General features: G+C 44.6%; 2 protein-coding genes across 7 annotated transcripts in view; both read right to left on the bottom strand.

Annotated features, from left to right (window-relative positions):
* Nucleotides 1-12941: 12941 nt before the first annotated feature.
* Crk (CRK proto-oncogene, adaptor protein) lies at nt 12942-40397 on the bottom strand. 2 transcript variants are annotated; one of them, XM_027924558.2, is made up of 3 exons: nt 40024-40397; nt 27853-28391; nt 12942-15560 (listed from the first exon to the last, which is right to left on the bottom strand). In XM_027924558.2, exons 1-3 carry the CDS (start codon nt 40262-40264, stop codon nt 15423-15425), a joined length of 918 nt encoding a protein of 305 aa, XP_027780359.2. In that variant the 5' UTR covers nt 40265-40397; the 3' UTR covers nt 12942-15422. The 2 variants fall into 2 exon arrangements, with proteins under 2 accessions (XP_027780359.2, XP_027780360.1); XM_027924559.2 differs by having other exon boundaries at nt 15367-15560; nt 28023-28391.
* Nucleotides 40398-45750: 5353 nt separating this feature from the next.
* The window catches only part of Myo1c (myosin IC), a 25172-nt gene continuing 249 nt past the window's right edge, over nt 45751-70673 (bottom strand). The window contains exons 1-32 of one of the 5 annotated variants that reach the window (XM_027924409.2): nt 70646-70673; nt 63192-63347; nt 62952-63067; nt 62195-62393; nt 62034-62114; nt 60635-60814; nt 60450-60548; nt 60126-60239; nt 59972-60043; nt 59436-59555; nt 59232-59314; nt 58914-59019; nt 58727-58807; nt 58372-58463; nt 55665-55759; nt 55541-55587; nt 55347-55427; nt 52696-52801; nt 52489-52606; nt 51388-51501; nt 51234-51310; nt 50808-50876; nt 50625-50709; nt 50362-50521; nt 50019-50102; nt 49252-49345; nt 48916-48971; nt 48294-48429; nt 48144-48214; nt 47963-48060; nt 47750-47849; nt 45751-47075 (exon numbers count right to left, since the gene is read on the bottom strand). The exon at nt 70646-70673 is cut by the window's right edge and continues 249 nt beyond it. In XM_027924409.2, the coding sequence (XP_027780210.1) occupies nt 47049-47075; nt 47750-47849; nt 47963-48060; nt 48144-48214; nt 48294-48429; nt 48916-48971; nt 49252-49345; nt 50019-50102; nt 50362-50521; nt 50625-50709; nt 50808-50876; nt 51234-51310; nt 51388-51501; nt 52489-52606; nt 52696-52801; nt 55347-55427; nt 55541-55587; nt 55665-55759; nt 58372-58463; nt 58727-58807; nt 58914-59019; nt 59232-59314; nt 59436-59555; nt 59972-60043; nt 60126-60239; nt 60450-60548; nt 60635-60814; nt 62034-62114; nt 62195-62393; nt 62952-63067; nt 63192-63347; nt 70646-70673 (3145 nt within the window). In that variant the 3' untranslated portion in view covers nt 45751-47048. Of the gene's footprint in view, nt 47076-47749; nt 47850-47962; nt 48061-48143; nt 48215-48293; nt 48430-48915; nt 48972-49251; nt 49346-50018; nt 50103-50361; nt 50522-50624; nt 50710-50807; nt 50877-51233; nt 51311-51387; nt 51502-52488; nt 52607-52695; nt 52802-55346; nt 55428-55540; nt 55588-55664; nt 55760-58371; nt 58464-58726; nt 58808-58913; nt 59020-59231; nt 59315-59435; nt 59556-59971; nt 60044-60125; nt 60240-60449; nt 60549-60634; nt 60815-62033; nt 62115-62194; nt 62394-62951; nt 63068-63191; nt 63348-64615; nt 64952-69745; nt 69861-70645 lie in introns of those variants that run through there. The other 4 variants (XM_027924412.2, XM_027924411.2, XM_071603710.1 and 1 more) reach the window with 4 other exon arrangements.

Raw genomic sequence — 70673 nt, 5'->3', positions numbered from 1 at the left:
GGCAGTTTGCTAAGCACTGTGAGATGGAAATAAGATGTTAAAAAAATATATATGATTAGTCATTGACTTCAGGAATTTGCATTTAGTGCTTTTACAAAAAAAGTCATTATCACTATTTTGTTGTAACTTGTAAAAATATGCTAATTATTTTTATTTTGTATGCATTAAATTTTGCTTCTTTTTAAACAATATATACTGCTGTTTTATATAAAATATTTATGAATATTGTCACAGGAAATTTCTCATGATTTATGAATTAGTATAAAAATGAGAAATAAAATGACATACTCAGTATTATTGCAAACTAAAAGTACTTAGAAAAAAGGTTATACTTAGAAAAAAGGTCATTAAATACATCAAGAAAAGGCTAAGGACTCAGTAGTAGAGTGCTTCCCACATCCTTTTCAACAAAGGGCATTACCCATATAAAAATTTGCAACAATTTGATGAGTGAAGTAAGAATTATGTCTCATTAATAATATGCATTTCTTTGGTTTCTAAGAAGGATGAGGATTTTATTATTCATTTGTGTTTTTCTGTAACCTGTATTTTATTACCATGTTCATTTTCTACTGGATTGTCATTTCTTATTGTTTTATAGGAACTCTTTTTTTTTTTTTTTTGTACCAGGGATTGAATTCAGAGGCACTCAACCACCGAGCCACATCCCCAGAACTATTTCGTATTTTATTTAGAGACAGGGTCTCAGTGAGTTGCTTAGCACCTCGCTTTTGCTGAGACTGACTTTGAACTACTGATCCTACTGTCTCAGCCTACCCAGCTGATGGGATTGTAGGTGTATGCCACCACACCTGGCTGGAATCTTTAGATTTAATGGATGTTAACTCTTTAGCTGTTTTTTTAATATGATGACTTTTTAACCTTTTTTTTCTTGGTACTGGGGATTAAGCCCAGGGTTCTTAGCTACTGCACTTACCCCCAGCCCTTCTTTTTGTTTTGTTTTGAGACAGGGTCTTCTAAATCCTCCTGTTTTAGCCTCCTGAGTCAGTGAGTCACTAGGATTACAGGTGTCTGCCACAGTGCCAGTGACATAACTTTTTGATGACTTTCAAATTAAAGAAGCTTCAAATATTTTGTAGTTGGTTCCTTCAATCTTTTCCTTTTCAGACTCTCAGTTTTGTGTCAGGCTTCAAATGTCTTCCAGATACTCAGCACCAGGCAGAGGTACACACCTGTAATCCCAGCAATTTGGAAGGCAAAGGCAGGATCAGCCTGGGCAATTTATTTTATTTATTTATTTATTTATTTATTTATTTATTTTAGAGAGAGAGAATTTTAATATTTATTTTTTAGTTATTGGCGGACACAACATCTTTGTTTTGTATGTGGTGCTGAGGATCGAACCCGGGCCGCACGCATGCCAGGCGAGCGCGCTACCGCTTGAGCCACATCCCCAGCCCCAAGCCTGGGCAATTTAGTGAAGTCCTCAGCAACTTAGAGATCCTGTCTCAAAATAAAAAAGGAGTAGAGATGTAGTTCAGTGGTACAGTACTCCTAGATTAAATTACTAGCACCATACATACCAAAAATTCATTTCCAGACAAAATAGAAAGTACTGGGGATGTGGCTCAATGGAAAATTCCCCTGAGTCCAATCCCCAGTACCATCAAGAAAAAAGTATTCCAGATCCTCAACAGTATAAAAATGTCTGCCTATGCTTCATTCCTGCTCTATTCTAATTTTAATTTTAAATATAGATATTTTAATATATTTAAAATAGTGTATGTTAGAAAGGTTGAGAGGTTTTGTTTGTTTTTTAAATATTTCTTGGTCATAGATGGACACAATTCTTTTATTTATTTATTTTTATGTGGTACTGAGGATCAAACCCAGTACCTGACATGAGTGAGGCAGGTACTCTGCCAACTGAGTCACAGCCCCAACCCCAGGTTGAGAGTTTTAAACAATCAATAGGCAGCTGGGTAGTGTGTGCCCATAATCCCAGTGTCTCAGGAGGATTGTAAGTTCAAGGACAGCCTCAGTAAATTGATGAGACCTGTCTCAAAATTAAAAAATGAAAAGGGCTGGGGATGTGGCTCAGTGGTAAAGCATCCTTGGGTTCAATCCCTGGTTAAAAAAAAAAAAACGAAAAAATCAATAGGCATGATGCCACTTTAAAAAATCCATCATAACCTAGCCAGGAGCAATGGCACATGCCTATAATCCCAGCAACTCAGGAAGCTGAGGCAGGAGGATTTCAAGTTCAAAGCCAGCTTCAGCAATTTAGCAAGGCCTTAAGAAATTTAGGAAGAACTTATCTCAAAATATTAAAAAGGGCTGGGATATAGTTTTACCCCTGGGTTCAATCTGCAGTACCAAAAAAATCATCATAACTGATTTAAAATAGTATCTTCACTCTACTAAATTTTCTTATGCCTCAAAATAAAAAAGGACTAGGGATGTAGTTCAATAGCAAAGCACCCCTGGATTATATCCCCAGTATTAAAAAGAAAAAAAATCCACTCATACTATACTTTTATTCTTCCAAATGAACTTTAAAATCAGCTTGAAAAGTTCTCGCCCAGATTCACTTGCATTTTGAATGGGATGCCCTGAATTTCCAGATTAATTAGATAAAAATTGGAAATCTTCCCACTCAGAAATACATTATTCAAAATTCTTTTCAAATATTGCTATATAACCTTTTCTTTTCCTTTTTTTTTTTTTAAATCCTCTTTTTTGGGGATGGAACCCAGGGATGGAACTCATGAATGGTTAACTACTGAACCACATCCCCAACCCTTTTTATTTTTTTGAGATAGGGTTTTGCTAAATTGTTGAGGCTTGCCTTGAACTTGATATCCTCCTGCCTCAGCCTCCTGAGCCACTGGAATTATAGGCATGTGCCATAGAACCTGGCCCACCATTTTTTTTTTATGTGAACATCTCTAATACTTCACCGTTAAGAATGATAGCTTTTAGTCAGGTGCAGTGGGACACACCTATAATCCCAGCAGATCAGGAGGCAAGAAAATTGCAAGTTGGAGACCAGCCTCAGCAATTTAATGAGGCCCCAAGTAAGTTAGTGAGCCCTGTCTCAAAATAAAAAATAAAAAGGGCTGGGGATGTGGTTCAGTGGTCAAGTGTTCTTAGGTCCTTGGGTTTGATTACCAGTACAAAAAAAAAAAAAGACGGCTTCTGAGCTGGGCTAGGTGGTGTACACTTGTAATGAGGCCCCTCCCAGGATCCTGATGCAGGCAGATCCCAAGTTAAGACTAGCCTGTGCAATTGAGCAAGACTCTATCTCCAAAAAAAAAAAAAAAAATTTAAAGGCAGCTCAGTGGTAGAGCATCTCTAGCTTAAATCACCAATACTGAGACAATAAATAAATAATAAAAAGAATTAATAAAAAAATTAAAATGGGCTAGGAATGTAGTTATGTAGTTCAGAGGTATAGCACTTGCCTAACATATGTGAGGCCCTGGGTTCAATCCCCAACACCTCGTAAAAAAAAAAAAAAAAAGTTTACCTTTTTTTTTGGTGTGTGTGGCTCTGCTGGGAATAGAACCCAGGGCTTTGTGCATGCTAGCCACTACAACCCAGACCTACTTAATTTCTTAAATTAAAAAAATATATATATGTATTTTAGCCAGGCACAGAGTTGCACACCTGTAATCCCAGAAGTTTGGGAGGTTGAGACAGCAAGTTCATGAGTTCAAAGCCAGCCTCTGCAAAAAAAGAGGTGCTAAGCAATTCATTGAGACCCTGTCTCTAAATAAAATATAAAATGGGATGTGGCTCAGTGGTCAAGTGCCCCTGAATTCAATCCCTGGTACAAAAAAAAAAAAGACTAACAAGCAATAATCAAATTTTTTCTAGTACTTAAGGATAGAACCCAGGGCCAAGCAAATGTTAGACGGGCACTCTACCACTGAACTACACTCCAGAACTTTCAAAATTTTGAGACAAGTTGCCAAGGGCTGGCCTCAAACTTGTGATGTTCCTGCCTCAGCCTCATGAGTAGAAAATAAATATTTTGTGTGTGTGTTTCGCTGTTCTGGCCTTTCTGTTAAACTTTCAGTTGTCTTCTGAATTCCATTCAGATGTATTAACCTCACTGTCTTTGGCTTTTTGCCTCACTCATATTTCTCTCATTAATTTATTTTGATCCATTTATGAGAACTGTATTTCTAGTTTTGTGCTTATTTTTTTTACTATATATGTGTATATATGTATGTGTGTGTGTGTGTGTGTATATATATATATATATATATATATATATATATATATATATATTTCTTTTTCTTTATTTTTATTTTTTTGTAACTGGGATTGAACCCAGGGGCACTTAATCATTGAGCCACATCCCCAGACCTTATATTTTAGTTTATGACAGGGTCTCAGTAACTTGCTTAGGGCCTTACAAAGTGCTGAGTTTGACTTTGAACTTGCCATCCTCCTGCCTCAGCCTCCAGAGTTGCTGGAATTACAGGCATGTGCCACCTTCCTTTATTTTCTTGCTGCGCATACTCAGTGCTGCCTCATCTTCCTTAGTAACCAGATCTCTACTGCTCTTAGATTGAATACCAGGTTCCTGCTACCCCATAGGGAACTTTTGTAAGACTCATAAACAAGACTCATAAACCCTTCCAAGCAGATGCAGCCCTGGGGACTTGCAGCTTGGTAAACAAAATATGTTCTTGTTTGAATAAAAAACATGAGCTTCCAAGCAGTCAAAGCCAGGGAAGGTCCTGCTTCCTAGAGAGCAGAGAACAGGCCAGATTTCACTCCACTCCTGTCTCTCTGTGTGTTCTTGAGTGGGACTCACCTTGCACATCCACAAGCAGCAGCACTGCCAATAAGACAAAGCATTTGGTCCTTCACAGTGTCTTTTACAACACTAAAGAGAGGCTTACTATCATTCTTGCTTTCCTTCATCATGTGGGATGCAGTCCTTGCCCTTAGGAAGCTTACTGTCAAGAGCCTTTCTATGGCCAAGGATGTAGTTGAGTGGTAAAGTGTTTGCCCATCGTGTGTGAAGCCCTGGATTCAGTCCCCAGCACCTCATACATGTATGTAAAAAGTTTTCATTCACAGTAACATTGTCTTCTGTCTCAGACAGTCCCCATGACCCAGTTCCAAACATTTACTTTGAAAAAGATTAAAAATGATATTTCCAGAAGCTGGGGTTGTGGCTCAGTGGTAGAGCGTTCCTAGCATGTGTGAGGCACTGGGTTCGATTCTCAGCACTGCATATGAATAAATGAATAAATTGAAGGTCCATCAACAACTAAAATACATGCATATAAAATAAAAACTATGAACATTTTCCAGTGAAAACACTTCTCAGTAATCTGTGCTTTTAAGTCAGTTTCTTTGCTTATTATGGGATATCTGTGCAGATTGTTAAAATGGCCTCAATATTTCACTCTTCTTATATCCACACCCATTTTCAATATGATTTTACAGTCCCTCCCATCAATGACCTAGAGGTTAGTCAGGTGTGGTGGCACATGCCTGCAATCCCAGCAGCTTCGGAGGCTGAGGCAGGAGGATCTCAGTTCAAAACCAGACTCAGCAACTTAGCGAGGCCCTAAGCAACTCAGTGAGACCCTATCTCTAAATAAAATATACAAAAGGCCTGGGGATGTGGCTCCAGTGGTTAAGTGCCCCTGGGTTCAATCCCTGATACCAAATAAATAAATAAGAAAAAATACATGGCTGATGTAAATCAGTGGTAAAGCACTTGACTAGTATTTGCAATATCCTTTTGTACCTCTACAACCCTCCCAATCCCTGGCATACGCATATCTGATATGTATCACATGGGCTGGATGTCAGAAATACAACAATGAACAGAGCCTTGGTATTGTGATGGGTGCATGTACAGGCAATTTCATTTCAGTGTGATGTTACCATAGTAAGCATTTCTCAGCAAGAAAGGACATAGGAGTTGGGCACCAGGGCATATACCTGTAATCCCAATGACTCAGGAGGCTGCGGCAGGAAAATTGCATGTTTAAGGCCAGCCTTAAACAACTTGGCAAGATGCTGTCTCAAAACAAAAATAAAAAGGGCTGGGAATGTAGCTCAGTGGTTGAGAGCTTGTCTAGCTTGTGTGAAGCCCTGGGTTCAATCCCCAGCACCAATAGAGAGTGCTCATGCTTAGGACAATTACTAATACAATCAAATAAGACTGGCATTTGAAGCCAGATAGAAGTACAGAGTGTACAAGAGCCTGCAGGGGAAAGCAGGTGGATCTGGTAAAGGAAGAAATTCAGTATGGCTGGAGCCTAGAGTACAGGAAGGAGAGTAAGGAAGGATGAAGCTGAAGAGGGAACAGGAACGAGAGCACAAATAACTCTGTCTCCCTTTACAGGGGGTTTAAATATGTGCTGAAGGAGAATCATAATCTCCTGTCACATGAATTATAGGATGCTTATGAGGGTTGCAGTATGGAGGGGCCGGAAGATCAATTAGGTGGCTTGTCAAGGTCATCTAGTTGAGATTGGCAGTTGGAAGTAAGGTGGCAGCAGTGGTTACAGAAGGAAATGAACTGACTTTCGATGGCCAAGAGTTAAAACTTGGTGACTAGATATGCGATGAAGAATGAGGGGAAAAAATAAGGATGGTCTATAGTTTGGGGCTTTGACCAAATGGTGATAGATATTGAGACGGGGAAAGTGGAGGAGGAACAGATGGGGAAAGGGATGATAAATTCAGCTTGGAATATGATGCTTTTAGGACTTCTAAATGGAGACATCTATCCAGAAAGACCTGACAATGTTTTCTATATTTGCTTATTATCCAATTTTTAAAAGGGAAGGATAGGAAGTGCTGATAGTTGAGGAGTCGGGGAACTAGAAGCCTCCCTGGAATTGAAGAGCAAGGACAATGGAAAAACAAGGACAGAAATGGAAGACTGTTGGTAGAAGTCAGAAAATAGGGCATTTAGTATTCAAGGAGTGTAACAGTACTGGATAATGGACTTTAGAATGGTCCAAGAGGGCTGGGGCATGGGCTCAGTGGTAGAGCACTTGCCTAGCATGTGTGAGGCACGGAGTTCAATTCTCACCACTGCATATAAATAAATGAATAAAATAAAGGTCCATCAACAACTAAAAATATACTTAAAATAATTAAAAAAAAAAAAAAAGAATGGTCCAAGAGAATGAGAGAGCCAAGGCAGGGGCCATGTACATGGCCCACATTCCCAGCAATTCAGGAGGCTGAGGGAGAAGGATCACAAATTTGAGGCCAGCATGGGCAATTTAGCAAGAACCTGTCCAAAATTAAAAATCAAATGGATTGGGATATAGCTTAGTGGTAGAGTATACCAGTGTGCAATCCCAAGTAACACACACACACACAAAACAAATGAGATGTTGGGGAAATAGTTGGTTCCCACCATATGATAAGCAGACTCTGGGGTGATATAAAAATCTTTAATAAGTGAGGAAGGTTGCCTGATGACAGTAAAGGGCAAGTAGTGACCATAACAGGATTGCGAGAGTTTCCAAGATGGAGTAAAGTACAAAATTATGGGTTTGTATGGCCAAGAAATAGAAAGCCCAGAACAGCTTAAGGATACCAACAAAAAGAGGAGAGGTGATAAGGACTTACACTCTTGGTAAAGATGACGGGAATATGGGCTATAAACGTGCTGGCTGGCCCCAGCTGTCCTGATATGGATTGCTTATGCTTTGAAGGGAATTCTGTTCCTTTGCAGGAAAGAGCAACACTCCTGTGCAGGAGTTGATAGGTTTACCTAATAAAAATACAGGGTGCCAAGTTAAATTTTAAATTAAATGGATTGGGGGTGTGGCTTTCAGATATTACATGAGACACCTATACAAAAAATTATTCTTGGTTACTTGAGATGCCTACAAAGCTTCGGCACCATTGTGGTAATTACAGCCTGCCAGTTGGTTAAATTCTTACCTGTCCATTTCAATTCCTTCTATAAATCTGAGTAGAATTGTTGTAACTATTGGCCCTAATACTCAATAGTTGTACAGTTTATTTCTTGCTAACTAGTCACAAGCTGGAGAAGCCCTTCTCTGTGCAGTCTTTTAAGGCTCTAGTGAATAAAGACTGCCCTGGGTGTTATCAATTGTGGGGGTTTCTACAGGCCAGTCCTGAGAGCGGTGAAGGCAATTCTGTACATAGTCCATTGGCAGGAACACAGTCCCATAGCAGTATATGATAGCAGGGAAGTCTGGGAAATGTAGTTGAACATTGTGCAAAATGAATTTGTGTTTAGGCTGCTGGGGATATAATTCAGTTGGTAGAGTGCTGGCTTTGCATGCACAAGGCCCGGGGTTCAATCCCCAACACCACCAAAAAAAAAAAAAAAAAAAGACTTCCCTTCATCATATGGCAGAGCCTATGCTAAGGAACAAGCAACTAGGTAGTTCAGACATTAACCTAATCCCACAGGCATGCCTAACTAGGGAACTGAGAAACTGGGGCAACTTTAGATTCAAAAGAAAAAGTGAAAGTAGAAAAGGCACTTTGATTCTAGTGGAAGAAAATAAATGAGCAAAGAATGTGAATAAATAATTTCCTCGTTTCACTTTTTTTTTTTTGGGGGGGGGGTGGAATTGAACCCAGGGATACTTTACCACTGAGTTGCTGGAATTACATGGGATTACAGGCATGTACACCATGCCCATGCCCAGATACACTTTCTTCTTCTTCTTCTTCTTTTTTTTGTTATCTGCCTCCTAAAAGGACTTGTCCCCAAACTCATGAAGTGCATTTTATTTTGAATCTACATTGACATTAGGATGGGGACAGAACCTTAATCGTTAAGCACAGAGAGAATTCACAAGGACCCTGCCCTTGTTAACTGCTTTCTTTCTTTTCTTTTTTGGTACTGGGGATTGAACCCAGGGATACTTAACCACTAAGCCATATCCTTTTTTGAGACAGGGCCTCAATAAAGTGCTGAGGCTGGCTTCAAACTTGTGATCCTCCAATGTCAGATTCCTGAGTTGCTGGGATTATAGGCATGCACCACCACATCTGGCAGAATTCATATTTTTGCAACAGAAAGACCTTTCTTATTGGGGTTTACTCTAACTAATATTAAAATGATCCTAGTATTTGAATATACATAAGACCAGAGATGCTAGGGAAAGTGGCTGAGAGGTATCCTGCTGGGTTCCTATTTCCCAGCACCACACCATGTTAAAGAAAACAATATTCATTCAACACTATTTCTTGTCTGCTGAGGTAGGCTCTGTGCTGGGCTCTGGAGATGTAATGAGTAAAATCAGATGTTGCTGTTGCCTCACTGGAGTTATAGTTGAATAGAAGAGCTAGAATTAAATAATCATGGAAATATATGATTAAATTCTGTAATGAACACCACAAAGGTAATGTGATGTTTTGTAAGTGGGATTCAGACATTTCTAATGAAGTGTCATTCAAGTTGTAACCAAGAGAATAAGAGGAAAATAGAAAAAGGGGGGTATTTTTTGGAATGGGAAAGAGTTTTCCAGTCTGAGAAACTGAAGGAAAAACCTGCCAGAAACTCAGAGAAAACAACTGACTGAAATAAAAAAAAAAAATGTCAACACAGAGAAGTAGGCCATTTTAGAGAACACAGATGGTTTCTTATGATCAACAGGTTGAAATAAGGGAGTGCCATGAACAAATAGGCTTGTAGAAAGATTATACTGGTTACTCTGTAATGAACCACTTGAGGAAAGAGGATAAGTCTGCTTGTAGAAAGATTATCCTGGTTACTCTGTAATGAACTACTTGGGGAAAGAGGATAAGAAAGAAGATTGTTACAGTAGTCCAGAGAAAAGATGGCAGCTATTTGGATGGTGGTAAGAGAGGCATAAAAATGAGTGACAGAGAATATTTTGGAGGTGGAGCTGACAGGACTTGGAGACGAGCTGGACTTGGGGGAGAAGGAAGTCTATAAGTAGCCAGCCAAGTGGAACAATGAAGCACAATAATCAAAGCTAATATTTGCTGAGTGCCATGTACAGTTGTGCACTATACAAGGAGGATCAGCTGAAGTGACAAGGTTTGAAATCCAAACCAGCTGGGCATGGTTGCATGTACTTGTAATCCTATGAATTTAGGAGGATGAGGCAGGATCAAAAGTTCAAAGCCAGCCTCATCTACTTAGTGAGGTCCTAAGCAAATAAGCGAGACCCTGTCTCAAAATGAAAAATAAAAAGGGTTGCAGATGTGACTCAGTGTTTAAGTGCCCCTGGGTTCAAACCTTGATACCAGTACCAAAGAGAGAGAAACCCAAATCACAATCTTGCCTGCCTTTGGGATGCCCTGAAACAGGCCAAACATTTACTTTTGTAAAGCCACCAGAGGCTGGAGGGGGGAGATTATAGAGGTGGGTTTTGTCCCATCTTTTAGAATGTAAGATTCACAAGGGCAGTCTATTCCATAGGACCTACCACACTTAGGATGTTATAATTTGATAAAATTCCTGTTTGATGAAGTACCCAGTCAGCCCTGATAGCCAACAAAAGATGGAGTCAAAGCCTTCTGGTAATAAAGGATGTTTGGGTTTTTTTTTTCCCCAGTACCAGAGATTGAAACCCAGGGGCTTGCACACGATAGGCAAGTACCCTACTACTATGCTACATCTCCAGCCTTATATTTTGAGAGAGGATGTCACTATGTTGCCCAGGTTGCCTCTAAATTGCAATATTCCTGCCTCAATGGCAGAATGCCTGCTAAGCATGCCATAAAGCCCTGGGTTTGATCTCCGACACCACAGGGAAAAGATTTTTTAAAAGGTAATGTTAGGGGCTGGGGCTGGGGCTGTAGCTCAGTGGTAAAGCACTTGCCTCACACATATGAGGTACTGGGTTCAATCCTCAGCACCACATAAAAATAAATACATAAAGTAAAGGTATTATGTCCAACTACAACTACAAAAAATAAAAAATTTAAAAATACTCAAGTGCTTACTAGTCCAGGATTCAAATCAAATGAATCAGGCCAACCATAGAAACACTAAAAGCATTCCGTTGACCAAAGGCCGGATGGATGTGCATTATTCTTGCTAGTTTTCCTCCTGTATTCCTGGAGGATTCTTTAGCACTACTTTTCCTTTTTGCAGTATAGGAAAATGAACCCAGAGCCTCGCACATGTTAAGCAGTTGCTCTGCCACGGAATTACACACCCAGCCCAGCAGGGATCTTTTGTCTTTTTCCTTAATCTTTTTAGTTGTAGATGGACACAATACCTTTTACTTATTTATTTTTATGTGGTGTTAAGGATCAAACCCAGTACCTCACACATGTGAGGCAAGCACTCTGCCACTGAGCCACAATCCTAGCCCCAACAGCAGGGATCTTTTTGAATCTCAGTTCTTGTTGGCTCCCCGCGCCCCCTCCCATCTTTTCACTTTGTTTTTCTTTAGAACATGAGTGGCAGCAGAGCTCCAAATTCTTAGCCTCCTCCACCCCAAACTTTGGATTATTTTTTTGCATTTTTTCTAGTAGTAGAGGCATTTTCTCTCTTCACATCTTCAAGAGGAATAAAATGTAACCTAAAGGCCAGGGTCATAAAATGTGAGCTGATATGAGCACTCCACTCTAAAGGAACTCAACATTCAACATATTAAAACAAGATTTTGGCAGGTTGTTTTTTTTTTTTTTTTTTTGGTCATACTGGGGATTGAACTCAAGGGGTGCTTTAACATCCTTTTTTATTTTTTTGTTTTGAGACAGGGGGTTCCTAAATTAATGAGGTTGGCCTCAAAATTTGAGATACTCCTCCTGCTCAGCCTCCTGAGTCACACCTGGCTGGTAGTACCTTTATTATTGACAAAAAATTGAAGCATACCTAGATGGTATATACCTACAGAATCAGTGTGCAGTAGTGCATACCTATAATTCCAGCAATTCAGGAGGCAAAGTATGAGGCTAGCCTCAACAACTTAATGAGACCCTGTCTCAAAATAAAATATAAAATGGACTAGGGATGTAGCTCAGTGGAAGAGTGCTTGCACTAGGCCCTGGGTTCAATCCCTACCCTCACACATAAATTAAACATACTTAAATCTAAACTCATGCATGCTGAAGGTGGATCCTCTTAGAGGAATTGCCTTTACCTCTGGGTTGACATAGTGCTATTTCTATGCAGTAACTCGATGTTCCGTTTTAAGTCTAACATAGAATACTGCATAAGTAATAGGCAAAATGTGTCCTTATTTTAAAATATCACCAACAGGTCACAAAAAGGTTGACCTAAAAGTCAACTTTTTAGGTTTACAGATGTACACATTTTGTGTTTCTGTATACATGTTTTGAGAAGAATGGCAAAAATATACATTAATGTTTAATCTACTTTTTTGTTGTTATTTCCTATATTACCTATCCTGAGCATGTATTACATAAAAAGGAAAAAACTAGATATCTACACTAATATTTTAAAGACATGATGTTTAACACCAAATTTCTCTTTTGCTCTAAAAAGCCCCCAAACATCCTTATTTTCTTAAGTCCACACATATCCATACCTGGACAAATATGATGTTCTTTGTACAACAGTCCAGTTTCTAGATCTTCATATATATGATCCCTTTTATGCTCCCTTTGAATCAGTATTTCATAATTTCTGGAAACCCTTTAAACCCATCATCAATGATTAATCCAATTTTGGGGGCGAGGGGTACTAGGGATTGACCCCGGGGGAAACTTACTACTGAGCAACATCCCCAGTCCTCTTTACATTTTGAGACAGGGTCTCACAGTGCTTAGGGTCTCCCTTAGTTGCTGACGCTGACTTTGAAATCTCAATCCTCCTGCCTCAGCCTCCTGAGATGCTGGGATCATATTGGACCACAGCATCTAGTTCAATCCTATCTTTAATAAGCACCCACAGTGTGTATGATTATTTGATGTGACTGCTCACGGGCTGTTAAGGACATATACCTCTTATTCCCTAAGCATAAAGATTTAACTCGTTTGTGACAAATATTCAAAGATACTTTCTCCAAAAGATCACCAAGCCAAACATTTGGCCATATTTTTATTTACTACATATACTATAAACATATACAATACATGCTACAAAAAAACATTTTTTAAAATTTAACTGTCAAGAAAGTGTATAGTGTTATAATACAATGGCAAATGTTCATATTTTATTTCAAATTGGTTTGCTTATCACCCATTTCAAACCATTAATAGTGATATGTTACTTGTGGAAAATTAAAAATTATCTATTTTCATTATTAACAATAAAGAAGTCCAACAAATTAATAAGAATTAACCATGTCAAACATTAGTATCCAAAAAATGGGCTTTTGCAGAAACAATTATATAAAATATAGCAGCCAATTTCAGTTTATTATGTGACAATGAATATGCACTTGAATGGGGATTCTAGCATGTTTTTTGGAATTTATCTATAAGAAGTCCTTTGAGTTCTTGATATCCAATAACTGCCACACCCAGCCAAATCCATCCCAACACTTTATGTAATGGCTCCAGACAACTTATCATTGAGAAATTCTTATGATTTGGGTAGAGTTGCATATTCCACTAATATTACATGATGAAAAGAGACATTACAAGCCAATATCAAAGGCAAAGGAAAATATAAACATTCAAATCAGTTGTAACAAGGTTCTTCTACAAATATTTTAGATGCCATACTTCCAGGAAAACAAGATTTAATGTGCTTTTGGATTTTACAGTATGAATGATAACTGAAAATTTAACAAAAGTAGTCAGATGGAATTATATTGAGTATGCAAATTTGTTCATTCGACATTATTGAGCACCCACTATGTGCACAGCACTGTGCTAATATTTTAAAAGTTGATTATTAATATCTTCATCAAGCATTACCTTAGTGTGAGGTAAAAATACATTAAATTAGCGTCAACTCATAAGTTTGCCTGTGGTAATGTATGTAACTCCCGTGCCAGCTGGCTTCCCTGGGCCATGTAACAAGCTCCTGCATTACCCTCATTCACTCACACAAACATTGGCACACTGTGTGCCAGGCAATGTGCACTGAAATAACCATGATTTGGTATATATTCAAAGAATGAAGATTTATCATATTAACCTATGTAGAGCAATTAGAAAGGTACACATTATGTTTCTAAAATGAGGTCCAAAGCAAAGTATCAGGTGTTTCTATGTCACACCACACCAGAGACCACCAAGTGCCTTTATCAACTGGGAACTAACTTTAAAAGTTTCATGTTGTAGTCTAAAATAGCTTAGATTATTTTTGGTCTCATAGGTCTATTCTTTGGAGCACCTGACCCCATATAAACCATTCTATTTTTAAAAGGGTTTATAAACTAAACCTGAACATTAAAAAAAAAAAAAAAAGCCATAAAAAAAAAAAAAATGAAGACAGTACTTCAAGCACTGTTCTGGCCATGTAAAATTAATAATACATAAGTAATTCATGATTGGTTCAAACATCTTTCAAAGCACTAACTCTACCCCCAAACTCATGATTCTAACTTGTCTTTTATACAAGTTGCACAGAACGCTGAGGGCAGAATTTGGCCCTGAAACCTTTCATGGAATATTATAAGTGATTGGTCCTTCTACTCCAAGTAGAATCTGAGAATTCTAGGATACTGGCACTCAGGAGAAATGGCCCTGTTGATACCCATCAGGCAGGAATCTCTTTAGCTGCTGCAGCAGTGTGAATCTAGTATGACCCCTTAGGGGAAGGAAGCTGGGAGTTTGGCTGTCCACTTAGTGAATCCAATACTGGCTTAAAGCTATGCACTGAATAAAGTGCTCTGCACATCCTGCTCCTCATCTGGAATGAAAATATACATTATCTTAAGAATCATCCTACTTATGGGTCTTGGGGAAAAGAATAACAAGGGTTGAAAGAATCCCAAGAAAAAGTATGAAGCATTGACTGGGAAGGAAGACAAATGCCTCTAGTAGTGTTCTCAGAATTCTCAGGATTTTAAATGTCAGAATGAGTCATACAATGGTCATGTTCCATAAATGAAAAAGCAATCCCACTGGGCACTATTCACATGGTGCATGATTACTTCAAGGGGGTGGAAGGGAACAGTCTACTGCCATTTGATAGTATGATTTCAGATGAAAACAAAACCACTGGATAAGTCAGGGTAACCAGTGTGTAACACTCCTCCCTTGTCCATCAGCATCCCACAGGTTGTTCTGCACTGCTTGAGAGAAAGGAGGTAAAACACCTATCCCTTCTGATACAGGCACAGCCACTACCACCTAAACTGCCAATTCAGAAATAACCACACAAGCCCTCCAGTTTCGTACCCTGAATATGGTAAATAAGACTAGGAATGGAGTAGTTCAGTCTAAAAAAAGATCACAGGTAACAGAATGCTTATATAAACTAGACTGCTTTTGACACCTGTAAGAAAATTATATAGATGGTAATTGGAAAAAAAAAAAAAAAAAAAAGATTGTTCCCATCTGTCAGCAAAACTGTTGAGCTATACTCAGCTGAAGTCCTCATCGGGATTCTGTTGATCCAGCAGACGGACATGTGTGAATGGGAAGTGACCTCGTTTGCCATTACATTCCCCTTCCCACTGACCACTCACATTAATCTTCGTAACCTTTACCAGCTCACCGACCTGCAGGGGAGAATAAGGAGAGCACTTTATTTCCAGTTAAGAATGCAAGCTGAAAAACTCCATTCTCTCTGGTTAGGCAAACCCTGCCCACGTGATTGCTCTAGGGCTGATGTTACAGAAAAGGCTGTTCACTACCTCCCCAACCCCAGCCACCAGAATGATTATTTGTGGTTAATGCAGACAGAAGGAAGAAGTGATTTTAGCAGTTTAGAAAGAGAACATAGCAAAGTAGAAAAGATCCTAGAAAATTATACTTTTGGGAAATCTCAGTGTCTCTGAATAAGCAATGTCAGCTTAAGGGAATATTCTTTTTCTTTATACCCACTACTCTCAGCTTCCTCCCTGCCCCAGGCCCTGGCCTAGGAAAGAATCCCTGATTCTCCATGGCACATAGTAGCACAATCTCCTAGCATCCTCACTCACACACATCCTGGCCTAGTATTGCTTGCATAGCATAAGGCAATCATGGCAAGTTCACTTCATTTGACCCCAGAAAATGAAGTATTCCATGACCTTCCCACCAAGGCAAGCCACTAGGGCAGGCACAGGCACAAATTCCAAGTCCTGTCAGCTCCCTGCTCATCCCCACCTTCTTCCTCATCTACTAACAGATTTTTTTTTTTGACCCCTCAATGCCACTTGGCACTGTTCATTACCCAGTGAGGGGACCAAAAAACAAAAACAAAGTCTCTTTTTTCTTCTTCTTCTTCTTTTTTTTTTTAATAGTGCTGGGGATCAAACAAAGCCTCTTACATGCTAGGCAAGTGATAAAACACTGAGCTAAACCCCCAGCCCCAATTTAAAAAGTCTCTTAAACATTAAAGATAAAATTTTAATAATATGACATATACCTTTAGCCTACCATGAAACTTAAGTAAGTCTGATGAATAGATTCATCCTATAATAAAATATTGAATAATGGTGAGATAAAACTCTTGAACTACAGACCATGACCATCCCTTAATTATTAACACTTAAGTTCTCAGCACACAAGTGGTTTCTAATTATTACTGTTCATTTGGTTTTATGAAATTAAGAACTATTACTGATTTAATTATATAGACAGTGGAGGGTTTTTATGGGTGGGGGGCAGGGGAGAGTATTTGATAGTATTAGGGATTAAACCCAGGGCTTTGCACATGCTAGAAAAGCACTGTACCACTGAGCTACATTCCAGCCCTTTTTATGTTCTGCTAAGTTGCTGAGGCTGGCTTTAAACTTTCAATCCTCCTGCTTCAACCTCCCGAGCCACTGGGATTATAGGCGAGTGCCACAAGCTTGGCTAACATAATCACCAAGCCCTATAGGCTGCTAGTACCAGGATTCTGTCATCCTAACAATTTTCCAGCTTAACCTCCTGACACCCAAGTAAGGTAATTAACTATGACAATCAAAGATTTTCACACTGTCTTTGGAGACCATGACAAAGTGAAGTTTTGTTAGTGAAACTAATCTAAAATATGTGTTCCTTTAACCTTAATTCTAATTCTCAATTTATCTCACTTGTTCCCTTCTTTTTAAAAATCTGGCAGGGCTAGAGATATGGTTCAGTGATACAGCAATGGCTTTGCATGCAGAAGGCCCTAGGTTCGTTCCTTTCAATGTTATAAGATGCGAGGCTTTGCACTATCTCCTAATATCAAACTATTTTAGTGACTTTGTTTTGTTTATGACCTGTCAGCTACCCTTGACTTTCTACCCTTCACACACATGCACATATTATACATTATACACATTACTCAAGTTAAAGCCTGGATATTTCCAGTTACTTGGTGGTAAGGTCCATTACATCAAATGAGTACTTCTTTCCCCAATTTTTAGTATTTATAACACTCAAATATAAAGTGCTATTCTGGTAGCTGTACTAAGACTAACATAAGTCACTGATCTTAAGAAGGGGACTTACAGTCGGCTGCAGTGGCACACATTTATGATCTCAGCAACACAGGGCTGAGTCACGAGTTCAAGGCCAGCATGGGCAACTTAGTGAGATTCTGTCTCAAAACAAAAATTTAAAAAGGACTAGGGATGTTTATCAATATTTTATACAGCTTTTCTAGGTATTGAGAAGACAGTTCTTTAAGGATATAGCTTCAACCATTCTACTCCATAACAAAATTCAGATGCAAAACTCCTCTCTTCTCTCAATGTTACATTGTCTTTATCCTTAAACATTCAAGTGACAGTTCACAGAGCTCTAAGAAAGAAAGGATGCATTGAAGTGCAGGCTAGGCTGGTCTACACATTTTTTTTTTTTAATAGTTGATGAAGTTCTTGGCAAAAAGATACAAACATTAGAAGTGAAAGAAAAGCTATGCCATGATGGAAATTATTCTGATTTTAAATGGATAAAAAATTAAAGTGGGTCTGGGGATGGGGCTCAAGTGGTAGCACACTCACCTAGCATGCGTGAGGCACTGGGTTCGATTCTCAGCACCACATTAAAAATAAATAAAGATATTGTGTCCATCTAGAACTAAAAAATAAATATTAAAAAAAAAAAAAAGTAAAGTGGTAGCTGGTCAACGAGGCTAATTAACCTGCCCAAGTGGTACTGGATACCAATACTTCAAAGGAAGACCTTGTTAAGAAACAGTAGCTGTCAACCCTGGGAGAATATGAATAGGTTGTTCTAAGAATGTTTTTCCACCCAGAGTGGAACAACACCTATAATCACAGTGACTTTGGAGGCTAAAGCAAGAGGATTGCAAGTTCAAAGGCCAATCTCAGAAAATTAATGAGACCCAGTCTCAAAACAAAACAAAACAACAAAAAAGCAGGGTGTGGTGGCACATTCCTGTAATTCCATAGGCTTAGGAGGCTGAGGCAGGAGTACTTCAGAGTCCAAAGCCAGCCTCAGCAATTTAGGGAGGCACTTAGCAACTCAGAGAGACCCTTTTTCTAAGTAAAATATTAAAAAGGGCTGGGGATGTGGCTCAATAGTTGAGCGCACCTCTGTGTTCAATCCCCAGCACCAAATTAAACAAACAAATAAATAAATAAATAATAAAATTTAAAGGTTAAAAAAAAAGGGGGCCAGGTGCAGTGGCACACACCTGTAATCCAAGCAACTTGGGAGGCTGAGGCAGGAGAATCGCAAGTTCAAAGACATCCTCAGCAACTTAGCGAGGCCCTAAACAACTCAGTGAGACTCTCTCTAAATAAAATACAAAATAGGGCTAGGGATGTGGCTCAATGGTAGAGAGCCCCTGGTTTCAATCCCCAGTTCCCCCCACCACACCACCACAAAGTTGCTCCACTAAGTGAAGTTCTTTAATTCAGAAACAAAGCCAGAATTGTGCTCCTCTTTCTGTTATATATCAACTCACTAAAGCCTAATCCCAAAGACTTTACCAGAAAAGGTGAGGTCTGAAACTTGGCATACTGCTTCAAACACAATGAAAGCAAACTGAATATATGCCTCAGAAATGTTACAGTCTTACAATACAAAGGAATGAATGCTATAATAACAGTAGTTCTAACACTAGTAATTTCAAAATTCAAGTTATAAAAAGGAAAGAAAAATCCTAATATATATTACCAATGGACAAGAAACACAAAAGGGCTTCATGTATCAACAACACATTTAATCTTCCTTTTTATGAGGCAGACCTCAGTAGTGCCTTGTAAAGAAAAAAGGCTGATGATTCTTCTTATCACTGAGAAATTGGTGTTTCACTGTCCAGGCTGGTACTCAGCCTCCTGATCGATCCTATAACACATCCTCAGGAGCAAGTGTGCATGTATTAGTGGAGTCATAAAGGGGAATAATTGGTTACTCTAATTTCTTCACTCCTTGAAAACTTACTGAACACTGGTTTATTCCCTACCTCTATGTAGTGTCCAAAGTTATTCAGGATTCTGGTGCAGATATAATCAAATCTAAAACTGGTTCAAGAGCAAAAAGACTATCCAGCTGATCTCCACTTATGAATACCAGTGATAATGAAAAAAACAGCGCAAATTTCTGGAACCCACTTATATAGGAGACATTAGCAAACTGTGTGACCTCCTTTGCAGCTGCTTTTCTGTTCCTACTATCTAACAGGAAAGATAACCAACAACTGTCAGCATTCCTTTGATCCAGACTTGCTGAATAACTCTACTGAGCTCAGAGAAGGAAGCAAACAGGGCTGGGGGTGTGACTTCATAGTAGAGCACTTGCCTAACAAATCAGAGCCCCTGTGTTTGAACCCCAGCACTACCAAACAGAAAAGAAAGAAAAAGGGGGAAAAAATGCATGTAAAGAAAACCATGGAAAAGCAAGTACAGAGAAGCAGTACAGGGAGCCTTGTCTTCAAACATTTTCAAATGCAAAAAAGAAAAAAAAGACATTCAATAAATATTCCAAGATTTGGCTACGGGAAAAGCAGTTAAGGAAACTACAGCAATCTAAGGCAAGGGTCAGCAACTATGGCCCATGAGCCAATTCAGTTTGTTCTTTTTTGCAAAGATATCAAGTATCTTTTTGATATTTTTGGAATATCACAAGCTCATCTGTCGTTTTGTCTGACTGCCTTCTACTACCATGGCAGACTGAGGATTGTGACAGAAACTATATGGTTCTAGGCATTTATAGAAAGTCTACAGACTCTTGACCTAAAGAATAGGTAAGCCAGATACAAGGGCACACACTTGAAATCCCAGCTACTGAGGAGGCTGAGACAGGACAAGTTCAAGGCCATCCTGGGCAATTTAGAGACCCTCTCCAAAATAAAATTTAAAAAGGGCTGGGGAGAGTAGGCAATACATAATACCCATCTAGAGTCTTTCAAATCAGTGAAAAACAAGAGACAATTCAGCTTTAATGATTCACTTAGAGGTGGACTGAAATGGGTGTGGTTTGTATTGGTAAGTAATTAGATTTAACTGCCTAAAACTCTTGGTGAGAGGTGAATTGACCACTAGTAGTATATACATTTTAGTTCAATATAAAGTATTTTCTAAAAATTAATACAATGAATTAGACCTGAAGTTCCCAAACTAAATAGTGTTAAAGGCATCACAGTGAACTCACAGGTATGCAATGAAGTCTTTTTGAGGGAAACAGAATAATACTTGATTTGTGATGTCATATGAACTACTAGGCTCAAGACAGTACACAATCCCTTTTTTCGGACTGGGGATTTAACTCAGGGTGCTTTACCACTGAGCTACACCCCAGCCTTTTTTGAGAAAGATCTTGCTGAGTTGCTAAGGCTTGCCTTGATCATATGACTCTTCGAGGCAGTATACAATTTCAACATTATATCATGCTATTTTTTTTTAATTAGGAAAAAAATTTTAGTTGTAGATGGATATAATAACTCTATTTTATTTATTTATTTTTATGTGGTACTGAGGATTGAACCCAGTGCCTCCCATGTTCTAGTAAAGCATTCTACTGAGCTATAACCCCAGTCCCATGCTATATTTCTTTCAAAGACACTGTGTCTTTACAAAGCTGGATTTTGAAAGTTGCTATGATAAACAAGCAAATAAGTAACTCTTGAAAATAAATGTGGAATAGGAAACAAGGGTGGCAATGTTTAATATGATCCCAAGGTTGGAGGAACTACAGTGACCAGAGATATCACACCTCATTAGTTAAGTAATTACAGTCCTTTAATACTAAACTAAAACATTTATTATTTTTTTCCCCATGGTATTGGGAATTGAACCCAGGGTTTACCATTTATGTGCTCTACCACTAAGCTACATCCTTGCCTACACTATCTTTATAATATTGATATTTTATCTTCTTCTTTTTTTTTCTTGTTACCAGGGATTGAACTCAGGGGCACTTGACCACTAAACCACATCCCCAGACCTATTTGTATTTTATTTAGAGATAGGGTCTCACTTAGCTGCTTAGCACCTCGCTTTTGTTGAAGTTGGCTTTGAACTCAAGATCCTCCTGCCTCAGCCTCCCCAGCCACTGGGATTACATGTGTGTGTCATGTGCCCAGCTTTAATTTTGATATTTGATAGCTGGATTACAGGTATATACCACCATTGCACCTGGTTTATGTTTATTTTAAAAAAAAAAATTGTTTTTTGGTACTAGGGATTGAACCCAGTAGCATTCTACCACTGAGCTACATACACCCCCAGTCCTTTAATTTTGCAACAAGGTCTTGCTGAGGATCTCACTAAATTGCTGAAGCTGACCTCAAATTTGTGATCTCCTGCCTCAGCTTCATAATTATTATTAAAAATACCGAAGCATGGCACTGGGGATATAGATTAGTTGGTAGAGTGCTTGCCTCACATGCACAAGGCCCAGAGTTCAATCCCTATCACCACAAAAACAAATAAACAAACAAACCCAGGCATGGTGGTATATGCCTAAAATCCCAAATAATTAAGAGGCTGAGGCAAGAAGACCCTACTTTCAAGGCCAGGCTAGGCACTCAACAAGACCGTGCCTAAATGTAAAAATTTAAAAGGGGCTGGGGTTGTGGCTCAGTGGTACAGCGTTCTCCTAGAACGTGCAAGGCCCTGGGTTTGATCCTCAGCACCACATTAAAAAAATAAATAAATAAGTAAATAAAATCAAGGTATTGCGTCCAGCTAAAACTAAAAATTTAAAAAAAAAAAATTTAAAAGGGGAGTCAGGTGCTGAGGATGTAGCTTAGTGATAAAGTGCTTGCCTAGCATTGAGAACCTGGATTCAATTCTCAGCACCATAAAGGGAGAAGAAAGAAAAAAAAAAAAAAAAAGCTATTATTGGGATATAAATACTTAAGATATTTGGACCTACCTACTTAATAAGTGGAACTATTAGATATTTGTTTTAGCCTAAGGGAGCCATGAAATATTACTGAAACACTAAGGGTGGTATGAATGAAAAAAGTTCAGGACCAATAGCCTACATTGTTGTGGCTCATATTGAGTTCCCAAAAAGTAGAGATATTTAAAGAGATGCTTAAAAATCATTGAGATGATACCAAAGAGTCTGCCTTTAATGTCTGATAACTGGATCTGTTACTTCCAACATCCCTTCCCACTGAAATTCAATGATATGAAATGAAGCAGACATCCAAGAGGATGAAAGAAGGGCAAGAGAAACTAGATGCCTATCTCAATGAACAGGACAGGGGTCTACTGCTATGGTTCCAGGAAAAGAAACTGGATACATAAAGGGCTTGCCTCTCATATTCTCATACCTTCTAATCTCATTTTTTTCTCTCTATCAAACAGATATGACAGATTGGCCTTTCCTCCAAGTTGTTAAGGTCAAAAGACCCAACAACTCTCATTTTCATAGAGTTCCACATGTAGAAATGTGCAAGTTATAGTCACTGATGCATCAAAAAGAATCCAAAGCACCTTACACCTTTCACATCTGTACTATGAAGAAAAAGTCCAAGTCTGGGAGTACCCAAGTATTCTCAAGTCTTACTTATTGAAAGCAAAATGCCAGGCTGAATATGCAATAGAAATTACACAAGTAGCACTTTTAAACAAAGTATGATTGTTTTGCATAGTCCACAGAGGCATAAAATAAACATCCACATTTACAAGATTCATCATGACAACAAGGTGGTACAGTGGCGCATGCCTGTAATCCCAGTGGCTCAGGAGGCTGAGGCAGAAGGATTGTGAGTTCAAAGCCAGCCTCAGCAAAAGTGAGGTGTTAAGTAAATCAGTGAGGGGCTGGGGATGTGGCTCAAGCGGTAGCGCGCTCGCATGGCGTGCGTGCGGCCCAGGTTCGATCCTCAGCACCACATACAAACAAAGATGTTGTGTCCGCTGAAAACTAAAAAAATAAATATTAAAATTCTCTCTCTCTCTCTCTCTTTAAAAAAAAAAAAAAGTAAGTCAGTGAGACTCTAAATAAGATACAAAATAGGGCTGGGGATGTGGCTCAGTGGTCAAGAGCCCCTGAGTTCAATCCCTGGTAGCCCCCATCAAAAATGAAAAAGGCCTCTGCATTATTCTAGAGTTATTTAATCATTTTTCCTCCAACACATTCATGTCTGCATTTTATTTAATGTCTGTTTAATTCACTGTTATGTTCCTAGAATATGATTGATTGATCAACCCACAGATCTATGGGTGGGCAGAGGAACACCCGTTGGTCATTTGCTGCAGTTAATCCCTTCTCTCTAATGCCTTCATTCCTAATAGAGAAATCTGGGTAGAAAAAGAGAAAATATCTAATAATTTATATTCTAGTAAGACACTTCAGTCATGACAAATATACCCATATGCAGGAAACATACATTTGTAAAATGAGAAGAGGTGATTCTTGAACACTTTTAAAAATTTATTTTTTAAAACACAGAAACAGAACAAAAAACCATAAAAAGGCACAGAAACTCTTTCTTCAAAGAAAATCTTACAGAGATATGATATAATATATAACAGTGAAAAACAGCTGCTTTAGCTGGAGCACAGTGACGCACACCTGTAATCCCAGCTACTCAGGAGGCTGAGCGGGAAGGATTAGAAATTCAAGGTCAGCCTTGATGACTTAGTGAGAACCTGTCTCAAAATAAAAAATACAAAGGTGTAGGAAGATATCTCAGTGGTAGAGCCCCAATACGACAAAAAAAAAAAAAAAAAAAAAGCAGCTGCTTTAGCTGGGGTACGTACCCTGTGGCACATGCCTGTGATTCAGAAGAGTGAGGTAGGAGAAAAATTTAAGGCCAGGCTCTGCAACTTAATATGAGACCCTGTGTCAAAATAAAAAATAAAAGGGGCTTGGGGATATAGCTCAGTTGGTTGAGTGCTTGCCTGGAATGCACAAGGCCTTGGATTCAATCCCCAGCACCACACACACACACCAAAAAAAAAGGGGGGGGGGGCGGGGCTTGAGATGTAGATCCGTAGTTGAGCACTTGCCAGGCATGTACAAGGCCCCGAGTTTAATCCCCAGTACTGGAAAAATAAATAATTCAACAAAAATAAAAATAAAAAAACAAATGCTTTGGTTAAAGCAAGAGAAAGAAACCCAAGATCTTGCAACCTTAGCTTTACCCTTTCCTGGAGACTCTTAGGGTACTGAAAAGCAGTCTGAAAATGTGGGTCTAATATATCTTAAAGTCTTGACCAAATCTAAAATTAAATAGATCTATCACTGGGATACAGCTCAGTGGTGTATACACTAACTCAGTGGTAGAGCACTAACCTAACATGTGCAAGGTCCTGGGTTCAATCCCAGCATTATAAATAAATAAATAAATAAATAAAATGTAAAATGCTACCAAAATGTACCTAGCTGGTTTACAGATCTGGATTTATAATAGGTCAAATTATGTTTCATACGGAAAAACTGATCTATGTCAATGCATAATTTTCTTATGAGAATGGTAAGGTCAGAAAGCCAAACTTTCCTAATCTTCCAGTCTCACACAATAAGGAGTAGACATTAGTTTCTATGAAAACCAGAAATGGGGCCAGGCACAGTGGCACACAACTGTAATCCCAGCAGCTCAGGAGGCTGAGTCAAGAGGATGGCAAGTTCAAGGCCAGCCTCAGAATTTAGCGAGAACCTCTAACTTAGCCAGACTCTGTCTTAAAATAAAAAGGGCTGAGAATGTAGATCCGTTGTTAAGTGCTCCTAGGTTCAATCCATGGTACTCAAAAAAAAAAAAAAAAACCAGATGGAAAAGGAGAACTATACTTCCCTATATAGATAATACAATTGAGGACATGCTTGCTGTCAATGAAGCCACATAAAACTTGCATGAAGGAGGGCAGCAGTACTGTTATCTGGGTTTGGTAGAAAAGTGCCAAGGTAGATTTAGGTTTGTCACATTTCCATAACCAATTAGTTTGCATGATCCATTCAACCAGTCTTAATATCAATTTTCAATGAGGATATTTAAGGCCCTTTCCAATTCTAGAGTTCTATGATGCTAAACAAACAACCATTTTTTTTCCCCCAACTACATTAAAAAAAGGTGTTTTAAAGCTACTAGTCAGGGTATTTGTTTTAACTTGAAAGAGGCTCTCTTTAGCAATAAACATATGTGGCTCAAAAACAAATATCCAAACCAAAAAGAAAATTTAAACTAGTTTTCTATGTAAATCTTTATTTTACAAGATTGTATTTGATAGTAGGGAGATTAGATCAACCATTTTTTAGTGTTAAAAGACCCTACTTAGTGAAGGCAGACATCACTCTCTTTGTTTGAGGTTTTTTATTTTGTTTCGTTATGGTTTTTTTGTTTTGTTTTGTTTTTGAGAAGGAGGTCTTACTATGTTGCCCAAGATGCTCTTGAATTCAGGAACTCAAGTGATCCTCTTGCCTCAACCTCTTGAATAGCTGGGATTACAGGCAGGAACCATGATCATATGCCATTGCCACCATGTTCAACCAAGGTATACATCATTAAAAATAATTCTCTTTGAGGAAGGAAATGCAAATGGAAGCAAAATTAATATGATAACTATCCTCTTCTGGATGTTAGCTGACACTCCAGCCCTATGCTAATAAGATCTGCAAATAAATGTCAAGAGTCACATCTATCATATGCACAGCAACAAGTTAGAAAGTTATCATCATCTGAACATAAATGAAAACATGAGGCTGGATTCTAGTTTTTTCTTATTCTCCAAAGTCTAAGTTGGGAAAAAGAAGTAGTGCATGCCTATAATCCCAGCTACTCAGGAGGTTGAGGTGGGAGGATCTTGAGTTTGAGGCTAACTTGAGCAACACAATGAGACCCCCATCTCAAAAAAAAAAAAAAAGGCAAAAATGAAAAAACAAAAAACAGTGTGACTTAGCAACATACATTTCATTTTCTCATTAAAGCAGAAACACAAAAGTCACAAACATCCTCTTAAAACATACAAACTTTAAAAACATATTTTCAGGGACTGGGGTTGTAGCTCAGTGGTGGAAACTTGCCTTCTATGTGTGAGGCCCTGGGTTCAATCCTCAGCACCATATAAAAATGAATAAAATAAAAGATATTATGTCCACTTACAACTAAAAAATACAAAAAAACAAACACACATTTTCAGTCAAACCTAGAAAATTAACCCTCCTTCTACTAGATCAAAAACTAAAAGAAAAATTTCAAATCCAGTAATATCAGAGACTAGTACTAGTTCAAATAAATTCTAGCTCATTCTGTGGACTAACACTCCCCCTTAAACAGAGAGCGCTCCAACTCCTCACTGCATGAACATGACCCAAAGAAAAGAAAGAGGAAGGCTGGGGATGTAGTCAGTGGTAAAGTGCTCTCCTGGCATGTGAGAGGCCTAAGTTCAATCCCCAGCATCACAAAAAAAAAAAAAAAAAAAAAAAAAAGGATCCTTAAGTTTATAAGAATGTACTTTTACTTTTTCTCTGCATAACTTCAGCCTGTGCTTATGAAAGTTAGTACCCATTTACATTCAAATCATTATATCAGTAGTCTCTGAAACACAGGAATAGGATGCCTCTTCTGTAGCATTTTTTCTCTCCCTGTAGCAGTTTTTATGCTCAACTATAGCTCTGTATAACTCAGTGAGGATGAAAGGAAGAAAGGGGGGAGAAGAAAAGGAGGAGGTAAGAGGCAAAGCAGTGCTAAAGAAAGAAGGAATAAATACAATGTCATGATTGACCAGAAGGAGATAAGTTACCAACAATAACTATTCACCAGTAAATGGCTAAAAATTAATCCCTTAAGAACTGGCTTCTTGACAATAAAATGCATTAAACAAAAAATACAAATTTGCCACTTCTTGGAATTATCACTTTTAGGTATAGCTCACTTCCCACCTATACTACACTTTATTGTTCCCTCCTGAAGCTTTCTTTCAATAGTGTTGGGGGTTGAACCCAGGGTCTAATGCATGTTGGGAAAGCACTCTTATTACTGAGTTACATCCCCAGCCCCACTCCTGATCCTTGGTGAACATAATCAATAGTAAGGAACTTCATATCCTCTAAAGTAAAAACATTTTGTTTTTGTGGGAAAATTACACTTAAATGCTATGCTAAAGACCACTTATTACACTCAAATCTGTGTAAACCCACCTTCTTTTAGACAATGACAAAAAGAAAGCAAGAAAGATTAGAATATAGATAAGAGAAAATATTTTAGTGAATTCAGGTAGTATTGTTAATCAAAATATGCTTAGTAGGTAAGTCAAAACATTCAGTTATACAGTTTTAAGTTTACTCATTGCAAAATAGGTTTTCAATATAAAAGAGAAAACCCAACATTAAATGCCAAAATCAGTACTTAATGGTTCAACATCTACAACATCACAATGCTGGTGCTTGTATTCAGCATTCCTACAAAGCTCTAAGAGGTCTGAAAGGGAGACCCTATAGCAGATCTCTTCTTTCTACATTTTATACATTATGTACCTCCAAAGCCAAGGCTGTCTTGTCGTAGGCATTAGGGACTCGCTTCTGGATAACCCTGGCATAAATGGGCCCATTCTGGAGGTTAGGGAGCGGAGTGTTGACGCTGGGTTGGGCATAGGGCCCGGGCTCCGGCCCACCCAGTGGCTGTGGGTGGGAACCCTCCTGGTTACCTCCAATCAGAGCCGATACTGAGGCGGCGGAGGCAGGTCTATACTTCTCCACGTAAGGGACTGGAATCATCCCCCTCTTGCCTTCGCTGTCCTCCGCATTCCACCACTGCTCTTCAGGTTTATCCCGGATTCTCAAGATGTCTCCTTTCTTAAAGGGAAGATCTTCTTCATCATTCCCATTAAAGTCAAAGAGGGCTCGCACATACTCTGCCTCCTCCTGCCTGAGAATCACTCCACTACCCTGCCTGGATCTGGAAACTGGTTCTATCAATGTTGTAGTGTCCAAATAGTGAATTTTGTAGAATTCCAGTAAAGCAGGCAATGAATCAAACTCTTGATCTCCTATTCGGAGTCTGGAGGGGCTCACCCCTGGAAAAAACAGAGCAGAGTGTTATTTAAAGATGTACTATATTGAAGATGAAATGAAGATTTTAAGCATTTCTCACACACACTTTAGTCAACATTTAATCAGCAGAAAAACTGTCTTTAAAAAAATAATCTCTTCTCCTCACAAAAAAATCAACATCATACACTGAAGATGAAATATCCTGTGAAAATAAGATGTCCAGCACCACTGGCCTCATAGGATGCCAGGACAGATCAGGCCAGTTGGGCTTGCTCTCATACTAGATCAGACAGTCAATGTGGAATATTTTTGTTCATTCTCTCAATATATTCTGTTGATACCCCAGTAAAGGTTCTAAATTTTGCTGCAATCTTTTTCCCTTCTTCTGTCCCAGGAGCGCTTTATCACTAAGCTACATCCCTAAACCTTTTTATTCTTTGATATAGGGTCTCTTTAAATTGCTTAGGACCTAAGTTGCTGAGGCTGGCCTTGAACTTGTGATCCTCCTGCCTCAGCCTCCCAAGGTGGAGTAACTATGCCCAGCTTGTTGCAATCTTCTATTCAACTTAAGAAAATATAGCAGGCTCTCCTTTTCAGAAAGAAGTAGGGAAAGTTTGTAATCTACATTGAGCTCATACATTTATTTATTCTCTTCACATCTAGAATGTTTAATTCCAAAAAAAGAAAAATCTTAGAATGCTGACCACAATTTCATCTCTGAAAGCTAAAACAAAATTAATTAGGAAAAGCTAAAAAAACTAAGTTGGTTGCTTAAAAATCAACTCCTAAGATCTTCACTTAAATAAAACATGGAAACCACATTGCTCCCTGTGAAGCAAACAGGTCATGAAGATAAACAAGGATGATTGGGAAAATAAGCATTAAAATATTCAACCTCTGGGAACATACTGAGGATCCAAACAAAGGACATATGAGGAATGCTTCTATTCTGAGATTCTAAAATTCAAGTATAATAAATGAAGACATATCACTCCAAACAAGAGTTTCCTATGCTTTTATATTTTTCTGGTACTAGGGACTGAACACAGGACTGTTTTACCACCGAGTTACATCCCCAGTCCTTTTTCTGCTTTATAAGGCCTCCCTAAATTGCCAAGACTGGCCTCCAACTTGGATCCCCTGTCCCACCCACTTCTTTTACAAACTCTTTCTTATTGGATGTGGTACACACTCTGCTAAGCAACCAAAATAACAAATTATTTTCATTGAATATTTTTTTACCTTTTGGTTTCTTGATAAATAAATAGGTCTGTAGAAATCTGAGCTTTTTTTAAAATTTTAATTATTTTTTTTTTACTAGCAGACAGACCTGTACCTTTATTTACTTATTTAAAGAGAGAAAGAGAATTTTAATATTTATTTTTTAGTTTTCGGCGGACACAACATTTTTGTTTGTATGTGGTGCTGAGGATGGAACCTGGGCCGCGGGCCGCAGGCCCCACACATGCCAGGCGGGCGCACTACCACTTGAGCCACATCCCCAACCCACCTTTATTTATTTTTATGTGGTGCTCAGAATAGAACCCAGTGCCTCACATGTACTAGGCAAGCGCTCTGCCACTGAGCTACAACACCAGCCCAGAAATCTAACTTTGTGGCAGGGGTAGAGGAGAAATTTTTTTTTTTTAACTAAGTCTTAATCCTGCCACAGGACCACTGAGCATTTTAGGTTATAACCCACCAGATTTTTGAGTGTATATAAAGCACATACATATTTGAAAGTACTTTTAATTGAGTTATTATATGTAATTTTATACCTTGCCTTTTTTTCCTATTATACTTCAAGAACATGACTGGGTATGTACTGAGATTAGAGCCCAGGGCCTTGGGCATGCTATGCATGAGCTTTAATGCTAAGATACACACCATGAGCTACATGGCTCCAAGAACATGACTGTTATTTTTATGGTGCTGAGGACCAAACCCAGGGCCTTGCACATGCTAGATAAGAGCTCTAACAATGAGCTTTCCCTCCAAGAAAAATACTTTTTTAAAAAAATGACACTGTGAATTGAACCAAGGGGCGCTCTACAATCAAACTACATCCGCAGCCCTTTTTACTTTTTGAGTCAGGGCCTCATGAAATTTTCCAGGCTGACCTCAAACACATGATCCTTCTACCTCTGCCTCCCAAAGTCACTGGGATTATAGGCATGTACCATCACACCTGGCTCAAAACGAAGCGCTTTCCACTGAGCTACATTCCCAGCCCATTTTCTGTTTTATTTGTTGCTGAGGGTCTTGTGAAATTGCTGAGACTGGCCTTGAATTTGTGATCCTTTTGCCTCAGCCTCTTGAGTGGCTGGAGATTACAGACAAATGCCCCTACACCAGCTAAGAACATAATGTGTGGGAGAAGCACTCACGCTCCTCCCGGGGCACATGGGGCACATGTCCATCGGCGGAAGGTGCTGGCTCCTGCAGCCCAAGAAGCCCCGGGAAGCTCCTGTGTTCAGTGCCAGGCCCCTGAGAACCTCCCGGAGAGTGTCCCGGCAGCAGCCCTTCCCAAGGGGCCCTGCGTCCTGGCGGGGGTACACAGTGAGAAACCAGAAGCCAACTTGAAGAAATTTGCACATGACCTTTTAGATGTCCTTGAAGAGGAAGACAAATGAGAGCCAAGAGATTTCTGAGTGGAGGGGGGTTCTGCACCTGCCCCATCCCACAGGTCCTCACTCTGGCCACTCTTCATCTCTTGTTACCCCTACCTGTTTGAGTCACCGGGAGTGTGTCTGGGTCTCTAGGAGTGGAATGGGTGTTCCTGGGTGCACCTCCTTCCCTTTATGCTTCCATGCACCCTGCAGGAGGTGAGGCTGTGACCACCTGCTGGCTTGTGTCCTAACCACGTTGTCCCTCATGAATAAAGTCCCATAATAAAAAATAAAATAATGTGTGGGAGAAAAAGGGGAATTCTGGGGAATAAACCCTGGGGTGCCCTACCACCCAACTACAACCCCACTCCTTGTTTTTAAATTTGAGACAGTCTTGCTAAATTGTCAGACTGACCTTGAACCTGTGATCCTTCTGCTTCAGTTTCCTAAAATGCTGACATTACAGGATTGCACCAACATGCTCAGCTATAAGAACATGATTGTTAATGGCCATAAAGTATTCCTAAATTTTCACTAAGATAAACAATGCTGTTATGAGTGTTTTTGTTCTTATCTATTAACGAACTTTTTTATTTCCTTAGGATAAATTCCTAGTTTTGGATCAAAGGGCAAGCATTCCAAAAAGTTTGTGCAAGTTTACACTCCCCCACCACCACCCCATATTCTTGTCAAAACAGTATTTTATTTTTTTGAGGTATTGGAGATTGAATCCAGGGCACCTCACATGCTAAACAAGCATTCTACCATTAAGCAATATCCTCAACCCCCCTCCCCTTTTAAATTTTGAGACAGGAATTCACTAAATCACCTAGGCTGGTAGTTAATAATTGGGATTTGGAAGGCATGTACCCCAAAGTTTCATCTGTGGGAAGACCTGATCCCCAATGCAGCAATGTTCTGAGGTGCGACTTTTGGGAAATAATTGGATCACAAGGGTTCTAACCCCATCAGTGGATTCATGGCTCTAATCCCCACTGATGGCTTCACAGCTGATTGGACTACTGGGATGTGTTATAAATTGTAGGAGGTGGGACTTACTGTAAGGCTATAAATCCTGGGGGTGTGCCCTTGGGGATTGTCTTGTCCTTAACCCTTTCCTCTTTTTCTGCTCCTGGCTGCCAGGAGGTAAACAGCCTTCCTCTACCATGATGTTCTGCTTTGCCTTAGGTCCAAAGCAATGCAGCCAAGTGACCATGGACTGAAACCATGGGCCAAAATAACTTTCTTCAATTATGTTGATTTTTCTCAGGTATTTTGTCACAGAACAGAAAGCTGATTAACATGAGGGTTTGAATTTATAATCCTCCTGCCACAGCTTCCCAAGTAACTGGGATTAAAGGTGTATGCCACTATAACCAACTCAAAACAGTATTTTAAAAACCATCATCAATTTAATAAGGAGAATTGTTATTTTAAAAAATATATCACTTTTGGCCATTTGATGTTTTTCAAATTTACTGACCCTTTGTACTTCGTTGAAGTAAGTACTCTCAAAGTTATTTGTTCAAGTCCTTTATGGTAGGATAGTGGCTGATCTCCAATCCTAATAACTCTCCATTAGTATAAACAAAATGGCACTGTCCTACCCAGCTAAAAGCCAAGCTGAATGAGCCTTCTCCTTAACATCATGAAAGCTGAAAGACCAAGACACATTTAAAGTTGCATGTTTTTTATATTGCAAACAGGCTATCTGTAAACTTCATGGTTACAAGCTGAAACTGGTTAATAGACCAAATGCAGGATTGCTGGCTGTCTTTCCAATTTAAGACACTAAAAGAAATGCCCAAAGCAAGTAACATCCATCTATGGCAAACACTCAACTCAGCAGAATGTGACCCTAATAGCTGTCAGTTCAGGATAGAGAGAAGATTCTGGTTATGAATGTAACAGAGTGTGGCAGTGCTATATTCTCTTCATTGAGTTGGAATTGTTCCTATTCAATCTGATGGGCAAAGAGATGCATGACCACCTTCTGCATTACCACTAGCCTAATTCAGGATGATCTTTCAGGCCTACAGAATAACTGTTAAGGCCAGGGTCACTGTGAGCATAGAGATCTACTCAGCGTTCCCTGGTCAAGAAAGCTCCAGGGCATGGGAATTGCAAGTTCAAGGCCAGCCTCAGGAACTTAGCAAGACCATGTTTCCAAATAAAAAAATTTAAAAAGGCCATGCATGGTGGCACATGACTGAAATCCTGGAGATTCAGGAGGTTGAGGCAGGAAGACTGCAAGTTCAACGCCAGCCTCAGTAACTGAGCAAAGCTCTAAGCAATTTATCACAGCCCTGTCTCAAAATAAAGAGGGTTGGGGATGGGGCTCAAGTGGTAAAGCACCCTGGGTTCAATCCCTGGTACCAAAAAATAAGAATATAAAAATTTAAAAAGAACTGGGGATGTGGCTAGTGGTAATGCACCCTTAGGTTTAATCCCCAGTATCAAAGAAAGCTCCAGGGCAGAGTGGTAAGGAGTCTGTCTACCTCACATCCAGTAGGGCATCTATGGCTCAGAAATTGGTCCTGATCACACATTTGGGGAGAAAAGCTTCCTTACTAAAGTTTACTCAACTACAGGTCAAAATGGTTTTTACTAATTGCTCTTTTGGAACAGTCGCTGGCAGAAATTAAGTGTTCACTTAAGTGCTTCGTTTAACTTTTTCTTTTTTGAGGATTCTCATTGTGTTACCGAGGCTGGTCTTGAATTCCTGGATTCAAGCAATCCTTCCACTTCAGCCTCCCCAATATTGGGGCTACAAGCACACACCAACTTAACTGGCATTACATATTATCACTATTATTTATTGTACTGGGGTTTAAACCCTGGGGTGTTTCATCACTGAGCTATATCCTCAGCCCCCCTCCTTTTTTAAAAGAATCTTTTTTTTTTTTTTAAGTTGTAGATGAACACATACCTTCATTTTGTTTATTTACTTTTCTTATGTGGTGCTGAGAATCTAACCCAGTACCTCATACATTCTAGGTGAGCACTCTATTATTGAGCCACAACCCCAGCCCCATCCCCGGCCCTTTTTAAAATAATTTTTTAAAATTCTAAGACAGGGTCTTAGGATTGGCAAAGCTGGCTTCCAACTTGAATCCTCCTGCCTCAGGCTCCCGAGTGGCTAGGGAGGAACCATTGCACCCAACTACGTATCTTTTTTTTTTTTTTTTCAAGTACCAGGGACCACTGAGCCACATCCCCAGCCCTATTTTTATTTTATTTAGAGACAGAGTCTCACTGAGTTGCTTAGCGCCTCACTTGTTGCTGAGGCTGGCTTTGAATTCACGATCCTCCTGCCTCAGCCTCCTGAGCTGCTGGGACTATAACTGTATGCCACCAGCCTGGCTACATATCATTCTTAATGAACATAATGAAGTAAAAGACACTAAATAAAAATCTATTACCAGTTTTGAGAAGCTCACAGCATAGAGACACAAAGGTAAGTTCAGCGTGCTGGTGAGCACAGAGCATGTCTTAGGAAGAGATCCCTCCACTCCAACTCTTATTTCAACAGATGTATTCCTATAAAAAATGAAAAGTAAGGCTGGAGTTGTGGCTCAGTGGTAGAGCACTTGCCTTGCATGTATGAGGCACTGAGTTCAATTCTCAGCACTGCATATAAGTAAATGAATGAAATAAAGGTCTACAAACAACTAAAAAAAATGTTAAAAAAAAAAAATGAAAAGTAGCAACAAACTATGCCTTGAGATACAAAATCACAATGGAGAGCAACTCTGACCATCCTTAAACATTTCAAAGGCACTCTTTTCACTCCAAGAAGGAAGGTAACCACTCCCTACCCATCATCCATTGTTAATAGTTCCTCTATTACTACACCAGGCCAAGTAAAATGGGGTTTAGGGTCGGGGATGAGAAGAGGGGGCTAAAAGAAAAGACTACTTAGCCAAGACCCTTTGCAAGATCAGTGGAAGAAAAATTGCAGGTCATCTGGCACAAAGGTATGAAGGAGATTTAATTCATTTCTTATTCTAGTATCATAGTATGAACTTAGCTTGCTTGACTGTTTGGCTTAGCAATCCCAAACACTCACAGAAATACAATAAACAAAACAATGAGAAGCCTTTATATACTTTACCTATAAATTATTCTTATATGCTACTAACACTGTAATTTCACAGAGGAATACCTGGTTTAGGGTATTGTTGGGCAGTTAAGATAAATAAGACAAGCTTCATTGATCCAAACTCCAGAAGGGAAGGACAGAGGAAAGAATATACATGAGTCCCAGATAAGCATAAACCTTACCACAGCTATGTGCTCCAGCTCCTTTTCCCTCCTTGTCTCCTTCTAACCACAAATAGTCAAAGGCAGGAAATAAGAGGGAGGAAGGAGATACAGTCAACCAGTCTAAAGGATAGAGCCAACGCAAGAATTCTCACAGATATCTGGGACTTAGAAAACCTCAATGACTTACTCTACATCAAATCTGGGATGGATTCTGAATATGCCATTATGAATTAACACATTTGGAAATTAAAATCAATACAAATGGTTAGATATTCTTTTGGGTTCTCTGTACCTTCTCAATCTATTACTTGTAAGCATTTTGGCCCTTGGGCTATGTTTTTTACAATGACACTCCATAAAGGTTTCATGAAGAACAACATAGGTCTCTTTAGCCAGGTTACATCTGGCAAGGTACCACCGCAGTTGCCCCATCATCAGCCTCTCCTGGACCCCACAGCACTTTCTTTTATCCTTCCCATTCCCTTCTTTTCCAGTCCTTCTCTTCCTTCTCTGCCTGTGGAATTTAAAGAGGTTGCTAAAATAAATATCCACACCAATACAAAGGTCTAAAAGGCCAACAACTGAGAAGGGAGCCTAAAGACACACTGGAGTATAGTCTCTGAGGCAAGAAAAACTTTTCTAAAAACAGTGTAAATGAGATGGACTCTGACTCTCATTTATATGAGTTGTTACTTAAATTCTCTGTACCTCGCCCCTCTTTCTGCTAAATGGGGCCAATGACATTTCTAATAAGTTTCTAGAAGTGGCCGTGGCTGATACAACCAGGCAAAGTGGCATAGGCCTCTAATCCCAGCAACTCTAGAGGCTGAAGCAGGAGGACTGCAAGTTCAAGGCCAGCCTTAGCAATTTAGTGAGACCCTGTCTCCAAAAGAATAAAAGGCTCAGTGTAACTCAGTGGTAGAGTTGCCTCTCTGGGTTTCTGGGTTCAATCCCTAGTAACAAACAAAACAAAATGGAAAAAAATAAATTAAATAAAACAAAAAAACAGGACCTTGTCATGTTATAATTCACATGTACACAGTAAAGATCTGAAGAAATACACATTTCCTTTTGTCATACAATTTCTAAGTAACCCACTGAAGAACTTCTCTAGAAGCACTGGATGGAGGAATATTCTGACACTGAAGACAAGAAAACCAGGTTTGTGAACTGAAAAGATGACATAAAACACACAGCTGAAGGTTCAAAAGGCGCAGTGGATAATCAGTTGTCCCAATCTCCAGAGAAGTGGCTTGATCCAGCACTACCTTGAAGAGGAATCACTACAAAATAAGGCAAGCTTTTACACTATCCTCACTCACTAGAGTAATAGGTAAGAGGCTTTGGTTGAGCTGTTAACATGTACTGGACCCAAGATCCTTTCACACTATTTCATATGCCCCATCCCTCCTATCCCAGCCCTATTCCCTAATGCATGCTGTTTCACCAGTGCCTACCAACATACACTATGCAAGCCACGAACCTCTTAAAGCTGAGAATGGTTTTCCATTGTGCTGTAACTACCCCATTCCACCTCATTTATATTCATAGTATTAGCCTATGTGTGTGTGTATGTGTATATATCTTGTTGAATATTTATTCAATATGCAAGACAGATTCCTAAGTATTTAATACACTTAAGTTCATTTAATTGACTATGAGGTCAGTGTTACTATTTTCCCTCTTTCACACATGAGGAAAACTAAAGCAGAAAAAAAGTTAAATAACTTGCCCCAAGTTACACAAGGAATAAGAGGCAGATTAAAAAGATTCAAACTCAAGACTCCAGAAATCAGGCTTATAACTCCAAGTAGTGACAATGTACAACTCACACTCATTCAGTTTTGTGGACTCTACTGGTCAAGGTCCAGTAGTTCCTCATTGTTCCAAGAGGAAGAAATTAGTAGATCAATTGTTGCAAGTCTTCTCAAAAGGTTCATCTTGAAACTCACCCTGAAAGAATATGACCAGTAGACTTGATCAAACCCTTCCATATAGCCTTGGAGCACAGCCAGGGTGCTCCTAGGCTATGGCAGCAGAGGACTATGGGAGCTAAAGATCTAAGATAAGTTAACATAGGTTCACTGAAAAGGTTGAGAATCATTAGCCTATTCTATCCCTATGCATCTAAAAATTATACTAGGGATGGGGTTATAACTCAGTCATACAGCGCTTGCCTAGCATGCATGGGTTTGATCCTCAGCACTGCAAAAAACAAAACCTAAACCTCCACACAAATTTTACCTAAGGTTATGTACAAAAAATACACCACGTAGGGCTGGGGTTGTGGCTCAGTGCACTTGCCTAGCATGCGTGAGACACTGGATTCAGTCCCGGGAACCACATAAAAATAAACAAACTACAATTACAAAATAAATAAATAGATTTTTAAAAAATACACTATGTAATTTTAAGCACAAAGTGCACCTCCCATATTCAATGTGCCAAGTAGGTTTTTAAAGCCTCTTTATCATTGACTTAGATAGCAAATGTGTACTGTCCAAGTGCTAAAGCCAGTTTTCTTGTCATCTTTTCCTTCTGGTCTTTAAAAAGAACCTGGGACCCGCTTGGCAAAGTAAGTTTTGAGGACAGTCCTCTACGTGCACTACTGGGATCCAAGAAAGGTTACACAAAAAAGGGACAGAATGCCTGAGTTCAAATTCTGTCACAAGCCTTGTAACCTTAAACAAATTACTGAATGTTTCCTTATCTGCAAAATTAAAATATTTTAATGAATGGAGATCACAGTACTTCACTCACTAGATCGTGATGAGGCAAATAAAGGTACTCAGCAAAGTACCTGGTATAGAATAGCCAGTCAATAAATGTTAGCTATTAATAATGTATACGCTTCTCAAAAATTCAAGAAAGTTCTCTGCGTGGCTTCAAAAGAAAAAGCTTAATGGAGAGGAGAAGACTAAGTAATCATTATAAAGACAACAATTGAACCAACTGCCCTACACAAAAATACGGGACACAAAGCATGTGGAAAATAGGGTACACACTATCCATGAGCTTTCCACACCTCATTCACAAACTTTGGCAATCTTTACCTTCTCTCCTAGGCTAAGGATCTGAATTCTTATATATTTTGAAAAGGTAGAGTTCAATAACAAGGTAAATGATGAGATATAAAATCACAATGCAGAGGTATAGAGAAATACAAAGTTAACAAACCTGTCTGCTGCCATTTCCAAATTCTGCAACCAAAATACACATACATAAATAAACTGTTGAGAAATTAATTTCAATGATAGCTTACCATCATGTTATTATAATTAATTCAAAACCCTAGATACTTTGCATATGGCATCAAAATAGAATTTATCTGGTTTAGGGCAATATATGTTGCATCAATATGCCTAGTTCATGTTATAACCATTATAATAGTATTAAACTGACCAGACTGATAAAAGATTTTGGATAATCAGTGAACTTAAAGACACCACACTCAACAGTACAATTAACAACAGAGACTGCCCATCTCCCTATTTCTGGACAGAGGGTATAAATTTAAATTAGGACTATCCTCAAAGGGCAAGTCTGCAAAGACAGGCACAGACACCTCCTAATTCACATGAGACTGGCCTGGATCTAGTCTCAGCTGGTTAGGAAGAAACTACTTCTATTTGGGAACAGTGAGAAGGCACTAATGACTCTTGGTGCTGTTAACAGACAATGGTAACCTCAGAATTATTGTGTGTCTTGTCTCACACATCTCAAGTACTAAGTGCATATATTTCCTTAATATTCCCCAAACAATTCCAATTACATGGGTAAGACAGTCACATCTCAATGATCCTTAACAAGAAAGACAAAATGGGATGACTTAAATTCCTGGAGGATCTGCTCCAGGAGGGTTTGTTTCTGGTACCCAGGAAGAAGGGCCACAACCCCAACTTACTCAACAAGAAGAGGCCAAGAAGTACAAGACAATGTTAAGCTCAAGGAAAATTAAGTTCCATTTACTTCCAGGGAAGGAATTGTTCCCTTAGATAATTTCTGAGATATTTTGGGGGTGGGAGACAGCGGCTCTTTCTTCCACTAAACACTCTGAAAACTAGAACCCCCTAATTGTGGTGGACAGTCTTTCAGACAGTAAGATATCCTGGATACTGGCAGACATCAACTTATTCTGGGCTGGTCATACAAGGCTTTCTTCTATCACCAAGGCACTTAGCTCACCACCTTCGTCCTCCACAGGGGAAGAGGACAGTAAAAGCATTTTGGAAAAATGCCCAAGAAAGGAAAAAGCTGACCGGTTTCCTGAGGGTGTCTCCATCCCTCCCAGCCAGTATGTGGTGACTTCCTATCAAAGGCCACCAGGGGAGTATGGCCAAACCCAGTTCTCCAACACTGCAGGAAATGTTTCAAGCCTAAAAGCCACTTGTAGGATTATCGGATTCATTCTGGGCACTGCTGCCAAGTGATGCCCCCGCAGTGCCAACATCCCCCTCAGTTCTTTGTCCCCACATTGCCCAGCCCTGCCCTTGTGCTTGGCCCGGGCGCCAGCCCCACCCTGGGGCCGAAGCAGTTCCCCTTCCCCTGGGCTGTCCTCCCAAGGCACACCCAGAGGCCTGGGTCAGCGGCTCCTCCTCCCCCACACACCACCGCTCGACGGTGGGAACACGCCTGGACAGCAGGTTGCCCCCTGACAGGACCACTTCAGCCCTTTGCCCATGTCCCTCGTGGGGGTCAGCGCGACAGGAGCAGCCGGCCAGGCTGGGAGTTCCGCGGCCCTCACCCCCGCCCGGGGCCTCCCATTCCCTCCGTCCCTCACCGGGCGGAGGCTGTGCGGGCGATGGTGGCACGGGTGGGCGCGGGCCGCTGCTATTGATGATGTAGTGTGAGACACGCGAGTTCTCGGAGACGCTGAGCACATAGTCCCCGGGGCTGGTGCTCGAGTCCCGCACCAGGAACACCCCGTGCCGCTGGCCCTGCAGCAGTGCCACTGCCTCCTGCCGGCTCAATCGCCCCCAGTACCAGCTACTCCGCTCCTCAGAGTCGAAGTTGCCCGCCATGACCACCTCCGCGCCAACACGCTGGGCCGCCGCCGCCACGCGCGACACTCCAGCCCCGGCGCCCGCCGCCCAGCGGACCGGCTCGGGTCTCACCCTCACAGCAGCGCCCGAAATGGCGGCGGCGGCCGCGGGCCTTCCCCACCGGAAATGACGCGCTCTCTGCCCTAGGGAGGCTGCCGGGAAGGGAACCGCAGCCCGCCATTGGGAGAAGGGCAAAGGAGATTTCGCGCTCATATTGCGCATGCGGCCTCATGGGCGTCGCCGCCTGGCTCGAACCGGGACTGCAGATGGGGAGGCGGAGCCTAGGGTAAGGGGAGGAGCCTCAGCCCGCAGTCTGCAGAGATTAGTGTTTGCTGGGTTGGCAGAGGAGTTGTTCTTTCCATCAGGCTTCAAGTTTTTAAAGGCCTAAGACTTAGAGGTAGCCACTCTCTCATACAAGAATTGGCGTAGAGTAGGTGGATGAGGCCCTAGGGCCTGAGTTCTCGGCAAGGCGCCCAGATAAATTGTGTTCTTTCTGCAGGTTCCTCTGACTTCTGCTAGGCCAGCTAAAGTTCTTGTTTACACTGATTCATTCAGCAGTTATTGACACTGTATTTGCCTTGTGGCTGCAAATTCCGAATTCACAGACCAGTGGGAGGAACCAGGACACAATGACGAAGGAATGACAAATGTTGTGATGGGAAGCTGACAAGGATACTGAGAAGCCCCCTAATCCAAAAGGGCTTTCCAAAAGAGGTGGCTCAAGTTGAATGTCATAGGGCAACCTGGGAAGGGTAGTCAAGGCAAAGGGAACAAAGTGTGCGGGGCCAGGTAGAAGAATGAAGTTTTTCACTCTATTGCGGCTCTCGGGTCACCTGTCCAGACTCCTGTAAGCCTTAAAACGTGCCATAGGTATCTCCTACCCTCATTGCCTTCTGCTTTCATGACCATCTCTTGACTATGTTTCTGTGAACAGCCTACCTGCTGTTGCTCTTTAGTCTGGCTTCCCCTAATTACAATGCACACAGCTGTCAGTGAGAGTTATCAAAAATATAAATCTGTTGTTACCCTGCATAAAACTTTTAACAGCCTTCAGGTGTTAAAATTCCCAGTTTGGCTCACAGTATAGAAATGGGTCACAATCCCATCTTAACTGCTCCTACATGAGCCCTGTGTTTCTTTTTCCTGGGATGCTCTTCCATCCCCTTCAGGATCCCACATTCAATTGTCTTCCCTTTCCTAACCACCCTATCATACCCTCTCTGCACCGGCAGTACTATGTCTTACCCTTTGCAAAATAATTTTTCATTTATAAGCTAGAGTTCTTCAAAGGCCAAGCATCTAACCAGGTGTGTGCTGGCACAGACTCACTTGAGACCCGGAGTTAGAGGCCAGCCTGGGCAATGTAACCAGATCCTACATTTAAAAAAAAAAAAAAAGAAAAGAGAAAGAAAGAAAAGAAAAAGCCAAGAATCTAATCTAAGAGGTGCTTCATAAATGTTTCATAACATAGTTATAAATTGTTGCATAACAGCAACAATTTATTCATGGATTACTAGGGCCAAGCATAAAGCTAACTGCCTTCTATGCATTATCTCATTTAACTCTTCACAATATTATGAGCCAGCATTTTATAACTATCCCCGTTTCACAGATGAAGAAACTGAAGTTCAAAGAGTTTAAGTAACTTGTCTGGAGATACACAGTTGCAGAGTGAGGAGTTCACATTCAAATCCTGGAAGAAGAGAGCTCTGATCACTCTACTATGTCCTCAAATTTCTGGTATTAGCAAGGGTGGCAGAAATCTACATTAAAAAATAAGTCATTCCTGGATTATGATCTAATGAAAAACAGATCTTCAGGACCCACCTCACACACCCCTGAACCTGCTCTGGGAAATGGGGGCAGGGAAAAGGGCACCTTCCCTTCTGTAGGTGACTCATCCTCACCCTGGTTTAGTCACAGGGTGTCACAGGAGCAGAAGCCATCCCAATATGAATTCTTGTTCTTTGGGAAATAGGAGTGCCTGACTTCATTTCCCAGGTTCAAGACAGGACCTCATCCAGAGGCTGCCTGTGAAGTTCCAGGCCCCCTCCTTAGAACAAGGACAAGACAAAATATTATGAAAAGATAGCACATGTCTGTAATCCCAGTGGCTCAGGAGGCTGAGATAGGAGGATCATGAGTTCAAAGCCAGCCTCAGCAATGGTGAGGCACTTAGCAATTCAGTGAGACCCTGTCTCTACAAAAAAGAGGACTGGGGATGTGGTTCAATGGTTGAGTGCCCCTGAGTTCAATCCCTGGTGCCAAAAAGAAAAAAGGTATGGGGATGTGACTCAGTGATTAAGCATTCCTAGGTTCAATCCCTAGTATCAAAAAAAATAAATAAATAAAAAGGAAGAAGCCAGGCATGGTGGCACATACCTATAATCCCAGAGACCTGGGAGGCTGAGCCAGGAGAATTACAAGTTCAAGGCCAGCCTCAGCAATTTAGTGAGGCCCTAAGCAACTTAGTGAGACCATGTTTCAAAATAAAAAATAGAAAGGGCTGGGATGTAGCCGAGGGGTAAAGGACCCCTGAGTTCAATCCCCACACTATAAAAAAAAAAAAAGCAAAATAGTCATAACTGAGTTGGAAACCCAGTCACTAAAATGTGTCCCTTTTTTTTGTTGTTGTTGTTTTTGGTACTGGGAATTTAACCCAGGGGTACTATATCCCCAGCCTGTTTTATTTAGAGACAGGGTCTTGTGAAGTTGCTTAGGGCTTTACTAAATTGATGAGTCTGGCTTTGAACTTATGATCCCTCTACCTCAGGATTATAGGTGCATGCCACCATGCCCAGCTGTGTCCCTACTTGGGGCACAGAGAGTCTACAAATCTAGAGGCCAATGATTTGGGATCAGAAGTGGCCTTGAGACAAGAACTTAATAGGTCCATCCTGCCCCTTCTTCCTTTATTTTCTCTTTTCCCTCCCCTTTCTTTCATACCTAAGGATTTGTAGCTATAATGGCGTTTTTTGTCCCCTGATAAGCCTGAGACCTACCCTACAAAGTCAGTGATTTCCTTCATTCCATTCCTAAAGGAGAGTCTAACACACAGTAGCCATTAAGTAAATATTGGCTGAATGAAGAAATGAATGAAGAGTCAAAATGGGCTTCTTAAAATTGGCAGAGATCCCCTAGATTTCTCTCAGAATGTCTGCCGAGGTCAAAATTCATCCTTGGTTACCAGAGTCACTGGACACAACAGTACATGTCTACAGTCCCAGATAGCTACTTAAGACGCTAAGGCAAGAAGATCACTTGAAACCAGGAATTCAAGGCCAGCTTCAGCAACTAACTTTCTTTCTTTTCTTTTCTTTCCTTTCCTTTCTTTTCTTTCTTTCTCTCTCTCTCTCTCTCTCTCTCTCTCTCTCTCTCTCTCTCTCTCTCTCTCTCTCTTTCCCTCTCTCTTTTTCTTTCTTTGGCTGAGGATTGAACCCAGGGCCTTGTGCATACAAGGTAAGCACTCTACCAACTGAGCTATATCCCCAGCCCCAAGACTGTATTAAAAAAAAAAAAAAATTACAGGAGCTGGGGTTGTAGCTCAGAGGTAGAACACTTGCCTAGCATGTGTGAGGCACTGGGTTAGATTCTCGGCACTACGTATAAATGAACAAAATAGAGGTCCAAATAAAGTAACATAACACCATTTTAAAAAATATAGAAACCAGGCATGATGGTGCACACCTGTAATCCCAGACATATGGAAAGTTGAGGCAGAAGTATTGTAAATTCAAGGCCAGCCTCAGCAACTTAGTGAGACCCGGTCTCAAAATAAAAGGACTGAGGGTATAGTATAGCTCAGTGGTAAAACACCCCTAGGTTCAATCCCCATACCACCAGAAAGAAAAAAAAAAAAGGAAGAATCACCTCAGCTGACCCCTGCCTTATGTGTGTGACCTCAATCATTTGCAGATGCTCCAATTTGCTAGAGAAGGAAGTGTTGTTACAGTTATAAAGTTGTAATTGCATGGAACTCAATGTCTATCTTATCTATGTGCTTCATGGAACTACTGTTACTTCTGATAAGAGTAGATAAACAACGATTGTGGTGGTTTTATTTTTCTGAAAATAAAATTTAGGGGAAGGTATCAAATATATATGTGCTCACAGGATGACAACAGGCACCAAATAGTAATCTATTGTTTGGTACTCATTGAGAACTTCTATCCTAAACTGGCACAATGGTTTGGTGCACACCTGTAATCCCAGTGACTTGGGAGGTGAAGGCAGGAGGATCACAATTTCAAGACCAGCCTCAGCAACTTAGTGAGACTCACAGCAACTCAGTGAGATCCTGTCTTAAAATTAAAATAAGGGCTGGGGACATAATTTCAGTGGCAGAGACTCCCTGGGTTCAATCCTCAGAACTACTAAATAAATAAAGACTGAAGATGTAGTTCCTGGGTTCAATCCCCACTACAAAAAAAGAGAGAAAAAGAAAATCCTAGGTAAGGAATCTCAACACCCTAGGCCTGAAGCCCGGCTCCACACCAAAGCTTTTCCTTGCTTCTAAGTCCTGCATGTGCCATTTCTTCTGCCCACAATGTTCCTACCCTTGGGAAAGCCCTTAGCTGCCTGCTGATGAGCTGTGGTTGCAGCCTGCAGCACTCACTTCCTAGCTTCTTGGCCAACACTGTTTTTCCTTTGGAGAGTCATCTACTCTCTCCTACTCTTGGTCCTTGCGGTTGGGTGTGGTTCTGGTAGCATCCGGCTGCAGGACAGGCACATGACCCAAGTCTGGCCAATCAAAATACAGTTTTCTAACTTCAGGGACTGGATCGGAGCCTAGCACCTCATTCAAGTTGGTCCACTGATTTTCACCTCCCAAGACTTTCAAATTATTGGGGAATGGGCACTTTCTTTTTCTATCCTCCAAGGCTAGAGCCACTAGCAGCTGCTGCTATCACTTTGCCTTGAGGGTGGTACCTGCTCACATCGCCACAGAGAAAAACTGAGCCAAGAGTCGATTTCAGATACCTGACAGTATCCTTTGAACGCCTAGAAATAGTACCCCCATCCCAGATTGTTAAATTGCTAATGCTGACAAATTTTCTTTTCTGCTTAGATCAGTTTGGATTGAGTTTATCCCTTTTGACAGAATTGGGACTAGAGGATCTGCCTCAAATTTCTTCTTCTCTACAAAATGTTTATTGCTCTTGCCCACAGGAGCTGATCTCTCATCAGTGTGCCTTTGGTACTCACACCACCACACTGGACTGGGCCTCTGTCTGGCAGCTCGGCGTGCCCTGCCAAACTATTCAGTCCGGGCCTCTGGGTTTCTTTGCTCCCAGACCACAGCACTGGGCAGTGAATCCACAGTGCAGCCACTGGCAACTCTTGCTCTTGCCCTTAGGGAGGAAGCCCTGCCCCCCCCCCTTTTTTTTTTTTCTGGAAGACAAAAATTGCATTACAAAGTCCCTGATTGACCTCTTTCTTTCCTAATATTCACAAGAAGACCATGCTGGCAAACACATATTGCTTTATTTAGTGTTTCTCCAGATTGCAAAAGTGTCGGCAGTGGGCTGAGACCCCTGGAGGGCACAGAGGCAGCTGGGCAGCCCCCAGGCCCTCTGGGGCAGAGGGGAAGCAGCAGAAAGAAGTGATGCCCCTGCCAGCCCCTTCTCAAGGTCAGCCCCTTCCCCATGCACACAAGCCAGGCAGAGGCCAGGCCAGTAAAGACTCTAAATCTTAAACTGGGTCAAAAGTGTATGGGAGGGAGTTGTCATCCTGAGGCATGAACTCAGGCAGACGTGTTCCTCCCAACTGGTGGCCCCCAAGGGTGATTGCTGGTCAGGGAGCCAGATGCACACTTAAGACATGACCCATGTTTTATGGGGTTCCCCTGTCCCTGGGAGTGGCAGTGAAGTGTGCTGAGGATGGGGCTACAGTCCTAGTTTTGCCCCAACCTACAGTATGACCTTGGTCAATGCCTTTTCCTCTTTGGGCCTCTGTCTCTAATTCTGTTACCCCAGGTAGCTAGACTATATAATCTGAGTTTTCCAAATTTTATGGTTTAAGACTTCTTTTCCCACCCCAGGATGCCCTCAGACTGGGGATGACAATATTAAAAGGGCATTTTTTATTTATACTGGGGCTTGAACCCAGGGCCTCACATATGCTAAGCATGGGCTCTAACATCAAGCTATACCTTCAGACCCTAAAAGGGCATTCTTAAGGCAAGAAGAAGGCAGGCAAAGGTGGTCTCAGCCCCCAGGTGGAGGTCAGATAGGGCTGCAAAAGGTATATGTGGACAGACAGGCAGGCAGGCAGACAGACAAGGTGCCAAGGGAACGAGAAGAGGGTGGCCTGGCCAGGGGAGAGGGGCCCACAGCCCAGCCCACCCAACCTCTCAGCTACATTCCTTGCCCTGTTTGAGTCAGGAAAAACACATCCAGTGTGCCTTGGGATAGGAAAATGGCTTTTTTTAAAAAATAGTTTCCTATAAAGCATCAAAAAATCTCAGAGAAAATCTCAGCAAAAATTCCCTTCTCTCACATATTTGGCATCAGCATTGGGCTGGCATGGCTTGCTCTGGCCCTGGCTTTCCTATTGCTGTGGCCCGGCCTGGCCCACTCCTGGGGTAGCTCCATAGCCTCTGCTGTTTCCTTGAGAGAGGAGTGAGCAGGAGGCAGGAGGCTGCAGGTGGGCTTTGAGGTGTCCCTGGGTCCCTGTCTGGAAGCTCGAGTCTTTGGTAACTGGGAAGGAGAGAATGGGTAAGCAAAGCATTGAGAGTTCGGAGGGGATCCAGTGGGCACCTTCATCACCGAGAATTCAGCCGTGGGGCCACCTGTGGGGGTGTGGGAAAAGTCAAAGTGGTGAGTGGGCAGCAGCTGCTCTGGGTACTTGTCCCAGGTTAAATACAGGCAATAGCAGACTAGGGTGGGGTGGGGTCTAGTGGCCTCACTTCTCAAGACTTTAATCCTACTCCATAGGAAAACTTGCTGCCTTAGCCACAAGCGGGGCTCTCCTCCCATCTAGGCCACTATCAATCAGCCTGGCTCTCCCCTACAACCTCATATTGTTAGGTGTTTTTTGTTTATTTTATTTGCAGTACTGGGGACTGAACCCAGGCCAGGGGTGCTGTACCACTGAGCTACATCCCAGCCAACCCTTTTTATTTTTTGAGACAGGGTCTTGCTAAGTTGCCCAGGCTGGCCTCAAACTTGTGATTCTCCTGCCTCAGCCTCCCAAGTTGCTGGAATTATAGGTATATGCCACAGCATCCAGCCCTCTGCTGCCATTTTTATGAGCTTCCTCATGGGAGTTCTCAAATGGTCCCTCTGGCCCTTCATGGATGGGCAATGGGATAAAGCGGGTGGTGGTACAGTGCCCTTCGGATTGAGACCACAATTGAAATGCCCAGGCTCTGCCCAGCACTGCCAAGGAAAGCTTGGCTACTAGAGGCTCTACCTTAGTCCAAGGACTATCAGCAGGAAGTATGGTATTGCCTGCTGGCCTTACCACAGCCAGGTGCCCATTCTTGGCCTTGGTGATAAGCAGCTCTGAGCCAGGTGTGAAGTCAATGATGCCATCCCTGCCAGGTCCCCCTGCAAATGTGATGCTAGAGGGAAAAGAGCACATAAGGACTTTTTCACAGAGACAGACTCCCTAGGGTGGGTCCCTGCCCTGTCCTTAGCATCAGAAACAGCCCACTCACCACCTCCAATGCCTTACCTGCCCTGGTTGATGTTGATGTTGTTCACACGATCCGCACTGAGGGCTGTCTTGGTGAGTGTCTCAATCACATGGTCACTCTGTAGTACCACATCCCCCTGAATGGCCAAGACAGCTTTAGGAATCAAGCCTTGTCCTGAGCTACAGGACCCCTCCCACCTCCCAAACCCTAAAGGCTCACCTTCTGCTTATTGTCCTCACGCTGCACATGAAGCACAAAGAGGCTATCACTCAGGCTGCTGACAGAGATTCCTAAGGGGGGGAGGGCAGAGGTCAGGGATCAAAGGTCAGAGCAGGGTCCCTCCCTACACAGCCTTGGACTCTGGCTGACCAGTCAGGTTGGCGTAATCGATCCTCTGCTTGACTTTGGCATCCTCCACGATGACCACAGCGCTGGGTGTGAGCAGTAGCTGCCGGGAGCGAGGCTTGTAGCCCTTGCGGTCATATTTCACTACTGGCACGGCATACTGAAGACAGAGGGCAGGGTGAGAGATAGGGAAGGGACTGAGTGGCTAAGCAGCTTCAGGGATGACCTTATTGCCATTTTTTCATTTTTGAGGGGTACTGGGGATTGAACTCAGGGACACTCAACCACTGAGTAACATCCCCAGCCCTATTTTGTATTTTATGTAGAGTCAAGGTCTCAATGAATTGCTTAGCACCTCACTGTTGCTCAGGCTGGCTTTGAACCTGTGATCAGCCTGCCTCAGCCTCCTAAGCCACTGGCATGCACCACTGTGCCCAGCTATGGGATGACCCTCTCTGGTTTTTTTTTTTTTAATTTTTTGGTGCTAGGGATCAAACCCAGGATCTGTGCATGCAAGGCAAGCAGTCTACTAACTGAGATATATCCCCAGCCCCTGGGATGACCTTCTTATCCTCCCTGACCCAACCACTTCCAGACCTTGGGCAACAGAATTGTGCTGGGCTAGGGACTACAGGCAGGGTCTCACCTGGATGGATTCAGAGCCTAGGGCCTGCAGCACTTTGGGACTGATCTCATCTGTGCCTGCAACCCAGATGGGGGAGAGAGTAGTCAGAGAAGTTGAGAGGGGAACAGGATGTTTTTTTTTGTTTGTTTGGTTTACTGGGGATTAACCCAGGGGTGCTTAATCACTGAGCCACATTCCATATTTTTAATTTTGAGACAGAGTCTCACTAAATTGCCCAGGCTAACCTTGAACTTGTGATCCTCCTACTTCAGCCTTCCAAGTCACTGAGATTACAGGCATGTACCACTACACCTGGCCAAGATGGAAGGTTGGAGGACTAAAAAATCAGGGGCTCACCAAGCCGTGTGCTGATGAAGAGTCTGGGGACACTCTGGGGGTAATTATCCTTCTTGCCTTTGAAGATCTCACTAGCCACTGCCTTTTGCTGAAGCTGAGGAAACAAGGGGAGTGGAGGAGTGTTATAAGGGGTGGGGAACATGGAGAGCATGGAGGCCCAGCCTCAGAAATCAGGAGAACCTCCCTTAGCTGCTCTCAGGTCCCAGGAAACTGGGACCAGCCACCAGTACTCTCTTTGCCTTTTCCCCAACCAACCAAGGCAGAGAGCTCCCCAGAAGAGTCATAACAGCACTGTTAGCATCCAGGCCAGACTTTGGGAATGATTTCCAAAACAAATACCTGTTAGGCTCTGGAGCCCCCCAAGATTCAGTTTTGGCTTGGAATCTTATAGAGGACTGATTGCTAAATATTCAAAGCTACTACAGATTATCTGAGTTGGGTGGGTGCTTTATCAATACTGTGTTTGCAAACACCCATCAGTATCTGACTCCATGATTAGGGCAGACATTAACAACTGATCACAGTGAATCTGCAACCTTTACAGCATGGGGCACTGAAAAGCCTTCACCACTCAAGTTAAAACAACCCACAAGAGGAACACTATTTGCCTCCAGCTTCCACTGCATGAGGTGATAGGGACCTGGGATCCATCTAAGGTTAGATGGTAAATCAGAAGTATAATGCTTCCCCGGGCCAGCACTCTTCATTTGATGCCTGCTGCCCCAAAACCCCACTGGCTAGTCCTTGTTGCCTCCAGCTCCCCACACCTGCTGCTTCCACTCCGGGCTGATACTCCGGCAGTACTTCCACACCATGTTCTTCATGCACAATTCCCGTAGAAGCTCTGAGGCCTGTGGGAAAGAGAAGTCAAGAGTATTTACCTAGCCTGACTCTCTTCCCTCTGAAGACCTGCAACATATGTCCACCAACAAGTCTTTGTACAAGCAAGGCCTCCTCAACTAGATAGTCCTTCTGGTTCTGAGCACTTTCTCTCTAAAAACTCATTCTTCGTAGCCCTGCTCCACTTCCCCTCCCTCTTTGGGCCCTCCCTAATCACCCCTCTGCCAAGTGTTTTGATAGTCCCTAACCCAGCGGGGAGGACTCACTGACCTCACGTAAGGCAGGTGGGGGAGTTGGCCAGGAAGTGTCCAGGACATTCCGGGGCAGCTGCCGTCTCAGGTTAAGCAAAAATGACGTGCGTACATGATCCAAGAAGAAGGCATTCTCAGGACAACGGGGTGCGTGGCGCAGGATGAAGCCACGGATGAACCTGGGGGTGGCAGGCCAGGCAGGGTTGGGGTAAGAAGCCTGGCACTGGACCCCCCACCATATATCCCTTATCCTGCAGCCCTTCATCATGTCCCCATGCTCACCGCCGGATGGTCTGTGCCGCCCACTTCCTCTTTGCTGCCTTCCTTCGGCCCAGTGTTCCACGCCACCACGACTGGATGCAAATGGCTGTGGGGACCACAGATAGCTGACCTCTTATCTCCTTATCACAGTAGCCCACCCTAACCCAAGACTCCGCCACCCCAAATAACCCTGGGCCCCCAAACCTGATCGCTTCACCCGGAGGAATTTCTGCCGCCAGTGAAAACCCTTCCAAGCTGCTTGGATCTTCGTGGCTATGGTTGGGAAAGAAATTCAACTGGCTGGAGGTCAGGGCAGGGTCACCAAGCCTGGCACTGTCAGAACTCAATGAGTGGCATGAATGAGGGAGTGGCTGAATGAGCTACTGTGTGAAAGGTCAAATGAGAGTAAATGAAGAAAAGCAAATGAATGTGGGAATATGCCCAGAGTTTGCATCCAGAGACCAGGCTGCAGGCCGGATTGTGGGTATTGGGGCTGGAGCTAGTAAGGAGGTGGGGGAGCTGAATGTAGGTGGGGCAGACTTCCTGGAGAAGGAATGCAAACATAGGGACTTCTTCCCTGTTCCCCAGAAGGGACTAGAATGGGGCAGGAAGGGTAGATCTCCTTCTCACCAAGGCTCTGCCGACGGACCTCCAGGGCATCCTCTGTGGCAAACAGGGTCTTGGGGAAGCGTATGAAGATCTTGGTCCTGGGAGAGCAGCAATAATCAGCCCCTTGTTGCCACCTCTCATATCTACCCAGCCACCAGGAATGAGGACCACTCACCTGCCCATCTTGTACTCTTCTGGCTTGTAGCCAAGGTGTCTGACCAGCACAGCCACACCATCCTGGGGCCGTCCTGCCCATGTGGGCCATGTCTCTGGGCACAGTGATTTATATCTAGAGATAGGAGAAGCAACATGCACCTAACCACACCCCAGCCAACACTCTTCTCTGAAGGTCCCTACCAGCTTTCCCTGGGTATCTCCTGGGTATTCCTACTGACTTGTTCACAGCTTATAGAGGGGGTGTGTGTGTGTGTGTGTGTGTGTGTGTTTTAAAGATAAGGAAACAAAGGTATCCTCATCTACCTAAGACCAAGGGTTAGAAAATGGCAGAGAGATGGGGCTGGGGATGTGGCTCAAGCGGTAGCGCGCTCGCCTGGCATACGTGCGGCCCGGGTTGGATCCTCAGCACCACATACAAACAAAGATGTTGTGCCCGCCGAAAACTAAAAAATAAATATTAAAAAAAAAAAAAAGAAAATGGCAGAGATTGGCTGAGTGCAGTGACACATGCCTGTAACTCCAGCTACTTGAGAGGCTGAGGAGGAGAGGATCATAAGTTTGAGGCCAGAGGATCATAAGTTTGGGCAAGTTAGGGAGACCCTGTCTCAAAATAAAACAGGGCTGAAGAAGTATTCAATGTTAGACCACTTGCCTAACATGTGGAGCCATGGGTTCAATCTCCCAGGGGGCGGGGGGAGAGGGTTGGGGAGGAGAAAAAAAAAAAAAGTTGCAGAGATGGAATCATACTGATCAATTCCCCAGGCCTTTAACACAGAATAACCAAACTGCTTTATTCTCTGAGTTCCCTGTAAACTCTGGCCCCGCCCTTTTCCATCTGTTTTGTGATAGGCTTGTGGATGTGTGCCTCCTGCACCCTCCTCGGTTACTTCAGGAGGACAAGGCCTACAGGAATCCTGGTGTGGTCTCTTCCAAGGATTACATTGGCCCTGCAGTATAAAGTGGTTCTCGGTATGGGTCCCACAGCAGCTCAGAACCTCTGCGTTCTCAACTCTAAAACAGGACTCTGAAGGACTATGCTCCCTCGTGGAGCATCCGAGATCCCTCCCGCCCCTTTCCTTCTTATGAGAGCCCCGCCCACCTCTGCAGGAAAGCCTCGTATTTGCGACGATAGGCGAAGCCAGCTCTGCGCACGCGCAGGTTCTCCATCAGCCCCAGGTACTTCACCTGGTGCCGAATCAGCACCTCATCAAAGCGGCCTGGGGGAAGGGTAAAGGGGTGGTCAGCCGCCGGTCATCCCTGTAGGGGAGGCCCAGACCCCGCAACCCGGTAGGGGCGGAGGGCCTACCGGGCTGTTTGGCATCGTTGGGCTTGATGCAGCGGATGTAGGCAGGCTCCTTAGACTTCAGAATCTCTACCAGCTGCAGGAGACTCATTTTGAATTGGGTGGCCACCTGGCGAGTCCAGGAGAATAGAAAGTTGGTCTGAGTGAGGCTAACGCCGCTCACCTCTGGGTGTACACACCCTACCCCTGCAAAGCTACTGACCCCTGCAGTGGCCCTCCTCTCTGCTTGGGCCTTACTTCTTCCCACTACTCCTCCCTCACAATAAAGGAAGTGGTCCGACTCTGCACACCTCTCTCTCCGACTGGGCTACAGACCTTAGCTTAGGAATCTCTCTCCAGCCTAAAAATCCTGCTCAGGCCCCTGGCAACCTCCATTCTGTATCTCCCTTTTGCAACCACTCTTCCCAGAACTTCAGAGCTACATTCCTAAACAGCAAGTCCTATACCTATGCATTCAACTACTGTCTCTATATGTTGCTCTGCAGGACCTTCAAGGACCTCAGGCCTGTAAAGAAACAGACTGCTTAGCAAAAATTTGCAATCTCCTGTGGTTATATTAATAACAGGGGTGAATCAATCACAGTAGTGCATGCCTATAATCCCAGCAAATCAGGAAGCTGAAGCAGGATTATGAGTTTGAGGTTAGGCCAGGTAACTTAGTGAGATCCTGTCCCAAACAAAACAAAACTGGGGATGTGGCTTGGTGTTAGAATACTTGCCTAAAATACACAAGATCCTGGGTTCAATTCTAGAACCAGAAAATAAACAAATAAATAAACAATAGTGGTTTGTGCCTGGAGGTTCTGGGAATACCAATTAGGGACAACTCATTAGTCTGTGGATATAAAGGGAATCTGGAAAGATCTTCTGGCAATGAGATTAAAAAGATAAGTAGGAAATGGATGGACAGAAGACAGGCCAGACAGTGGTCCATGTCAGCAAGTCAGGAGGCTAAAGCGGGAAGATCTCAAGTTGAAGGCCAGCCTAGGCAACTTAGTGAGACCCTGCCATAAAATAAAAAATAAAAAGGCATGGTGGTGTGTCTCAGTGGTAGAGTGCCACTGGATTCAATTCTCATTATTTCAAATAAAAAGAAAGAGGTAAAAATGTCAGTCTAGGAAGAGAGATGGCCTTAGCAAAGGGTTGATATATGCAGGGAGCTACAAGCATACAAGAATCCAATTGAGGTTACAGAGGCAAGCAGTGGTAGTATCATCAGTAAGTCACACTGAACACATTGGATTTTATCCTGAGGAAAACTAAGGAGCCAATGAGAAATTTGGAGAGAGGGAGTGACATAAAAAGATATTCATTTTGGAATATCTCTACAGATGTGTGGAAGATGGATTGGTTAGCCAGGAAATCAGGAAGGAGGCTAGCTGGCATAGAGAAGAGAGAATGATCATTAATGTGGATCAGTGGTTATATGGAAGGGATGGAGAGGAGGGAGTTGAGAAGTAATCCGGCAATAAACAAGATCCAGTGGTTGGAATGGGGGAGATGGCTAGATCCCCAGCCTGCAGGACTAGGTAGAGGGTGATGCCTGTCTTGAATTAGGGACACAGAATGAGCAAGGCTAGGGGTCTGAGTAACCAAGGGCCCACTTGTGTGTGTTGTGGGGAATCACCGGATGTATGAATTTGTGGTTTTCCGGAGGGGCCTGGGCAGAAGTGGGTAGGCAAGCAACCTAAGTGGGAGACATTGGGGTCAGGAGGGTGAGGGTACACAGGGTAAGGGAGGGTGAACAGCAGCAGGGAGCAGGCAGGGTCCCAGGAGGGCAACACAATGCCTTGGTGCTCTGCCTGGCAAGCATGTCTCTGCCTTCAGCACTCTGGCTTCTACTTCCCTCCTGATCTCTTTACTGACAGGGGCTACCTGACTCCTCTGCAAGCTCAACAGTCATGTCTCTGCCCTTAGCTCCACAGAGCTCTTCTTGCATCAAGCACCACTGGCCACACCTGCCATCCAGCCCTTCCCCTGTGACGTTCCTTTCCTGCTGACCTCCTTTTTTGGCCTATGTGTGTCTGTGTTGGACCCTCTTGCTGCTTACAGTGCCCCCTCCCACTACAGGTCCATCAGACTGAAAAGCACTTCCTCATTCTGACATTATCTCAAATACTTCCACTTCCAGGGGCCCTCCCTGACCTCCCACCCACCTCACCTCTAGAGTTGGCCATCCCCTCTCTTCTTCTGTGCATATTTCTGTAAGAACGCCTATTTTTTCTTTTTTGCTTGTCTGTGTGTTCCTGGGGATGGAACCCAGAGCCCCCTACGTGCTAGGCAAGCACTTTACTACTGAATTACATGTCCAGCTGCACAATTTTGTATCCTCAGTGCTTAGCAATGTCTGTTACAAAGTGTCTGATAGGTGAGCACTCACAAGCACCCACATGGAAAGGTGTACACACATGGATTCCTCCACAGTAACAGGCATACACAAACAGGTCCACACCTAAGAGACAGGTGGACACTCAGGCATACATTTGTAAGTAGGCAAAGATGCTCCAAAGGGCAGCTTCCTAGAGACACACACAGATGTGCACATGGGCACCAACAAACATGCTCACATGCACAATGCCAACTCCAGGCCCCAAGTGGGCACTCATCCATGCTCAGGTACACACACGCTCCCTCAGGTCCCACAGCCTCCGCACCGTCTCTGGCCGCTTTTTATCACTGAGTTCACTCCGGTCGAAGCACTGGCTCATAATGGGATTCTTTGAGCTGCACATGGTCTGTGGGGTCAGAACAGGGGGTTAAGGTGGGAGCGGAGGCAGACACAACAGATTCCTGGGCACAGGGGCATACAGAGCTGCCCCCCACCCTGTCACCCCCATGTCCTCCTCACCTCTTTCAGGTTCCGGAAGAGAAGGTCGTTGTTTTTATCCAGAAACCCTGGAAGGAGATGGTAGATGAGGGGTGAGGGAGTGTCCCTCCCAGTCCCCAGGGGTATCCAGCTTCAAGATCCTCACCAGTCACGCTGTAGGTCACCTCCCCAGCATAGTGCAAAAGGCGGAACTCCCCACGGCCCAGGGATTTCCTGGTCCGCTGGTCAGCCAGCTTGTGCCTGGGGGTGACAAGGACATGAAGCTACAAATTGCTGACCCAAGCCATGCCCCTGCATGCTGAAGAGACCTTGAGAGTAGGAACCAGCATCCAGGAGGGAGCAGGTGTGCCCCGAGACTGCCCCCACAACCCACAAGTCATGTGTCAGACATGCAGGGGGTACACCCTGTGTACCCTCATCCTCCTGACCCCATTGTCTTCCACATCAGCCCCCCTGCATGATCTCTGAGGTTCAGGAAGGTGGCCTGCCTTGCCCAGGGTCACACAGTGCCAGGACCTAGGCCTCTGGACTACCAGGCACACAGAGCAGAGAGCTAATTTCATTGCTTCCAGCTGCTGCTTTACTATGCCCAAAGTGAACTGCCCACTATATTTTCAGAATGGAATTTGCCAAGATATTACTTACACTTTAAGTATGTTTATATCCTTTAACCTATTTTCTGCTTTTAAGAACTGTTTCAGGGCTGATTTTGGCTCAGTGGCAAAGCACTTGCCTAGTATTCATGAGGCCCTGGGTTCCATCCCCAGAGCTGGAAACAAAAAACTATTCCAAGCAGATTAACCAGAGATACAGGCAAAGATTTAAGGTACAAAGATGTCTGTGACAGCCCTTAGTTATTCCAGCAAAAACCTGGAGGCTGGCCAGGGACTCCCAAAGGCCAAGTAAAAACCACAGGGTATTTATGGGTTAGAACCATTGGAGGAAGCATTTTGAAAAAAATTTTCTGTTTGATGATATAGGAGAACACTGAGGATCTAACATTATCCTGAGCCTTATGCACAATAAGTTCTTGACTATGAAAAAAAATGTATAGAAAAAAGCAGGAAGGAAATGCCTTGAATTGTTAACAATGATGGCCTCTGGATGACAGGGTTACAAGAGACTTTTGCACATATTCCAGCTTTTTTTTTTAATGAGCAATATTATTTTTACAATCAGAAGCAAGCTTTTTTTTATTGTTTGTTTTTTTTTAGCTTCTATTTTTTTCTTAGCACCAGGGATGAAACCCAGGGCAGCTCTACCACTGAGGGACACCTCCAGCCCTTTTTATCTCTCTCTCTCTCTCTCTCTCTCTCTCTCTCTCACACACACACACACATATATATATATATATATATATTTTTTTTTTTTTTTTTCTGGTTGTAGATGGACACGATATATTTATTTATTTATTTTTATGTGGTGCTGAGAATCGAATCCAGTGCCTCATACATGCAAGGTATGCTCTTCCATTGAGCTACAGCCCCAGTTCTTTTAAAATTTGTAACTATTTATTTACTTATGGCACTAGGGATTGAATCCAGGGCACTTTACCACCAAGCTATATCCCATAACTTTTTTTTTTTGGTACTAGGGATTGAACCCAGGGGAACTTTACCACTAAGTTATATCCCCAGCCCTTTTTATTTTTAAAATTTGAGACAGGGTCTTGCTAAGTTGTTTAGGACCTAGCTATAATGCTGAGGCTGGTCTTGAATGCGTGATCCTGCTGCTTCAGCCTCCCAAGCCACTGGGATTATAGGTATGTGCCACCACACTCAGCAACACCCTGTCTTTTTTATTTTGGGGCAGGGTCTCACTAAATTGCTTATGGCCTCACTAAGTTGCTGAGGCTGACCTTGAATTTGAGATCCTCCTGTCTCAGCCTTCTGAGTTGCTAGGATTACAGACATGCACCACAGCACCCAGTCCCCTTTGTTACTTCTTGAAATAGGGACCCACTAAATTGCCCAGGTAGATCTCAAACTTCAGATCCTCCCGAGGATCAGAAGTTGGGATTATAGTCATGTACCACTGTGCCTAGCAGAAGAAAGTGTTTTAATGTTATTAAGCAAATAATAGTCAAAGCTTTGGCATTCAATAGCCCCAGGACTAAGTCTCAGCTCTGCAAGCTAGCTGTGAGATAACCTTGGGCACTTCACTCTGAGTCTCGCTATAAAATAGGGAAAACACCAAGAATGTCTCCTTGAAAGATCATTAATAGGTTAAGAGATGATGTGCACAAAGTACATAGGACAAATTGAGATAAAGATGCTTGCTTCTGTTTCTATCCCTTCTTGCTTTTAAATAAAAAGCAAGTCTCAGTAGGGCTTGATGCTGCACACCTGTAATCCCAGCAGCTCAGGAGGCTGAGGCAGAAGGCCTGTGAGTTCAAAACCAGCCTCAGCAACTAAGCAAGACTGACTCTAAATAAAATATAAAAAGGGCTGAGAATGTGGCTCAGTGGTTAAGCACCCCTGAGCTCAATCCCTGGTACAAAAAAAAAAAAAAAGTCCCAAATAAGGAAGCTAAACAACAACCAAAAAAAACTTAGCAAGTTTCATTCTCTTAAAAAAAAAAAAAAAAGGAGGAAGCCATGCTCTAGAAATGGTGGCTTTGTGCAACTTTCCCTAACTTAGTACTTTCCCTGAGGCTGGTGGGGTTGTATGAGGGAGGGAGTGTGGGGCAGCGCGGCAGGCGGTGGGATGAAACCCAGGTTCTAGTAGGCATGTGCTCTACCTTTTGAACTATGCCCCCAGTCCTATAGCAGAAGTTAATCACTATGAACCCAGCCTTCCACAGGATTTGCCCCAAGTGGGCCCTTGCCCCAGAAACCCTGCCACCCTACTCACGTGAGGAAGTGTGGATGGTGCTTGACAGTGTCCTCTAGCTTCTCCAGGAAGGTCAGGTCTGTGGCCTCCCCAGGGCGCAAACACTCCTCATCCTAGAGGAGGGAACAGTGTGAGGGAGGTACTAGGGGAGAGGCTGGAAAGCACAGAAGCTTCTAGGTACTGTGAGGGGAAACAAAGATGCAGGGGAAGGAGCAGAGCATAGGGAGCCCCCACAGGGAGCTTCCAGACCAGGCCAACATCCATCCATCTCACACTGCCCAGCCCCACACCCTGGCCCTCTGTGGACCAGCCCGGAGAGAAAGGAAAAGGGGAAGATGTTCTCCCATCTGGCCCATAACATGAGCAGAGGACTCACCAAGATGGAGATGATGCCCTTGAACTTCTCCTCTACCAGATCACAGATAATCTTATTGTTGAAGTACTGAACAGGCTCCCACTGCAGGGAAAGGGAAGGCGGACATCATCGTTTGGTCCCACACCTTCTCCCAGAGTCCCAGTGCCTGACTTCCTGTGGCACAGGGACACTTCAGGCTCACACGCACCGCGATTCCCTCGGCCTCGTACTCTTCCTGTTCTGACTTGAGTGTCAGTTCAATGAAGAGCTGCTGCAGCTTCTCGTTACAGTAGTTGATGCAGAACTGCTCAAAACTGTGGGGAAATAGAAGAACCCATAGTCGCATCAGAGGACACAGGGCCAGGGCCAGGGGAAGGACAGGACAAGGCCCCTGAGCAGTCAGGTAAGAGATGCAGAGCCAGACCCAGGCTGGCTGGGGATCATTAGAATGACAGGCAGGGGGACAGAGGAGAGGGACCAGGACAGTAAGACTAAGTGGCTGGCAAGGGGTAAGGGCAATGCTGACCTGTTATGCTGAAACACCTCAAAGCCATAAATGTCCAGGAGCCCAAGAACCGTGGTACTCCGCCAGCTGGGGCTCTCAGCATCCTAGGGCCAGTCATTCAACCAAGAGCATGGGTCTTGGTGTCTGCCACCCCAGCTCCCAGCTCTAGCCCTCCCTGACAAGCCTCCCTGACTGCCTCGGAAGCAGCGTGGACCAGGTCCTCACCTTGGAGGCCAGTGACCTGTTGATCTTCCCAACCAACCAGGTGAAAGTGCGACTATACACAGCCTTGGCAAGAGCATCCCGTGCGTATGCAGCCTGCTCCAGGTTCAGGGGGCTCAGGAGCTGCAGCAAAGAGTGAGACTAGGATGAGTGCCTTCCATTCCATCTCCCCTTTGGACTCAGAAAGAAGACCAGGAAGTCCTGACCAGCCTGTCCTTCCGCCTCCAGTGAGCCTGGGTGTGGAAAGTGGTGGTGATATTGGGACATCAGCGGGGGACAAAGTAGCCACACCAGAGGGAAGGTGGTATAGGAAGAAGTGATCATTCCTGGAGATGGGAATCTTGATCTAAGCCTGACTTTGTCACCTTCTTCTTGTGTGACTTTGGCCAGCTCACTGTGCCTCTCTGAGCCACCCATCTTATATCCCTCCAGCACTGCTGAGAAGACCACTGAACAGAACAGGAGGAGGGAGAACGATGGGAATGGGAGCTGCCCTAGAGTACCTGTACCTCCCCGCCAGTGACAAAGGCTTGGCTCACCTCTTCTCCCTTGGCGATGATCTTCCTATGCGTCAAGGCTTCCCGCAGTGTTGAGCCTTCCACATCAAGGAGCTGTCAAGGGACAGTGGGCACAGTGAAGGTGCAATCACCCTGCCCCTCCTGCTCTCTCTTGCCCTCCACCCACCACACATACCCTGGTTATGTACTTGAGCTGGTTCTCAGTGGTGACCTGGGCATTACTCTCCTCATCAGCAGCAAAGTGGATGTTGCCTAAGTGCAGGACACTAGCCACAATGCTCAGCAGGTCCTGGGGGAGCAGAAAGGTGGCAGGTGGTGATTATAGAGGGGGAAGGGAACCCCATGATGGGGACTAGAGATGGTCAGATGGAACAGGGGATATATGACAAAGCGTCTGGGAAGAGGAGGGGATTAGAGGCAGAAATTGGCTTTAAAAATATAAGTTGATTTTGGGGGGATTGTAGAAGGAAAGAGAGAGGGTCACCAGAGGAGCCCTTACCTCCACTTCGTCCTCAGTGAAGTCGATGACTGTCAGCGCCTTCCTGACAACCTTCCAGTCACTCTTGTCATTGATGGAAGAAACTTTGGCGCACTGGCCCTGAAGAAAGGGCAAAGCTGAGTTGTCAAGCCCTGGCACTGTGTCCCCTGGGTGGCACCTGTCTTGCCAGCCTGCCAGCCACTCACCTTTACCAGGTACAGGTAGTTCTGGGGGTTTCGTTCCAAGCCCAGCCTGCGCAATGTCTCCTCCTCACCTCCCTCCAGCAGCTGGTAGAAAACATGGAAGTTCCGCTCCCCATGATTCTGGTGTACCACTCGGGACTTCTCCAGGAGGTAACTGAGGATATGGCCACCTATGGGGGCACCCTGTGGACAGGGCATGGCAAGGGGATAGGTTAGGGGGACTGAGGAATAGAGCTTATCTTTCCCTTGCTCCCCTGCAGACCTGAGCTCTAATTATAGCTCTGCCACTAGCTGTCTGGGCTCAGGCACATCACCCTCTCTGGCCTCAGTTTCTTCATCTAAGAAATGGGCAGGTTCAACTCCATGTATTTGATAGCTTCATTTGGGTACCTGACAGATATCTTAAGTTCAACAGGCTTGACATTGAACTCCTGATCTCCCCACTCCTCAAATTAGCTCTTCTTTTGTCTCCCCATCTTAGTCAAGAGTAACTATATCCTTCTAGTTGTCCAGGCCAAGAAGCTTGTGGTCCTCTTGGATGCCTCTTTTTTTATCATTTCCTCGATTCAATCATATTCAGTCCTGCTGCCTTAACCTTTAAAATACCCAGAATCCAACCACTGCTTACCACCTCCACTGCTACCACACTGGTCTGAGCCACTGTCATCTGTCACTTCCATTATTACATCAGCCTCCTAACCGGTTTGCCTGCTTGGCATAGTTCCCTTACCAACAAAGCAGCCAGAGTGACCTTTTCAGTAAGAAAGTTGGATCACAACGTGCTTCTGTTCAAAACCCTCTGATAAAACCCCCTTCCACTCAGAGTTCAAGAAGTTCTCTTAGGGCTGGAGGTAGTTCAGTGGTAGAGCACGTGCTTAGCCCACATGAGGCCCTGGGTTCAATCCCTAGCACCTCCCACCCCGCCACACACGTTTTACAAAAATCCAAAAAGGACTGTACCATATGGCCTTCCCTCCTATTCCTTGGCCTCTTGCTCTCTTCTCTGGCCACAGGTCTGACCTCCTTGCTAACCTGGAGCACACCAAGCATCCTCCCACTGCACGGGCTGTTCTGGCTGCCTGCACGCTCTCCTCCAGGTAGCTGCCCCGCTTGTTCCCATCTCTGTTGAGCATTTACTAAACCACGACTTCTCAGAAAGGCCTATTCTATTTGCCTTATTTAAAATTACAACTGCTCCTCACCCTTAACCTCATTTCTGCCATGTCCTAAATTATTATTTTTCTGTTTCTTGCCTATTACCCCAGGAGGCAGGATTTATGTCTGATTTCATTGCTATGCCAGCAGTACCTGGAATAGTGCCTGGCACACAGTAGGTGCTCAACAAATATTGAGCCTACTGATTGGAAAATCCTGCCCTCTCTTGTGATACACCAACAGATACCTTAAAGTCAAACTGCACATCCATGTACTTCCCAAATCGGCTGGAGTTATCATTCCGAAGGGTCTTGGCATTTCCAAAGGCCTAGGAGTGGATGGTGGAATTAGAAGCACCTAGCATTCGCTCCCTTCCCTCCCTCCCTTCAGATGCTGCTGTCCACTCACTTCCAGCACTGGGTTGCTCTGCAGCAATCGGTCTCGCACAGCACCCCCTCGCTCAGGGGCTGGGCAGGTCTCTGCATAGAACTGTAGTAGCCGCTTGGTGGCCTCTGTCTTGCCTGCCCCACTCTCCCCAGAGATCATCACCGCCTGGTCCCGGCGTTCCGTGCGCAGTGCCCGGTACACAGTGTCAGCCACTGCAAACCTGGAGCAGAGACTCATCAGAGAATTCAGGGAGTAGAAGATTAAGTGGCTGCAGGTGAAGCCCCACGGACAGGTAGGAGATGCAAGAGTACTCCCATATTGATTTGGAGTTTACTTGTGGATAGAATTAGGGGATACTCTTGAGGTTGGGAGTTGGGGGTCCCTCAAGGGTATGTACCAAGGGAGATACTTCATAGTAGAGGATGGGGCCACTTTCAGGTGGATGTTGGAGACCTCATAGGCAGGGCTAGGAGGTCCTCATGAATGGAGATCAGAGGTCATTAGGGTTGACAGGCCATGTCCAGGTAGAGTTGGAAGAATAAGTCAAAAGTGTGAGCTGGGCTTGGATATAGGGGTCCCACTCATTTGGAGCTCAGAGATTCATCTCTGGGTGAGGACTGGAGTAAACTCTAGGGTAAGCAATTGTGGGGTTCCTCACAGATGTGAACAGTGATTCACCCAAGGGGAATCATTTCAGAGTGAGGGTTAAGTGGAGTTGTTTTACATGAGGATGGCAGGGGAAGTGGAGGTCACTGCTGAAGGGTAAGGAGTCACTTACAGGTGGGGTGGCACTTCATAGAAACTGACGCCACGGTAACGCTCCATATGCTGCCGGCTATAAATCTGTAGGTCTCGGTAGGGGTTGACAGACACCAGGACGGGGCCAATATAGGTCTAGGGGTTGGGGAGGAGAGTCAGAAGTTTGTCTCAGAGGCCGCTGATACCTTCTTCCCCCCTCAGCCCTGCCTCTGTGCCCCCAGCATCACCCCCAACCTCCCATCTTCCCACTTGGCCTCACGTAAATAAGGTTCTCCCGGAAGCGCCGCCGCAAGTTCTCAATGAAGGCAGCCTCGCTGGTGAAGTTCTCCAGCAGCACAAAATCTTGCACCCCCACCCGGTCACGGGCAGTCAGGGCACTCTCCATGGTTACCCGCACCCCGTCACTGCCCAGGGCCTGCAGGGAATGAGCCATGGGAGAGGGTCAGAGCCAGCAGTTAAGGCTACTCTCCTACCATACCTGTGAGCCTAAGGGGAGGGTAGGGGCATGTGGACATAGAATACAGAACATGCTGGGTATCGAGGGCCCAGGTAACAGGAGTCCAGGACACAAAAGATATGGGACCACATGGAACCAGGGCCTAGCACACAGGAGTACCCAGGGCCCAGCGGACATGGAAACAAGACCACGGATTTCAGGAAGGCACTGGTTTTGTGTGGAGAGGTGGGTCCTGAGAAAGAACTGCTTGGAAAGAATGCTATGTTGACCTTGGACAAATACCCTCCTCTCTAAGGGTTGCTTCCTTCTCAGGGAGGAGTTGAGTTAGACCAGGTGACCTCAGGTCCCTGAGCTCAGGGCCACGTGTGACAGGTGCTTTGGAGGACAAATTCTCAGAGTGAATTCTGCAGTCAGGGTGGGGCCACTTCTCCTGCTCCCACTCCTCAAAGCTCCAGGAGTTAAGGGTTGCTTAGGGACTAAGCAAGAGCTCCTCCTCCAAGGAGAGGGATTTCCCCAGGGGCCTCCAGCCCAAGTGGGACTTAACATCCACCCCTGAAGGGCTGGCTTTCCCTCCCATAGCTGGGACCACTCCCTCCCCTCCAGCTGCTGGGCTCCTCAGAAACCTCCTCCTCTGAGAGTCCTAAAAAGCCTCAGGAGGCCCGGGTTTTACCAGGGAAAGCCCAGCTGCCACTGTTGGGCAGGGATGGGGCAGGCTTAGCAAGACCCGCTTCCCATACCCTCTCTTCTTCAAAGAGAGTCTGGGGGTCTCTCAGAAATTGACACCAAGAGTGCCAAGGGTCAGAAAAGGGTAAGGTGGTGGTGGGGTGGGTGTAGATCCCAGAGAGATCAGCAGATCTGTTCTAACCACAGATGGCCCAGATCTCCAGTTAGGGGCACCCCTCCTCTGGGGCCTGGCACTCCCAGACTTATCCCTCACTGCTGCACTCCGATCCCGCCCGAAGTTGCAGCCAAATAAGGCTACAGTCCCCGCCCCTTTGCCCTAGGGCGAGGGGTCTAAGTGTTCTCAGCTGTCCCAAGGAACTATTCGCCTGGCCCTGGGTCCGAGCGTCCCGCGACCCTCCCCGCCTCGGCCTCCTCTCCCAGCAACTTTCTGGGACGGTTTACCACCCGAAATTCCTGGGCCGCGCCCGCTTCCTGGCAGGGCCGAGGCGGCGCCGCTAGGCGGGAGGCCCGGGACCCCCGCCCTGCCCTCCACCCCAGCTCACCGACGCCCGGTAGCGCATCCTGCTTGACCGGCCCTGCGCCCCGCTCCTCTGCCTGCGCTCTGGGTCAGGGGCTCGGCCGCGGAGGTGGCGGCGGCGGCGGCGGCGTCAGGGAGGGAGGGAGGGACAGGCCCGCCCCCCGCGCCGCCCCCTCGCTGGCCTCTGAAGCGCGGGACCAGGACCTTGCCGGCCTCCCTCGGAGCCCGGACTCCGGGGTCCCTCTCCAGCGGGCGGGGGCGGGGTAGGGGCTAAAGGGAACCTCGGAACTGGAGAGGAGGTGGGCGGGGGCGGGCGCGAGAGGGGGCGGGGCTCCCCCCGGGGCCGGTGCTCCGCCTGAGTCAGGTTTTCCAGGAGGGACGTCGTTGGTTCCAGGGTGGGGCCCGGAACCCGCGCGGCCGCCGCGTCTACACGGACCCGGAACTCACTTCCGGGCTCGTGTCTACACTACGCGGCCTGGCCAGGCGCGGGACGAGGGCCGAGGCCCGTGGGTCCCAGAGGAAACAGGATTTCTCTCCCCCCAATACCAACCTCGAGTCCCGGGAAAGTTAAAAATAGAACGAAATGTCCAAATACGGCCGGCGCGCCTGGGCGGGCGGAGCCTGGGTGTGGGACCTTGTCCACCCCCATACACACTCTGGAAGGCGGGCGGCGAGTCTTTAAGCCCAGGGAAAATTTCTTTAGGTCCTTTCGTCAGCGTGGATCGCACAACCCAGAGACAGGGACAGCCACAGGGTGCCCCCTTTCTTTGAGCAGTGTCCTTGGCCCTTCTGGAGGCCTCAGTTTCCCTACTGGGAAGCCCGCGTCTGACCTGACATTTGAATCCAATACCCTTCTGCAACCTGGACATCCCACTCAGGCCTCTTTGCCCCAGGGATTCCTCTCTTTCTCCCTCTAGAAGGGACCTTTCTGTCTTGTCCTACAGGATCTCTGCATTCCCTCTTCCAGGACGTCCCTTTTCTCCCCAAATCAGCCCCCAGCATCTGCACCCTCTCTAGAGGCATCAGCCCTCCTTTGGCTTGGTGGTGGTGGGGGGGCTCTGGCTCAGATTCCATCAGTGGTGGAGATGGTGATGGCTAGAGCTTTCAAAGGTCGTGGCTGATTTTTTTGTTCCCCCCCCCCCCAGTGCTAGGGATGGAACTCAGGGCCACGGTAGACAAGGGATCTAACACTGAGCTACATTTCCATCCCCTCGGAATCTGTTCTTCATCATTAAAATGAGGTTAACACCTGCCAGAAGTGTTGTTGGAATAGGCTGTGATAAAACGCTGAGGCATTTCCCAGGCACTCAACACCGTTACCCTCTTCCCCTTCCTTCTCTCTACCACAGTCATTTCACACATGCTTGGAGACAGAGCGTCATACTTCTTATTTTGTGGGGAAAGCCCCTTAGGCGTGTCTGTCACAAAGAACTCCCAAGTACTTTACCCGTCCCTAGCCTGCCAAGGAACCTGAGGCGCACGCAGCAGACACTGACATGTCCTAGGGGGGAAAGGCGGAGCCAGGACCCAAAGTCCCTGCACTCCCCACAGTCTGACCTGGGCTCCCCGGAGAGGAGTTAAGGCTGCGGCAGGTGCGGGCTGCAGCCTCAAGGGGAAGGCTCATTACCTCGAAAACAACAGCCTGGACAGAGCTAAGGCGGAGGGGGGGGGGCGGGGGCCGCGAGGGGGCACCAGCTGGGAGATGGGGCCCTCTGGAGGGGGCAAGAGGACTGGGTGCCGCCGGCCACAGCTGGGAGATGGATGAGAGGAAGGTTCAGGGCGGGAGGTGGCGCTCTCCACGGTTCCCCCAGGTCTACAATCCAGAAAGGACCCGGGAGACAATCTAGCTTGAAGCCCACCCAGGCGGGCGAGTGCCTCACAAGAGCCAGCGGGAGAGGGTCCAGAGAGCCCCTAAGTGGGCTCTGACTAGGGCGAAGAGGGGGGCCGAGTGAGGAGGGGCTGAGTGAGGAGGGGCCGGGTGAGGAGGGGCTGAGTGAGGAGGGGCCGGGTGAGGAGGGGCTGAGTGAGGAGGGGCCGGGTGACAAGGGGCTGAGTGAGGAGGGGCCGGGTGAGGAGGGGCTGAGTGAGGAGGGGCCGGGTGACAAGGGGCTGAGTGAGGAGGGGCCGGGTGAGGAGGGGCCGGGTGAGGAGGGGCTGAGTGAGGCGGAGCTTCGCGGCCGCAGTGCCAGCCCCGCCCCACCGCGTCAAGAGGCTGGAATGAGGAGAATCCTCGAGCGGAGGGGTCCAGCGGGCTTTCCCCCATTGCAGGCAGCGCCGCCGCATTCTCTGGATGCCCGCTCCCGCCCCTGCAGCCACCGCCCGGCTGCGGAAGGAGGGGGCGTCGCCGCCGCCCTGCGGGCCCGAAGCGGGCCACAGCCCTGGCAACCCCCACGGGCCTGCTCCGCCTCTCTGGGCAGAAGCGTGAGTCCAGAGAAAGGGTAGGGAAGTGAAGAAGCTAGGGTGAGGGAGATGCCGCGACTAAGGCGACAGAGCCAGGCTCTTTCTGCGTCCTTAGCACGTTCTTATTTACCCACTTCATGAGGTCTATATTATTTCATTTTAGGGGGAAACTGAGGCTGGGTAAGTGAAGTGACTTGTTCAATGTCTCTAGACTTGTAAAGGAGCAGGATTGGAACCTGGGAACCGGAACACTCTACTTCTGAAGGGCTGCCCTAATGCCCACATTGTTTACAGGGATACCCTGCCAGGTTGTGACTTTCCTCAGGTGCCCTTGTCAGTGTCATGTGACTTTATTGATGTGTAGACCATAGGGGTGGCAGCTATGGCCCCCAAAGCATGGCTCTGGGCCTATGGGCTGGCAGCAGGCTGGGGTGCATCTGTGGTCTGAGTGTCCCAGGATTTATTTTTCAAAGGCATCTCTGGATCTCCTCCCTCCTGAGAGGTGTTTGTCATCACAGGGGATAGAGCCAACAGGAGACCTAGGTCAACAAATACACTTTAGCTAGTGTAGGCCAGGTACTTCCAAGCCTGACCTCGGTGGAAATGGGGGAGAGTGGGCAGCTGCAAATGTTCCCCCTGTCCACTCGGGGCCATGCAGTCTGGAGGGGCTGCCTTGAGGAGCCCCAAACTTATATCCATTGAGGCAGCCTTATGGCCTCTTGGGGTAGTGGAAAGACAACTACAGCCTGTCTCACTAGCAGCTTGGTGCTGGGCACAGAGAAGGCACTAAATTTAGATATATAAATATAAATAAATTTAGGGCTGGGGATGTGGCTCAAGCGGTAGCGCACTCGCCTGGCCTGCGTTTAGCCCTGGTTCGATCCTCAACACCATATACAAACAAAGGTGTTGTGTCCGCCGAAAACTAAAAGATAAATATTAACTCTCTCTCTCTCTAAAAAAAAAAAAAAAAAAAAAAAAAAAAAAAAAAAAAATCCCTGTCACTGTGAATTCTGTCTCTGCAACTGTGAGATTGTAATTTAAAATATGGGATGGGGATGTGGCTCAAGCAGTAGCGCCCTCGCCTGGCATGCGTGCGGCCCGCGTTCGATCCTCAGCACCACATACAAACAAAGATGTTGTGTCCGCCGAAAACTAAAAAAATAAATATCAAAAAATTCTCTCTTAAAAAAAAATTAAAAAAAAAAAAAATATATATATATATATATATATATATATATATATATATATATATATATATTTAGATATATATTTAGATATATAAATATAAATCTTCAATCTAAGCCTAGGCTGCTCCACCAAGGACTGTTCCAGGCTTCAGGAAACTGTTGTGAGGGGAAATAAGAAGAAGATAGGGACATTAGGGATCTACTCTGATTGCTCCAAGGACAATGTAGCTCCAGAACCAGGTATTTGTCCTGCCAGATATCTCTGCTTGGGGGTCCAGCCAAAGTAAACAGAGCACCTTGCCCCTAACAGAGTGCTGATCATCAGGACCTGGTATTAAACCCTTGGTCTCCTCTCTCACTCTTCCTTGCATTAGTTACATTCTGCTGAAACCTCATTCTGCTCCTCTATGACTGCTTCTGTTCTGGACCAAGATAGCAGCTTCTTAACTGAGCTCCCTGCCTTCCTCTCACCAATCCACTTTCTCATAGTAGCCTGTGCTATTTACAAATGCACATCTGACAATTAACATCTCATATTAATGGAGTGAAGGTTTATAGGGCACCCCACCACGAGCCAAGCCTGTTCTTCACACCAACTTCAAGTCCCAGCATATGAATTTCTGAGGTCACCACTGTCCTTAGTTTACCCTACTGTTCCTGCATTCCTGTGTGACTGCAGTCCCTTCCCTCTCTGCCTCCCCTACCACTTCACACAGCCAGGAGGAGCTGCTGTTGTCCTGCCAGCCATCAGCCACACGTGGCTTTCTGAGCTGTGCCTTTGCACCTGCAGCTTCCTTGGCCCAGTACACTCTGCCTCACCACCTCACTGACTCTTAGTCATCCTTGAAGACAGCTCAGGTATCACCTCCAGAACCCCTTCCTGACTTCCCCCAACACAGCCCTCTCCTTATTGCATTCAGCACTAATCGTCTGTTTCCTTTTCCAGTCTCTTCCAGGAGACTGCTCCAGTTCTAGACACACTCAGCCAGGCACCCAATTGGGATTCAATAAGCCCCTCGTGGGCGCCCGAATGAATGAATGAATCTCAGAACCCAGCAGTGTGAGTGAGGGGTCCAAGCGTTCGGAGTTGAATAAAGCCACGGGTCACCCATTCACTCTTTCATTCATCTTTTAAGCCCCCCACTCGCCACACTCACCAGCCGGCACAAACGGTCACGGGCGCTGCTAGCCCAGAGGAGGCGGTGGACGGGAAGGGGCGGGGCTGGGGTGACTTCTCCGGAACCCAGAGGCAGAGAAGGCTACGGGAGAGGCCCGAAGGGCGCCCTAGGTGCCCGGGTCCCGCGACCAAAGTCGCTCTTCCCCGCCTTCACACTATCCGCAAGTAATTTTAAGTCCACACCAAGCTGAGTCCCGGCGCCTCCGGACCCTGGGACCAGCAAGTGCCAGGCCGAGCAGATCTTAAGTCTCAACCCGGCCAGAGACCCCCGCCTCCCTCATCGCATCTGTAGGCCAGCGCCTGCACATTCCCCCAACTCACTAGCTAGCGGAGACCTTCCGGGGCCACCCACGCGGCCGCTACCCGCCCCATGCCTTGTCCATCGTACCTACCTACCGGCTCGGCTCTTCGGGTGTACGGGCGGGGGCCGGGGCACCCGGCTTGGCCGCCTCGGGAGTCCGTGGCCCGGGCACGTTCTCCCCGCCCAGGGCCCTCCAGGGGCCGGGCCGCCGCCTGTCGTCATCTCGGGCAGGGCCCAGACCCAGGCGCGCGCGCGAGCGCGCGCCCTCGGGCCCCGCCCCACCCTAGCTGGCCCTGGCCTAAGTAAGCGGGCCCTAGCCCGCATCCACTGAGGCTTCGTGCCGCACTCCTCAAACAAGCTCGCAGGATGAGGCGCGTCTCAGTCACAAGCGCACACGCTCACACCCTACTCGGGCAGAAGATCCAGCTCCATCTGCAGTGCTGGGTGGCAGGGTGCGTCCGCCCCTTCTCATGCTAAAGGCCCTTTACATCCCAAGAGCAAACCAGACGCTCCTTTGCGTGCTTGGCTAGGGCAGTACTTCCCCCATTTCTAACTACCTCTTCTGCCTTCACCCATTTCCCCTTCCATCCTATTTGCCTTGAATCCCGCAGTCCCAGTTCCGCGGTCCGGGCGGGAAAGGGGAGGCATTAATCCTACTACGCACCAGTTTACTTGCACTACTCCTTTGACCTCAGGGTAGCACCCTCAGCTGCTTGTTATGCCCAGTTCATAGTCCAGCCTACTGAGGTACAGAGAACTGGAAGAAGTATGCAAACTCAGATCTCTGCTTTGAAAAATCCTGCTTCTGGTGGCCCCTAATACTTTATGCCCTGCTTTCACTCACTCCTTTTCCAGTTTCTTAACCACCAAGGATCAGAACCCATCCTTACTGGTCATGTCTTTCCTTGGGGCGTGCTTAAGAGAACTAGCCCGGCCCAGGGGAGCCACTGCCACCCTTCCTCCCAGCCCAGAGCATCCCAATCTTACAAGCTTGCATGGTCTGTGGGGATGAACC

This window comes from Marmota flaviventris, chromosome 17 (genome assembly GCF_047511675.1).
Source record: "Marmota flaviventris isolate mMarFla1 chromosome 17, mMarFla1.hap1, whole genome shotgun sequence".
Taxonomy (NCBI): domain Eukaryota; kingdom Metazoa; phylum Chordata; class Mammalia; order Rodentia; family Sciuridae; genus Marmota; species Marmota flaviventris.
The sequence above is the reverse complement of the archived record's forward strand: the minus strand, read 5'-3'. Positions and strand labels throughout refer to the sequence as shown.

Bases quoted from the DNA above. Each gene is read 5' to 3' on its own strand.
- Crk (XM_027924558.2), bottom strand. From the start codon at position 40,264: ATGGCGGGCAACTTCGACTCTGAGGAGCGGAGTAGCTGGTACTGGGGG. The intron at 28,392-40,023 runs GTGAGGGACGGA...TGTTTTTTCCAG, and splicing joins GCCCGCACAGCCTCCGCCCG to GGGTGAGCCCCTCCAGACTC. The intron at 15,561-27,852 runs GTACATAATGTA...TCTCCCCTGCAG, and splicing joins AGACAGCCTTGGCTTTGGAG to GTCGGTGAGCTGGTAAAGGT.